Consider the following 72,089-nt stretch of genomic DNA (forward strand, 5'->3'; position numbering starts at 1 on the left):
TGGGGTGGACATGCAGGTGTTGAGTATTTTCTCCATTTTCCCTTCGTCTGTTGCCATGAACAGGAGTTATGTGCATATTAGTTCTTGCATAGTTCACTGTACAAAAGCTTGAAAACATTGTTTATCTGTTTTGTGAACCCTTTCATCATGCCGATGATTGCACGATGGTTTTCTCAGTCCGGAGTGACCTCCCGGTAGGTAGAGGACTGTTAGTGATCCTGGTAAAGCTGGTAATAAATTGCTCTTGTTGTGACCGGCAGCTAAAAGAGCTGTTCTGGTGGTGCAAATTACGTCAAAGGTTGCCAAATCGAGGGTCCAACGAAAACTAGAAAGATCTCATTGTGCAGTATTGACTCCACAATCTCAAGTGAAGTTCAAAACATTCAAAACCCTGTTATGTCAATTTTTCATTCCGGGGAGGAGCCAGTCATAATTTCGAACAAGGAACATACATGATGTATCCACTAAATACTGATCTTCGGTGATTGAGTGAAATGCCCGAAAGGATCACAAATCTGGTTGAAATGTTCGGAAGCATTTGTATGCAGCCAAACCAGGACCAATAATGATGAACACAGTTGGTGTTGCTGTTGAAAGTGGTATGAACGATAGGTTTGGAGGCCACAAATTTCTTGTGAGCAAGGTTCAGTGACTCGTTCACCACATATATATTCGGATCTGTTGTTCCACAGGAGTGAAATGTAGCGTGTTGTCATTGCAGGTGCGTCTCCAGCAATTATCCTGAGGAAAGTGCATCATACTTGAATCCTGTCAAAGAAACTAAAGAACCCTTGAGTACTGCCCTGACAAGCTTTTTTTTAGCATTCAAGTTTTGACACCATATGTAGAATAATTCTGTATCCAGAGAGACACGTTATTTTGCAACACCCACATTGTCAATTATGGCATCGCGGTTTGTCATGGTGTTTGTCGCTATTCATCACAATTCTAAGATAGACAGGTATCCGACGTTGTTCAAATGGGTGGCAAGTGTTCAAACCACAAACTGCACTAATACTCCTGAACACTCTGATTCACTAACATGAACTGAACATGATTTGAAAACATGACACAGTAACTAGATAAAACCAACAAGAGCTCAGTGTTACGGACAGAGAAACAGGTTAGTGTAATAAGAAACTCTTATCTCGCAAAACCCAGTTAACTACCGGGATAAACAATAATAATCTGTACTTACATATTAAAAGTAGGAAAACAACCCAACCCATCTTTGCAGCTCTGTATCACTTCAGTTGAATGAAATTCACTCTTTGGTGAAAGAATATTGATAGTTCTTGCAACAAGTTGTTTGGGAAATTAGTGCTACGTTGCATTTTTGTTGCATTATGAGCAATTGAGGCGGTGATTTTGTATACTAGAAATTATGGATAGGCGTTTCATGTTGTGTCATCATATATCTACACCTTGTTATGCTCAAAACGATGTTTTAGATAAGAGAACCAACAAGATGATTGTGATAATGCTTTAAAAACTGATCTTCTTAAAGACATCAAATTGTCCTCAATAACTATCTACCATTGATTTTCCTGTCTGGGGTATCAATCAATCATGTATTTATTTGGTCTACACGTCTATATTTTAAAGAAACTAATTTAATGTAGTTTAAAGATTCTCCAAGTGTATATATATATATATATATATATATATTTAAATTTAAAATTACAAACCTTTGAAACTATCACATTATTATATTTATCATCTATATTTTATTTCAAACATAGATTTATATATATATATATATATATATATATAAAGAGAATTTAGAGTAATTAGAAATAAGATTCTTTTTTAATACAATACAAATATTTGTCGAGCTTTATTGACTAATAATTGGTTTTTCATTTGCAATATGGAATTGCTTATACATTTTGTTGAATTAACTCACAAGTTTTAAGTTATGTAAATTTTTATAATAATTTTTATTTTTTTGAAATAAAAAATGATGTATTTTACTTATAAAAGCACAACATAACTCTTATAAATTATAAGTTTGTATTTTAAAATAATAAAATATATTTAAATTTAAAAATTTATGTTTATTTCTATTGATTAAATATATTAAATATATTTTTACTTATTTATTTGATATACATATATCTAAATAAAAAAATTAAATATCACTTTTTATTTAGTATCAACAAAGAATGTTGGTGGCATGTGGTAGATGGTGGTGGTAATGGAAAAAATTGTGTTGGCATTATCAATACTCTAAACTTGTTAAAAAGAAAAATGCATAATATTAAAAGTAACCTTTATTTAATCATTTTAAAATTCCTATGACTTTCCAAAGATAAATTTAATTCTAAAGTGACAACTAGAATTTAAAACATTTTAATAGAAATAATTTTTTTATATTATATAAAATGTTTATTTTTTTAAACATCAATTAATACATTATCAGCTTTTAATAATATTAATCTAATTTCACAAGATGTGCATAGTTATATTTAGGCTGTTTTTTATTTTTTTAATTTTCTTTGTTTATACACTTCTAAGCTCAAATCTTTGCTAGATCATATCTATTAATAAATATTCTAACTAAATTTTAGTTGTAATCAAGAAATAATGTATTTTATAAATTTTATAAAATTTTCTCAAATTAAACCAGTCACATAAAACCGTACAAGATAATAATAAAAAATAATAAATAAATCTTATAAATTACATAGTAAAAAAAGTACAAAACTTGACATTGATATCATGCTTATTACTTAGATAATCATTATGCATATTTGTTACAACTTACAAGTTAGTAAATTATAATATTTATTAAATTTAAAAAATATATATTTGAATGAATTCTAATAATAAAAAACTACTAATAATTTATAAATAAAATAATTAAAATAGTAAAAAATAATGAAATTTTAATTTAAAATAATATTACATTATCAAAATAAATATTTGATAATTCTCTTAATTATAAATTATAATAATTTTTATTTTTATAAAATATAAATATTAATACTTTAAATTATTTCAAATTTTAAATTTTCTATGTATATATATATATATATATATATATATAATTACAAAATCTAACCACATCCAAAGATACACAAAAAATGTTTATAACATAAAACTTTGTTAGCAGTTCTAAAATAAAATATTTTTTATTTTTTATTTTTTATTTTTTTTATTTTTTTTTATTAATCATCAAATTTGTAAAAAATCATACTCAAATATGAAAAAATAGAGATAATATGAAATTATGATCTAGATTATAAAATTACCAATCACTTTTGAAATTCTTGCTCATAATCAAACTTTTTTTGAATAAATATAATTACCATCTATTTTGAAAAATTAATAGATTTTATGAAATAATTTTTCTATTATGCATTTTTTTTTAATTTCTTATTCTTCACTTTCTACACTAAAAAAATAACAAGCATATTGCATTGAATCTTGTTATGCTTATGGTAGTAATTGTCTTTAAATAAAAAGTGCTTTACTATGTAATAAGAACAATAACTTCTTTGGTTTTGCATATGCAATTGCTTGCAACCACTTATTATTGTTTGAGACATTTTATAGATTTTAATATAAAAGAAACATATCTAGAAATATTTTTTGATTTGTAAAATTATAATATTTAGGTTCTAAATAAATTCAATAATGAGTACATAATGTGTAAGATACCATAGAGATTCTTCTTGATTTGAGTGTTTTTTACATTCCAGCATCAATAATAACCTTTTTAATGCTTTTACATTATATTTTAACAATCATATAGCCACATTTTGGTTTAATCTCAAGGCTATGTAATGTTTTTTTAGTGATTAGATGAGATAAAACTTAGCTTTAATAGAATTGGTAAATATATAGTAGATCTTTGCAACTAAAAATGTATATAGAATATTTTTCTTAGGATGTATTATAATAAAGACATAAAATGATTTATGAAGACTTGAAAGGATAAAATCATACCTAATATATTGGAAGTAATAAAAAATTAAATACTCTATGATGATCTTTTTATAAAAAAGACTTAAATTTTTTTTTACAGATCCATAAATAAGATAAGATAAAATGGACATAAAACAAATGATATCACATTTGAATTATATTTATTAATAATGTTTTGGAAAAAATCCAAAAAAAAAACTTAGATTTATATCCGAGAAGGACCATTTGTAAGATAGAGTCAAAATTAGACCTTGAGTTACAAAATACAAGTATTTTTAAGAAAAATAAGGTTCTTTTAGAAATTAAAAAGTAACATTTTAAAAAGAGACTTAAAGGGGGTAACAAAGATATTAGAAATTTTTAGATTGGATATGATGTGACTTTGTGAGAGCTAATCAAAGTCAAGGTTTTGGATTTTTATAACACTTTTTTGAAAAAAATAAACTAGAATAAATATTTTTAGCTATTTCTTAAATTTTGTGCTACATCCGCAATGCATCTTATGTAACTAAGAGAATATATAATTATTAAGTATGCGTAAAATTTTAGTTTAAATTTTATTTGGTTAGATTGAAAATTATTAAAATTTTAGTTCAATCAAGTTGGTAGATGATAGATTAAGGATTAATGAAAGAATTAAGCTTTTTTAATTATTTTTTTGCCAATTTTAGCTACAAATTGATGCATTAAAAAATAACATAAAATTTAAGATTGAAATTAAATTTAAAAATAAACTAATGATAAAAATAAGAGATTTTATTACTCTTAATTTCGCATTGAGATTTTTAAAAAAAATATAGTCTAATATTCAAGAAATTTATTAGTTATTTGATTTAGTTTATTACTTTAATTATTTTCAAGTTTTATAATTTTTTTTTAAATTAACATATCTAACAACATAAAGAAACTAAAGTTGATTTAATAAAAAAAACTAATAACTATAGCTTACAGAAGTTGCTACTTGAAATTTATAGTTTGATAGGATTTGATTGAAATTTGATTAGGATTTAATTATGATGTATTTAAGGTCTAGTAATATTTTTTAAGGATATTTTTAGGATTTAATAGGATTAATTTAGGATTTTATTTGGATTCATTGAATTTTTTTCAAGATGTTTATAGTTGTTAAGGATTAAGATTCATGATCTATAGAGTGAAATTTAGAGTTGATAGAATGTAGGATTAATTATGTTAAAGATTTAAAGTTAATTAGGTTTAGAATTATTTGACTTTAGAATTCTAAAAAGAATCAATGTTGTTAAGAAGAGTGTTTGTAAATACCATATTCCTATTTTGGATTATAAAAAGATTTTGAAAAAAAAACTTCTATAATTATACTTAATATGTTTCTAAGGTATAATTCACATTACACAACTATGTGATTGTAATGCAACTTAAGGATTGTTCTAAGGTGTTGCTTGAAGATTGTCTATCAAAAAGTATAAAACAACCTTGTTAATATTTAGATTAATATAAGAAAGCATATTTGTTATATATTATAATAATAAGCTCTCTTATTTTCTTATTTAATTTTATACTAAAAAATGTGTATATTAAATAGAAATTTATATCTATTAACAAATTATAACATAAAATTTATGTGAAATTTGTATGTATAGATACAAAATAAAATTTTGCATACATAGATAATATGCATAAAAATATGAATTTACTAGAATAGGATCTAATTATAAAAGAATATATATGAATAAAATAATTAAAATATATATATATATATATATATATATATATATATATATATAGATGCAAAGATATTTTTTGCAAGAGAATAGAGCTAAAAATTTCTACGCTTGTGTATATTATTTATATTTAAATATCATATTGGCATAGTTTTAATTAAAAAAAAGAGCTTGGTAGGAAAAACTTATATTGCAGTAATGGTTTTTGCCACAAAATAAAAAATTATAATATTTACAAATGAAATTGTGCATAAGGTTTTGAATCTTATTAGATTAATATATATCTATTATCTTGCATGGATTAGAATTAAAATTTAAACAAATTACATGTCTAAAAGCAAGAAATCATACTTTGAATTATATTATATATTTTATTTGCTTCAAAACGTAGTAAGTTATCATAATAAATATATGTATAAAAAACCTTCAATTGAGTTTTTTTGTAAAGTAGAAAATTTCGTAGAAAAACAAAAAGAAGTTTTTAGTAAAAAAAAAAAAAAAAAAAAAAAAAAAAACTTAGACTGCTGATATTTGCCACAAAATCAATAACTATAATATTTAGAAATAAAATTGAATTCATAGCTTTGAGTCTTATTAAAATTATGTATATATATATATATATATATATATATATATATATATTATTCATGTAATAAATTTGATATTAGAACCATTTTTTTTCTAAGATCTTAAGATAATATTTTAAATTATATTTTACAAATTATTTGTTTGAAGATATATTGAGCTGTGATGGTGAAAAATTATTTGAGCAAATTTCACAATGAATTTTTTTGTAGAGTAGATGATTGCATGATTGAAAGGAATTTTAAGAAAATTATATGATCAGTAAATCAATTAGACAATATGTCTACAAATATTCTATTTTTTCAAATTTATCTTATTGTAAAAATATGAACATCTTATTCCATTGATATAAATAATACATTTAGGTTTTTAAAATAGAACTAATTTAAATTATTAAATATACATATTAAGATACTTATTTTAAGATGATTAGAAATTAATTGAAGATAAGCAATGTACAATATCAAGATTACAGTCTTAATGATTGCTTGCTCTATTTTAAGAAGCAGATTTATGTACCTAATAATGTTGTATTCCGGATGTATATACTTCAAGAAGAACATAATATATTAATATCCGGGCATCTAAGGTGTAAAAAGAGTCTAGAACAAATCTTAAGGATATGATTTTGGGTAGATTTGGACTATGAAGTTTGAACTTTTGTGTGCTCTTGCAAGTCGTGTCAATGCAACAAAATATGCAACTATAATTTGCTGGTATTGCATATGCAATTGACTATATCGTCTTCCGGCTACAACATTTGACTTTATCATATCCAATTTTATTAGGATGACCTTGGCTTTATTAGGCAAAGGCCAAAAACTATTAGAGTTGGGGTACTTTGACAATTGGCAAGGGCGGCGACAAAATGGTATTACAAATGTACCCAATATGCTATCACAGGGAGTCTCAATTGCCAGCATCTGAATTAACGTCGAACGGTGAGCTTAGCTCTGATGATGACGTAGTCACATCGATTATGGAGGTGTCTATAGAAGCAGCGCAACATCCTAGAGTGGTATTCCAATGTGGAGGTCTGGGAGAATACTTGATATATCCGATGGATTCAGAAAGCTCTGATTATGTTAGTATTGATTGGATGACCAAGTATAATGTGTACCATGTTAGTGCCCTAGACACAGGATTCAGTACTTCGCACATGTCAAACTTACCGATTGATTTTCAACCAACACAGGGATTGAAACAGAACATCGCCGTTGCACCTTTATGTCAAACTATTAACTTCGCAACCATAGCAGAGCCTCAGACAATTAAGGTCTATGAAGGTATTAAGGACCAGGAATTGATCTGTTGGACAAAAATTTTCTTGCATCATAAGTCTGCTTTTGCTTGGACTTATGCTGATTTAAAGGGTATTTCCGTTGATGTCTGTGAGAATCATATCATTTTAGAGGAGAACGCTAAATCGGTACGGCAAAGGCAACATTGCCTTAATTCTAAATATTCCCTCATAGTAAAGGATGAATTGGACAAGCTTCTTGCTGTTGATTTTATTTATCAGGTATCAAATAGCAAGTGGGTTTTCTCAATCATCATAGTGCCGAAAATGAATGGAAAAATCCACATTTGTAAGGATTTTCGAAAACTTAATGTGGCTACCAAGAAGGATTACTTTCTGTTGCCTTTCACAGATAGTATATTGGACATCATAGCTGGTCATGAATGTTATTCGTTCCTCGATGGATTTTCTGGATATAATCAAGTTCAAATTGCAACGGAAGACCAACTTAAGATGACCTTTACTATGGATTGGAGCACATTTGCTTATCACGTGATGCCTTTTGGATTATACAACGTCCTAATCACGTTTCAGAGAGTGATGACTTAAGCCTTCCAAGACTATCTCTGGCTATTTATGGAGATCTTTTAGATGACTTTTGTGCATTCAATACAAAAAAGGATCATCTTAATTGTCTGGGCAAATGTTTGGCTCGGTGCATTAAGTTTGGAATATCATTGAACTCGGAGAAGTATCAATTTGGTATTTCGTTTGGTAAATTATTGAGACGTATCATCTCCAGTCGTGGTATTACTATGGATCTTGAAAAAGAACAATGAACTTGCCTAGACCAAAGATGGTCTATGGTGTTCGTAGATTTGTAGGCCATGTCAGTTATTATCGAAGATTCATTCATTCGTTCGCAGTTATTTGTTAACCTTTAATGGACTTATTGAAGAAACCTCTGTTAGATGGGACTAGTCCCATCTGGACCATGGAGTGTACCATGGCCTTTCAAGCGTTGAAGTCAAAATTGGTCTCTGCCCCAATATTGGTGGCTCTTCGTTGGACGGAGCCCTTTTATGTGACATTGATGCATCTAATGTGGCTATTCGATTGATCTAAAGTCAGAAGGATGACAAGAGTTTGGATCATTCTATCTATTATGCTAATCGGTAATTGGTGGCTGCCGAACGCAATTATACTACTACTAAATGAGAAGTGTTGGGTATGATATACTCAGTTCATAAATTTTGATACTATTTGCTTGGGTATCCGTTTATTTTTTATGTGGATCATGATGCCCTCAAATACATGATTAATAAGCCTCAATTGAGTGGATGCATTGTCTTATGGATCTTACTCTTACAAGAGTTTAATTTTACGATTGTCGTATAATTTGAGAAGAAACATGCCAATACTGATTATTTATCTCGGTTGTCTAATATTTTTGGCAGCGAGCCTGTCCTGGATGCTCTTCTCGATACTGAATTATTTGCAATAGATGTGATTTTTCCTGAGTATAGTGAAATCATTCAGTTTCTGATCTTCCACACCTTTCCGCCGACTTTCACTGAGAAGCTTAAGAAGCAACTCATTTTAAAGAGTGCCCCGTATACGATGATTTGCGATACTTTGTATAAACAAAGCAAAGATGGTATTTTACGACGCTGTATCTTTCCAAGTGAAGTACAATTGATCCTAGAAGATTATCATTTGGATAGTTGTGGTGGTCATTTCATGGGAGATAATACTACTCGGAAGGCTTTAATGGCTGGATATTAGTGGCCTACAATATTTTCTGATGCACACCAATTTGTTTGTCATTGTGATCCCTATCAATGAATTGGTTGACCCACAGGTACTTCCGCTATGTTGTTAGTTCCAATCTTGGCATAGGCACCGTTCAAAAAATGGTGTATTGATTTTATCAATCTTATCGCACCAACATCCCAACTTGGCCAAAAGTGGTATATTTTAGTCACCACGGACTATATAACCAAATGGGTAGAGGCTATTACTACCCGCCATGATAATGCCAATCTAGTGGCTACTTTTCTATACAAGAATATTATAACTCGATTTGGGTGTCCGAAGGAATTGATTAGCAATTGTGGCACCCATTTCTTCAATGCTACCATAGCAGCCTTGACGAACACATATGAAATTAAGTATCGAAAAACCACTCCATATCATCCCCGTACTAATGGGCAAACGAAAAAGACCAACAAAATTTTGTGTAAGGTCTTGACTAAGACAATTTTGGGCATGGATACCGATTGGGAGACCAAATTCTTTGCGGCTTTGTGGGTGTATTGCACCGTATATAAAGTAACTACCAACTCTACTCCGTTTCAACTAGTTTAGGGTCAAGAGGCAATTTTATCCATTGAGCTAGAGGTTCAAAGTTTACTGATTGCCTTTGATGAACGACTCAGTGACAAAGAGTCATTACATTCTCGGTTGGCAAAATTGGAGGAATTGGATGAAATACAGGCTACAGCTCTTTTCGACATGGAAGCAACTCAAAAACGGAGGAAGAGTTATTATGATAGTAAATTGCGTCCGAAGATTTTTATGCCCAATGATTTGGTATTACTGTATGATAGCCGGTTTAATCATTTTCCAGGAAAATTTTAAGTTTGTTGGTATGGGCCGTATTGGGTGATTAAAGATTTTTTCAATGGATCTGTTCAATTAGAGGATTTTATGGGCCATCGATTCAATATCCGCATTGACGGGAACCGATTACGATTATATAATACATAAAACCTAGGACGAGTTTTTATTTTTTTGGAGGAGTGACTTCGAATGGATACAAGGTAGACCTAAGTATGATATAAGTGCGTTAGGATGTAGAAGCGACTGAAAAGATAGTTAGTAATTATTAATGTGTCAAATGGGACGGAGGTGAGAAACGGACAGTATGGATAAGATATTGTTATTATCACCAGGTAGTAAAAAGAATAGAAGTGGGGCACCTATTAGAGGTCATTCTATGTTGTCGTTCTTGGTTGTTTTTTTTTTGAGATTGCTATTTCTTGTATTCTTTACGTTTTCAAGCGTAGTAGTTCCAATTAAGAGTTTGAGAGAGGGAGCGTTATAGCAATTGAAAGTACAAAGCGAGTTGCAGACAAAGAGGATAGTGGACAAAATGTGAGAGCTAGACATGCATCAAAACCACCTTCTGTGATAATCGTTACCAATATAGAGCCGATGAAGTTAGAGATTTGCTAGACGCCAAAAAAAATAAAAGACTTTCGGAATGCGCAGTTGTTCCAATTTTTGTACCTGTTAGATCACTTATTATCAATTAATGTATCATTAGTACAAGAATATATCGCAAACTATGACCTAGATGATGGATCGAGTGTGGTACAAGGGTAAATTATCGAGATTGATGGAACAATCCTAGAAAATGTATTGTTTCTTTCCATGGGAGAGATAGTAATAGGAGCTGATGACTCAAGCGAATTCAGTCCAAGAAGATATTTCAAGGGAGGTATGTCAACCTTTGGGAAGAGCCAAGGTTAGCAGACTGCTGAGGCAATTTCACCAAAACTCCTAGAATGGTTCCGTTTTGTGGTGAGGCGGTTAGGAGTGTATCGACACCCCACATATATGTCCAAATGATTATTGTATGCAGTGGTAGGGGCGCTTGAAGGTATGGTGTTTAATTGGGCAGCTTATGTAACCACTTGTATTCATGCGGAGATAGGAGCCAAGTGGAAATTGGAGAAATTCACTTATTTACTTTGTTATAATTATGTGTATGTTGTGATTGCGCACACATTGCGTCAAACACCGCTGTTGTCTTGTGACACGACTATATGGTGAAAATATGACAAAAAAATGATATTTTAATTAATATTCTATTATCATGATTCAATAAGCATTCAATATATTTTACAAGGCTTCTATAAAAGCCTCTAATCCTATTTTCTTCACTTAATAGCTAGTAGATAAAAACTAGTTAGTAATTTTACCTTCTAGGCTGTAGTAACTTTTTTATTGCCTTAGAAAGGCCATAAAATAGTAAAGAAAGGATAAAAAAGATAATTTATTAGCATGGTTGATACTAGAGTTAAGTTGAGGGTAGGATCGGGCTATAAAACCACTAGGATAGATTAGATAGATATCCGGGGGTCGGCCGGATATGAGACAGGGTCGAAATCCGACCTCTAGCCACTAAAACGGCCGCCTAGGGCAAAATACGGGGGTTTTTTCAGATCGGGTTTTTGGATCGAAGACCTAGCTTCAAGTTCTTTTCAAGGTCACTAGTTTGGTTTCATTAGGGTTTGTAAGGGGAGAGCAATCGCTGCTCAAAGTCAGTGTTTATTTTGGTGTTTTGGATTTTATATAAAACATTGATGGTTTGCATTCTCAATCGGTTTGTGCAAGTCGTATAGCATCTATGGGTCAAAATTTGGTATTGTCTGGATAGTTGGGTGTGCTAAGTGTATACAAAAATTTGTATTAATCTAACAATGCAATCAAGAGATATCTGGGTTTTAGTACAAAGGATTGTCAGAAGTTGGCACTCTAGGGTTGGATAGGGTTTTTGTGATATCTGAAGATCTACCAGTTGGATCGACGTAATTTTTGGCTTGGTAATATAAGATTTAGAGATCAAGGGGCTACTCAATTTTGAGCTGGAGTTAACGGTTGACAAAGGAGAAATCACTTTTGGAGTTTCTACATCAAATTTCAAGGTTGCGGCCGAGTGTCATCAGGGTGGTTTTTGGGCGTTTTCTTGCAATCTGTAAGTTAGGTTGGGCTGAAATTTTCTAAGCATATAGAAGGCTTATACTGGTATTTGGGTGCAAAATTTCACACTAAGTGGACGGTTGGATCAAAAGTTACAGCTTGTCAAAGCTCACTGGCTAGGGTTAGGGCTTGTTAAGAAAAACAAAAATAACTTAATTATAAAAGAAATAAAGCAATTAGAATATTGTATGGTTAAAATGACTATGAGGAGTGTTTTTAAATACTTGGAAATTGATATTTCAATTATATTCTTCATACATGGATAAAATCTATTAGGGTTTCTTTGTTATTTGCAAAAACAATTATACCTTCCACAGCCAGATACCCAGTGTATTCCCGAACAAGACAACACGTAATACGACACCGCCAGTAGAGAAAAGTCATGTACCAATGCCAGTACCTCCGCAGAGAGAACGAAATATGTTGGCACAGAATGTCAATACAGTGGATGTAGTACACGAAATTGGGAAGTCAAGTCGTCTAGTGGCACAGGGAGTCATTCCAGTTATTGAATTAGAACAGGTTCCAATTTGTTTAGCAGTGGAGGAAGAGAATGAAACTCCAATTTCGATGGATATTAATCAATTAGTGTTTCCACAGGGTCGATTGTCCAAAAGAATACCTCTTAAAAATGCTTTATTGAAGCACATTTCACAAATACATTATATGGTGCGAGCATTGGATGTAGAGGGCAGTAGCAAACGGGATTTAGATGATAGTAAGAAGGTAATATTAGAGCAGAACCAAAGAATTGAAGAGCAAGAATGGACGATAAAAGAAATTGGGAAATCCAAGCTGGTATTGGAGCGAAAATGGGTTCACCAATATGAGTCTCGGAAGAAAGAAAAAGAACACATCTTACGAATTGTAGAAGGACAATAGAACGAACTGATCCAGAAACACAAGACATGGGATTTGGAAGGGGAAAAATTCAAATGTCAGTTGCAGGCGGAGAGAAACAAGGCAGAGTTATTGACGAAAGAAAAAGAGGCATTGAGCGACCAATCCAGATGCAAAACGGAGAAATTGAGGTCTGAAATCAAAGTTTTATAAATTGATGTGGCGAAATTGACGGAAGAGTTAACAGTGAGAAGCTAGTCTCAAGTATCAATTGAAGATGTTCCAGAATGGATGAGTCAGCAGCAGTATTAATTAGAACTTCGGAATGCCCAGATCTTGAAATTGGAGGCTCAAGTCCGTGTATTGGGTGAGTATAATGAAGATCTATCAAACCAGTTGAGGAAGGAGCCGATAGATGGATTGGAGGAGGAAGAAGATTTGAATTTAGAACCAGAATTGATGGAACTTACATTTCATAATGTAGCAAATGATCAATTGGGTGGGCGAGAGGAACTAATAACTTTGTAGAGTTTTGTTAAATAATTTTTAGATAAGAATCAATTGTGTATTTGCGAGGATGTTGCACAAATAGGAGTGGAGCTATGTAGAATAGATATTAGTTCATTTTTGTAAGATATTGATAAAATAGATTAATAGTCCATAGAATAGTCAATGTAGGAGGAAAGATGGTTGATTTAATTATTAAAAGTAGTTATTATAGGATTATGGTTAGGATCTAGAAATCAGTAGCAATTATGTAGGAGTTGTAGAAGTTTGTTGGGGGCCAAACTGTGATAGTCATGAGCCAGGGTTAAGCTTGGTGCTACCTCTTTGTTCTCTTTGTTTTCTTTGTTGTTGAAGAATAATGGATAGTTTTTTAAATACTGAGAAGTGAGTCTGTGGAATAAATGAGAGATTAATTTATGAGTTATTGATTATGTAATTGGAGTATTGAGTGATTGAATGATATGAAAAATTATTGCAAGATTGATTATAGATGGAAGATTATGATTGTTGTTTATTGAGAGTTGTTTGTATTTTGGACAGAAGACGTCAGTGATTACAGAAATTCTGTGAATCCAGATTGGTTGGTGTGAAGTCTGTTATTCCTGGTGTTGGATAGAATTTATGAGTTTTGAGCAGTCTTTTAAGTGTGCAGGGTTGCACACTATTGTTATCAATTGATAAAGGAGTATTGTTATTGGAAGGAAGCATTGTAGTGTTTCTTGGTGTTTTAGTGGTTCGGAATATAATTAATCGTGTGACCCTAACAAGTAAAGCTCATGCGCTTAGTCTTTCCATGTCTTCGAATTCTCCTATACAAGTTTATTCTAAAAGGAATTTGTAAAACGACAATTACACACATCAATATAATCCTAAATTATTTAAAATCTATCTTATATGGCTTATTTTTATATTTTTTATTAATTTATAAATATATATAGTTTATATTGATCAATTTATTTGGCTAAAATTTTAAAATTGAACACATTTTTAAACATAAGGTAGCAAAAAATGTGACGCTGCCTATTTTATTTGGAAATAATTTCAAGCTTGACCACCTTATTATGTTATAAATAATCATTGGTATATAATTGCTTAATTCATTTGACAATGATGTTAAACTTGAATACATCTTTGTATTAAAAGTAGACTTTTTTGTTGAAAAAAAACAAAAAAATAAATAAAAACTATCAATCTCTTCAATTAATCAATTTTTAGGAACAAATATTTAATTCTTACTTTCTAAAATATAAAGTGTTATATAAATATCATATCCATGATATTATCAAACTATTCATATGGAACCTTAAAGAATAATTTTCATATAAATATCTTTTCTAATATGAATATTAATCTTTTAATAGAAATTATTTTTTGTTGAACTCTTCAATTGCTCTTTATATTAGCAAAATTATAAAAATATAAGTCTAATATTTTAGAAGTTGAAGCATGATAATGTGTTCTTCAAGCTTATTATAATTTTTCAATTCTAGAACATCTTAAATATAATAAGATTTTGAAGCAAATATTAAGAGATTTTTAGTGACTTCAAATATAGAAGGTAGTTAAAGACTGTATACAATCATGTGATGCTTGTTTAAGATCATGAATTTCTCATCATTAATTTTATAGACTTCTTTAGCCATTACCTATATCAAAAAAATTATGGTCTTTTGTTTCTATTAATTTTATCATAGATCTTTCAATCTTAAGTTATTATGATTCCATATTTGTGATAATAGATTGTTTTAGCAAGATGGCATATCTTGTACTATATACAAAAACTATCACAATAAAGAAATAACTAATTTTTTTTTTGAAAATATTTATTGTTAGTAATGATTATCAATAGATATTATATCAAAAAGAAGGACTAAATTTGTATCTTGGTTTTAGAGAATCTTTTTTAAAATATTGAAGGTGGATATAAAACTTTCTTTGACTTTTTATCCTAAAAGTGATGCACAAACATAACATGAAAATCAAGTTTTGGAATAATATTTAAAATATATTATTAACTATAATCAAAATAATTGAATAATTCTTTATCATTAGTAAATTTTATTTATAGTAATATAATACATTCTTCTATATATCAAATGCTTTTTTATACTAATTATGATTATCATCCACAACTTAATAATTTTAACTTCTTAAAAGTTGATAATCTTATAGTAAAAGATTTAACAAATCATTTATTAAAGCTACATGCAAAAATAAAGACATAATTAATGAAATTTCAAGAACAATAAAAAAATCAATAAAGATTCCTATTATAAGGAAAAATCTCAATTCTACATTGACAACAAAGTATAATAACTTTGTGGTAATATCAAGACTATTTGCTCTTGTAACAAGTTGGATTATTATAAAATTAAATTATTTCCTATTTGTGAATAGATCAATCTAGTTTCTTATTAATTATACCTACTAAAGTCTATAAAGTTCCATTATATATTCTATTTTTTTCTTTTTAAGCCATATAAGATAATAGATATACCAAAAAAAAGACAAATACTACTTCTCCTTATAAAAGTTGATAATAATCAAGAATTTGCAGTAGAAGAAGTTTTAGTCTCAAGGTGGCTTTGAAATAGGAAAGAATATTTTGTACACTGGTACAAATATAATATTAATAAATACATATGGGAGTTAGCCAAAAATCTTACAAATACAATAAAGAAGATTGATGTTTTTTTTTCAATATCATCCATCAAAACTAAGATAAATAGTCAATTAATTCCTTATTATAAAAAATAAAAAATAAAAAACAAAAAATAGTAAAGATTGAATTCTATCTTTTATTTTATTTTTTTATTTTTAAATATTTATAGTACTAAAGAGATGGAAAATTAATAATCAATAAATCTAATTTAGGAGGTATTATTTAATGAGTTATTGGATGAGTCATTGAGATTATTACAACCTTCAAGGTAATATAATAGAATTGAAGATCCTCAATAACAACATATTCTTTTTTAAATATATGATGAGATGCAATATTATTGTGATATAGGCCATTTAATAATTAAATGGTTAATATTTATATAGATTGTACCTACTTTAAGTATAAAATTAAATTCATATTATTATAGTTTATTTTTAATTCATATATTTATTTATATTATTAGAGGACTAACCATTAGATTGATAACTAAGAAAGTTTGATAGTAAAAATTAGGATAAGGATTGGGTAGACCACATGTCATAGCTTATAATAGGACTCCATGTAACCACTTATCATTATATTGTATGTCGTGGCTTTTCATTGGATTGCAAGTATTGGCTTCTATTAGACCAAATGTATTCTTAAGTAGAGATTTAAGGAGGTGAAAACAAACAAAAAAAAAAAAAAAAAAAAAAAAAAAAAAAAAGACATATTGGAAACATTATTTGGAAGTTTTAAGATGACTTTAAAAAATAAGAAAAAGTACTAAGGGATATAATTATATCTTCTTCTTTGATCTATAAATAAAATAAAATTTTGGATCTTAGATTGGAGCCTATTGAGATTGATTAGAGTCTTTGATTAGAATAAGATTTAAGGATAGTATTTAAGACAAGTGTATCTACTTAAGTGCATAGTTTGAAAGCAAAAATTAATTAGGTCAAGGAAAAATGAAGTTCTAAAGTAAAAAAGATTTAATAAGTTTGCAAGTCAAGGACAAAAAGTTTGAGGGATCAAAACTTAGTGTCTATGAGAATTATGGTTTTGATAAAAGAATAGTTGGATATAGCACTATGAAGAAAGAAAAATGACCAAAAAGTTAACTAAAGATATTTTCTTACTGATTTCAGTCATCAATCATTTTAAAAATTAGAATGCAAAGAGAAGATGAAATATGTGTTTTATTGCAAAAGACTTCAAATCATTCAATTGATTTCACATTGAATTATAGAAGTTCAAAGTGAGAGATTTGGATAATAACTTAGTACAAACAAATGCCAAGAAGATGATGGAAACTATCTAAGACATACATAAGAAATAAAGATCTTCATAGCAAAAAATTTCATATTTTCTTGGACCAACAAATTTCTCAATAATATATTCAGTATCACAATCTTAGAAGAGACTCTCAATATTTGGTTATATTATTAGAAATAGAAACTAACTTTGATGGTATTTCAAATGTTTTGTTTGTAAGAAGTTATGAAGGCCTCAATAATGATCAAATATTAGGATGATATTTTGGCCCTAATATATGACACTATTAATAGCTGAGAAGATCTATCAACTATCTTCAAAAGAAACAAAGATCAGAGTATGTACTAAATATAATTTGTTACATATTTGACTTTTTTAACATGTGAATACTACTCCTTGTAGAACTTGTATCTAAAAATGGAGGTAATATTAAAAACATACATATTTACATAGATTAAAGAAGTTAGATTAAAAATTATTAGAAATAAGTAGATTTAATCATATTTTGTGGAAAAGCTTTATAGATATAGATTTGACTTTACAGATATTTGTAGATGATTGACAAGTTGAAAAATTAGCCAAAAAATTGGTCACATATTGTACATGTTAATAACTTGTGATACAAGTTGGTCACATAAACAACTTATTTTGTAAATTTGACAAAAGTCTTGCAAATTGGACATGTGTGTAAGATCCTACAAAATGTTATCACATAGCTCTTAGTTAGATAATATATATGGAAGCAAGAATGAAGCCTTCTTGATTCTTATGAATGCCTTTTTTTGTTTTTAATTTTGTTTTTAGAATCTCTAATATTCTTGTCTTTGGTAATAGTCATTGTAATTTTAATATAATACTACCTTTGAGTGAATATCTACTCTTTTTGAGTGACACAAGAGTATATTAAGATAGTCCAAAACTAAGATATAGTCCAAAACTAAGACTTGAATATAAAAAAATATTGATAAGATTGAGGATACTCTTAGTCTTATCTTTATATATTTTAGCTATTAAAAAGACCTTTTATAAGCTTTTTAAAGCCTATAAGAATTTTAGGAAAAAAAAAATCATAATAGTTTTTCAAAAGCAAATACTTGTATAATATTAAAGCATATCTATAAGAATCCAAAAATCAAATCTATATTTATGATGATTTTTTAATTTTTTTTGGAGAAGATATTATCTATATAAAATGTTTATAATTTTACTTGCTTCTATCCATTTAAGATAAGCATTTGTATCATTAGATTCTATTTAATAAAAATAATTTTTAAAACTATATTAAAAATATCAATAAAATTTAATTTAAGTAATATAATAATTAAAAATAACATAATTTTTAGAAATTTATAATTTGTAATTATAATTATAATTATATTTAGATATAATAACATTAGATTTATGATATTAAAATATATTAGATTTATGATATTAAAATAACATGATATAATTAGATTTAATAAACTTAATGATATGGATATAATTATAATTAGAAAATATTGTAAAGCTAATAACTAAATATGATATTATAATACATTAAATGATTCAAAATAAAGAATTTAAATTTTTAATTTTATTTTAATTTTTAAATTGATAATAATTTAATATATGCATGCCATAGCTTATTTAAAATTTTAATAGTAAAGAGCTTCGGTTTTTCAATTGAATAATATTAAAATAAATATAAATATTAAAAGATTAGATTATATAAATAAAGATTAGAAATAATGTTTTGTATTTTCAAAAAATATAAATAAGTAAATATGTATTTTTAAAATTTTGATTACTGAAATTGAGTTGTTACTATTATTCTTATAGAAGAATATTGTTAAAAAATCATAATAAAAATCATAGAATTGCTTCTTATATTTTGGTAATTATCAAATTTTAAAATTTTAAACTGCATGTTTAAATTGACATATTATAAAAAAATAAAATAAAAACTTTATAATATGTATGTTTTGAAATTTTCCAAATAACTTCAATATTAATCAATATGGTATTAATCCATAAATCTAACTTATTTTTAGTTAAAAAATTGATGCATGAAATATAATTTTTGTGGATTTATAACCATTTTATGTTTAATAATTATTACATTTAATTATCTTATATAGTGCATTCATAAAAAAGTAAATACATATCATTAACAGATAAGCTCATTTTACCTACAATATTGTGTCATATAGTAAATATTTTATAAAAGATCTTTAAAATACAGGATTTTTTAATGTAAAAAAACGTTCCAGCTGTGGAATCATCCAAAGCATTATTTAAAAAAAAAATAAAAAAATAAAAAAAATTAAATCAAATCAAATCAAATCAAAAAAATCAAATCAAACCAAGATTAAATGGCAATAGAGGCTGGTTTTATACAATCAAAAAAATTGCAAGCTACAAATATATCTGATTAAATTTACAAGTGTTATAAGGGAGAACACATATTTCAAAAGGCAGGTGTCTTTCAATATGGAATAAACATTGTCATTGTTATTTCTTAGTCTCATAAACCTATTCATTACAATAGTATTATTTAATATGTCCAACACATATCACTGTTAAGTTTTTTTTTCTCATGTACACACATGGCCAAAAATTCTACGACTCAAAATCTATTAAATTACCTTACAGGATTCAAAACAGAAGAAACTACCAAGTGTTGCCACTTGGATGTTCGAAACACCAAAGCAAGGAATACTAAACACGTGGGTTTCGATTGCATCCAGCGAATGTGAGATAGCATCCGATCTGATCGGTGAAAGTTAGTCGAATAACCCGGAGTAGCCAGGGTCAAACTAGGAGAGTCAAATTCAGCGGGTATCAATCCGGATACACGGCAGCAGTCGCCTAGGGCACAAATCCTCGTGGTATTTTTCGACGAATCAGAGTTTGCCATGTGTACCTGTGATCTAATCCAGGACGCCCCTTACGAGGCGCTGGTGGCGAGGGATTTTGAACGGGGAGCCTTTCCCGTGTTTTGCCACCGACCCTGGCGTCGTCGTCGTCGTTGTGGTCTCTCCGCGTGCCGCAAGAAAAGCTCTGCCAAGTCCACAGTCGAGACTTGGCAGCACCGTCCTCATGCTTCGCTCAAACTTGACCCTCCCTTGAAGGTGGGGTCCTGCAATCCACTCTTTACGCCCTCCCAGCTCGATGATCCTTTGCACACACTCTCAAGATTCCGATACCCATTTCCTACCTTCACTACGACTGGGTCGCATCCCCCTCCCTCGTAGAACTGTTCCGAGTGCTCCCTGTCCCACCACCTCCCAGTGGGTGCTCTTATTAATGTGGGCTCGCATATCTGCATCGACAACCCTTGCCCATTCCCCCTGCATTCCACAGATCGTCCTGGTACTCATTCCCAGGTGCGTGTTTTTTTCCTCGTTTTACCATCTGCTATGTAACCTCTCGACCTTGCCCTTCTTCACCTTTACTGACCAGTTTCTTGGTTGTCTCTGCGAAGTACTGCTGGATCCCAGTCGTGTTGAGATGTGTTGTGGATGTAGAGTTTTAGTACGACCCTACTTTTGTGACTGGATTTAAATTGTCCTTACTGTATGGGTGTTACGCTTGGATCTGTTATCCCTCTCACCAAGAATTGCGCATTACAGAGTTTGGATTGGATTCCTCTGTATCTTTTTATTTATGTATGTATTTTTCATTTTCTTTAGACTGTGGAGTTGGTCTGGCATCGGGATTGCGCAATGGATCGCAAAGAATTTTGGTCCATCGTGGGTAATCGTTGAGGTCCAGATCCCTGGGCCACAGATGTCTCTGCGTTACTAGAGTGGTCTCGCTCAGGGCTCTTGCTTCACCTGAAAGTCTGGAAAGCGTGCTGAAGCGTTCATTTCATTGTCAAATTCACTGTCAACTTGAAGCTGCTCGGTCGATTTGTTCTGATATAAGCATTGATATTCTGGGTTGGAATCTACAGGTGAGATAGCGTAGGATTGAGCATAATGTCGAAGCGTGCGTTGCTGGTGGGGTGCAATTACCCCGGCACCAAGTGCGAGCTGCACGGATGTGCCAATGACGTCAGGCGGATGAAAGAACTGCTGATGAATCGTTTCGGTTTCGACGAGATCGACATTCTGGTGATGTTGGACACTGATCCATCGTTGCCCCAGCCTACTGGTGCTAACATTCGCAAGAGTTTGGCTCAGCTAATTCAGAGCACCGAGGCCGGGGATTGCCTTGTATTTCATTACAGTGGCCATGGCACTCAGGTATATTGGCATTCAGTCTAGATTTTGAAATTCGAGTTTGTTTCAACTTCAAGAAAGAAACGTGCCCTTCATTATTGTCACACTCGAGGTGAGGTTTACATTTAAGTAATCAGATTTCGGTCCTCGCCTTGGTGTAGAAATGACGTCGTTTCTCTAATGTCGTTTTCTTTTTACAGGTGCCTGCAGAATCCGGTGAGCAAGATGATACTGGAGCCGACGAAGCTATTGTACCCACCGACATGAATCTTCTAACAGGTCTGTCCTCACATCGACGATGTTATGTATTTTTTAGTTTGAAATACTCGCTGTAAAAAAGTGTGTACAACGACATTTGCATGGTATTTTATTGGGTTGCTTACAGGTTGAGAACATCCTCCAATGTCGCTGATGGTACTAATTAAATGTTGAAGTAGCACTAGGCTGAGTCTTCGAGATGGTATCATAATAACATGTCTGGAACCGCTTGTGTGCAGATGACGACTTCAGAGAACTGGTTAACCAAATCCCCGTTGGAGTGACATTTACATTCTTGTCGGACTCATGTCATAGTGGTGGTCTCATTGACTCTGCGAAAGAGCAGATAGGAAACACTGTCGTGAATTACGCTAGTCTTCCATCGGAGGAAGAAAATGAAGGCGGCCTATTTGGATTGATTGGGCAGGGCATTAGCGCATTTTCCGGCAAGAGAGATGTAGAAGAGGGAGAGGAAGAGGAGGGTGGTTTTCGAGGACTTTTGTCCAATATGAGGTCCAGGTTCGGTTCAGGCAATAGGGACAATGACGAGGAGAGGCCTGACCTTCAAAACTTTGACTTCGAGTCGCAGTACTTGGAGGAGACAAGCCAGCAAGTGAAGAACAGAAACCTGGACATTAACACATTATCCGAGATGCTGAGTGAACAGGCTGGGCACCCGGTGGAAGTCGGAAACATTCGGACCACTCTCTTCGACATGTTCGGGGACGATGCCAGCCCTAAAGTGAAAGTTTTTGTGAACATCCTCCTCTCTCGAATTCAGGTGAACTGTACTCCTCTTTTTTTCAATTTCATGTAATTCAGTTGCTCTGAATATCAACATTTGCTGGCAGATAAAACAGGGCACTCTTTTCTTGAGGAGAATTATCGGCTCATAACCCTGAAAGACATGCTCTCTCGTCTTAGTTTAAAACCTACTTGTGTCATGTGCTAAATGCTCGCATCTAAGTCAAACTTGGAGAAGACGCATGTGCGGAAAGATTCCTCTATTGCAATGAAGAAGATGTTGTTCTTTAAACTGGAGTGCAGTAGGCATTGACAGAATTTCTGATTAGTATTATTATTATTATTATTATTATTATTTTAATGAACTCAATTCGCCTGTTACGGTAGTTGGATACCTGCTTGATAAGTGGATATGCGAATGCCGAATTGGGTGGACTTTAGAATACTGGCACATAATTTCCAAGTATCGACAGCACTTGTGCGAGGCTCTCACTCAATGATCCCTCCTATGTTGCTGGTGTGCAGAGCGGAGGTGAAGAAGGGGGATTCATGGGCATGCTATCAAGTGCAGCCGGGCATTACCTGAAATCCAAACTGGATTCCGAATCACCTGATGAAGCTGCCAACTACATGGCCGCGGCTGGTAGCGTACACCCTTCCACTGCCCGAGCCGCTTACGGTGGAGTGCGACCATCTGCAAGTCACCGTGCGCGTGAAGATGCGGGCATTTTGCTTAGTGGGTGTCAGCACAACGAGACGTCCGCCGATGCCACACCTGCTGGAGATCACTCGCAATCCTACGGTGCTTTCAGTAACGCATTGATCGGCGTGTTGGCCGAGACTGAGGGTCCAATCTCCAACCGTGAGCTAGTGCTGAAGATCCGCGAGTCGTTGGCCAGCTCTGGATTCAAGCAGCACCCGTGCTTGTACTGCACCGATGAAAACGCCGATGCCCACTTCATCTGCGTTACTGATTGAGTGCTGTTGTGCATGGACCATGTCACTGGGCTTCTTCAGTCATGAAATCCTTGGCAACGTTGCCCTGTAAATTTGTAATGTCTCAAAGCTTCTTGCGAGACACGGGACTGAGTGGTTGATTTTCATACATCATGAGTTGAATTCGAAGGACTAGCCCCTTATACTTGTGCGAACTGTATCAAGGTAATTAAATGTGAACTGCACCCGGGTTACACACTTCGAATAAACACTGAACCCTATGGTTGCTTCCATGAAATGTTTTGTGTCCACAAAATGTGAAAGACCTTGTCAAAAGCATCATCTCTGCTCAATGATATTTTTGAAACAAATGATATTTTTTAAAAAAAGGACTGCATAAATAAACTTAAAAAGCAAAAATAAACAATCGACCAATCAAATCTAAGTTGACAAGAATAGTGAATATAAAGACAATCTAACATCAACACCTACTACGAAAATTTCTATTATCCGACTGCATAAAGAATTATTCATTATTGCTGTAAACAAAAATATAGTGTTCAAAACTAATCTTTGATCTCTCCACTTGTAAAACCTCTAGTCACTTAGATAATGACATGCTGAAAATCCCCCCCCCCAAAAAATAAAAAATAAAATAAAACAAAACAAAACAAAACCAAAAGGAAAGGGAAAACAAATATTCGTTAATATAAATACATGTCACTGTTCCATGATTTAGAAACTTTTTGAAACAACAATTGTGTGAAGGAATATTGAAAAACAAGCATATGTCCATACATAAGAAAGATTCACATTTGCCAAATATCTAAAAGTCTTTAAAAAGAAAGCGCGCTATGAACGGCGCATTCGTCTCCCCTATAAAACCCTAATTCAGACTAGCACAGTCCTCCGTGTGACCCTTCTTTTGCATTCAATCCTCTCACGCGACCATCGCCACTGCTCTCGTGGCGATTGTTTCGAAGACCTTACGTAAGTAATCGTTTGCTAGTGTTTTTTTATACCTCTTCTTGTTCGGGCGGGTCTCTGTGATTTCGGCTTTGGTGCTCAGTGCGTCTCTCTTGTTTGCTGCTGCTGTCTTCGCCATGGCGCCCCTTGCGTCTCGCTCCTTGCACATTCTGTGGCGTGCCCGAGCGGCCGTTGCCGCTTGTCACTTGCCCTTCTCTTCAGCAGGTGTTGGTTCTGGGGTATCTGCCCTGTCGCGATTGAATTCCACTGCCGCTACCGCTGTCTCTCACGAAGAGGATGTTGCACCCGCCGCTTCGCCTCCCGCTGTTCTGATGAAGGGGGTGAGGATGGCGGGGCGTCCGCTCTACCTCGACATGCAGGCGACTTCCCCTGTGGACCCTCGCGTTCTCGATTCCATGCTTCCTTACTACATCGACCAGTATGGAAATCCTCACTCTCGTACGCACATGTATGGATGGGAAAGCGATGGCGCGGTGGAGAAGGCGCGGGAGCAGATTGCGAAGCTTATAGGCGCTAACCCTAAGGAAATTATTTTTACATCCGGCGCCACGGAAGCCAATAATATTGCACTGAAGGGAGTTATGCATTTTTACAAGGAGAAGAAGAGGCACGTCATCACCACGCAGACAGAGCACAAGTGTGTCCTGGACTCTTGCCGCCACTTGCAACAGGAGGGATTCGAGGTCACGTACTTGCCAGTCAAGAAAGATGGTCTGATTGATTTAGATGAGCTCAAGGCCGCTATTCGTCCAGACACTGGTATCGTATCAATTATGGCTGTTAACAACGAGATTGGTGTCATTCAACCTTTAGCGGAAATTGGAGAATTGTGCAGGAAGAACAAGGTTTTTTTCCATACAGATGCTGCTCAAGCGGTTGGAAAGATTAACATAAACGTCGATGATTTGAAGGTGGATTTAATGTCCTTGAGCGCGCACAAAATATATGGTCCTAAGGGAGTTGGAGCTCTGTACTTGCGGAGGAGACCTCGCGTTCGCGTGGAAGCACAGATGAGCGGAGGTGGGCAAGAGAGAGGCATTCGCAGTGGGACAGTTCCGACCCCTTTAGTTGTTGGCATGGGCGCTGCATGTCAGATTGCTATGGAGGAAATGGAGTGCGATGAGAAACACATCAAAGAACTATCGGATCGTTTGTACAAGGGTATTACATCCAAGTTAGATGGTGTGATCCTCAATGGCAGCGAGGAGCACCGGTATGCTGGAAACTTGAATCTATCTTTCGCGTATGTGGAAGGTGAGAGCTTGCTTATGGGACTGAAAGAAGTAGCTGTCTCTAGCGGAAGTGCTTGCACTAGTGCAAGTCTCGAGCCATCATACGTATTGAGAGCTTTGGGAGTAGAAGAAGATATGGCCCATACCTCTATAAGGTTCGGCATTGGTAGGTTCACGACAAAGGAGGAGGTCGACAGGGCCATCGCTCTTACTGTGGATCAAGTGGCTAAATTGAGGCAAATGAGTCCTTTATGGGAGATGGTACAGGAAGGCATCGATTTGAAGAGCATCCAGTGGGCTCAGCATTGATGAACGACAGTGTTCGATGTAAATTTATGAAGTCTTTATTAGGTCGTTGTTCGTCACTCCTTTAAACACTGGTTTGATTGAGTCAATGGAAGAACCAAACTCGCCATGTGTACATGATTTAGGAACGTGGAAAGAGAGATCATACCATTACAACCTAATTAGTGCTGAGTTTCTGTACTGAGCTTTCGGAATTGAAACGGTTGAGGTACGTAAGTTTGCTTAAGAGATTGACTACCTAGTGCACATCTACAAGATGACCTCATGTGGGTCCTTAATTTATAAATTGACAGTTTACCTGTATACGGTTTTTGCGAGGCGTTTCTTCAATATTTATATATTTGCAAAACCTAGTTTCTTTTTCTCGAAGTGTCTCAAATAGCTTTTTGATGTGATGTGAGGCTCTAACCGGCAGGTATGAATACTGTGTCGCCAGAGAGATGTCCGTAGTTTGAATTCTGGCGTCAGATTTATTGAATTTTGAAGGGTTGAAGCCGAAAAATGACATAGCGTACTATCGCTGGTTAAATCAGTGTCATTCGCAACGAGGAAAACTCTAAATAATTGTTTGGAATTGGATGCAACATTTAGCAGCATTTTCAGTATCCTCTGGCTTGTGTTATATTGCATTGAGAATATTGGAATTGTCCGGATGGTCATTGTAACTTCTGAAAAGGTGTTAGATATGCTTGATTCTTCCCATTAACCTCTGAAGAATCAAGAGTGCAAAAGAATTACTCCCAGATTTCCAATATCTAATATCTAAATATTGAAAGTGGAAACATGAAGCGGAAATCTTTGGACTGAAATATGAAGGTGTGAAAATAAGAATCATCAGGCATTGACGGTTGCAATTGCTCAGAAGCAATTTGCAGTGTCATTTTACACTGTTTCGAAACTATAACCCTATTGTGCTATTGTATACTTTACACTGAAATAGCCAAAATCAATATAACAGTGCGAACATTCAATAATGTAGAAAGAATTTGTAGCCTGTAGCTTGTTGTATATATATATATATATATAAGCATAAACTTTTGTGATGACAAGGTATTTAAAATATGAGACTTTGAATTGCAATTGAATGCACAACATTCAAAGAATTGCATTATATTACTTTTTAACAACAATAAGTTTTATCTTGGATAGTCTATACAAAATTATCCCAAGTATTATGCAATAAAATACCAATTTGTTTTGCACAAACGGTGTAATTTGAAGTGGTGTTACATCAAATAGTAGAGTAGATCACTACTCAAGTTACTAAAATATCTAAAAGTTTATCAATTGTGCATATTGTTTTAGATATTCTTGTAGATATTGAAAGGGGTTTAACTACATTATAAACCAGTAGATGAATAACAGTTTAAAAAAAACCAAAAACAAAGAAAGAAAGAAATAGGTGCTTAAAGTTAAATTCTTTTGCTTTTACAGTATAATTAAGAAATACTGTAAAAAATAATGGTACAATTGTACAATAGAAAGCCACAATAAGATTTATTTGCAAATATTGTTTTACAAATTAATGATGCAGTTAAGAATATACATAAGAGAGTTGGTCATGGACATAATAAAAATATAACATATTCAATATAATGAAACAAAAAAATGTACCTTCAAAAATGCTAAAATTTTGAGCATATTATAGAATTTTCCAAGTTAGAAGAAAAGATATAAACTAATTCAAAAATAATAATATAAAAATAAATCATTATAAAAATGTATGCAAAAAAATATAGATGCAAATTTTATAATAATACAAATCAAGCAAGAATTGTAAAAATTAATCTTATACATTGATATTTTAATTTTTAATTTTATTAATAAATTTTACATAGAAAATATCATATATAAATTTAACATATGAATTTTATAGATTTTTTTCTTTTTAAAAAAATGTTCAAATATATTTCTAAAAAATAATTACAAAATATCATAAATATAACTTATTTTAGATTGGATTATATAAGTAGGATAAATATAGGGGAATGATAAAGCAACCCAAATTTTTACTAAATCAACCCATTCTATCTTAACCATCATTACACCCTTGCAGCCTCCATCCTTATTTCCAATGGTTGCTAAAGATGGGGCAGGGGGTTGGGAGTGTCAAAGATGGAGGTGACAGTTGGGAATAGGGATAGGGTTGAAAAGATACAATGATGGTTTAATCATGTGGGTTGATTTTAGTAAAAATTTGGATTGCTTTATTGTTTTTCTAAATAAATAAATATGTACTAATAATAGAAGTTAATTTAAAATAACATCTTAGATACTTATCAATGATATTTAAAAGAATTTTAGTGATGTAATAAAGATATCATGAGATTAATTAAGTCAAATGCAAATACAATTTTAATGGTATCATGTCTAGTTAGTTACATTTGTGTTATTTTTAGATGCTTTAACTCAACTTTTCTCTATTGGTATTAAAAAATAAAACATATATTTTTAAGCTCCAAACCATAAGAATATTTGAAGCAAACAAGTATATATTTGATAAATTAGTAATATAATAAATCTAAATTTTTTCTTTAAATTTTGAATTAATTTTTCTTTAATATAATTTACAATACTCAAATGTTTTTAGAATAAAAGTAATGTTAATTTTATTTAAAGAATATTTGTTCTTTTTTAAAAGAACTTAAAACTCATATCAAAGGAACTTGGAAAAAACATTTTTTTACACTTTACTATGTTGCTATAGTCTAATTTTTATATAAATGGTTGTAGTGCTTTAAAATTGCTTTTAATTCAAGAAGGAAAAGAAAAAGAAAACACGCAGGAGATGAAAACCACAAACATAAAATATACAAATGTAAAAACTTTGGTGTGATACCTAATATTTATAGCATCTTAATAATGATACACATAGAAGGCATAGCTTGAATTTACACAAGTCCAAAATATTAACACATTTGTTAGTTAAAAATGTGAATTATAAGTTATATATTACTAAAAAAATCAACAACTAAGATAGTGTAATCGACCATAATACTTTACAACAATTCTCTTATAAAAGACTAACACTTAGAAATATGATACAAAATATATAAATAAATTCAAATTCCCTAAAACTGCATATGCACATGCAAAATTGCACCAACAAATGGTAAAATGAATGAGCTTGGATTTAGGTATAGTTTCCATCCCATGCAATTTTTTCCAAACAGAAATACAAGATTGTTCAATCTAGAAATAATAAACTCTACAACCTCATAAAACATCATTCATTTGAAGTTGAGCAGAATGGTACGCCAACTATAAATCAAGTTCAGAAAACCTTTCAGAAAACGTGTATGGAACAGATTTCTCATTCTCGGTGTGGCAGTGTCGGCACATTACCTAACTGGCTGCACTACAGGACTGAGGGAAGCATGGGCATAAGATTCCAAGCTTGGGTCGCCACGGCAATGACGAACATGAAGATGCTGGACCCAAAGACCGAGTTGAAGACGAGGAGGTGAAGGCAACACCGCCGCTCAGTTTTCCATGTGTGTGTGGCATCTCCCACTCAGCTGCAAGGAAAAGGAGGTTACAGTTACAAAAACCCATCACATGGGTCAGATTCTCACCACCTCAAGCTCTCAACTGATCATAATTCATCCCTCACTTCACTCCCACACCTCTAGCCTCTCCATTAAATCAGACACTGCAACTCCCCATTTCGCCGTTCCTTGCACTAGCTAAATGAGGGATTACTGCTCAGCAGCAACACATGCAATCGCGTATAGTGGGCGCTCACCAGACGTTCAGTTGCTGCAACAGATGGTCCCAGTTCGCTTTTAGCCACCCCTGCCACGGCTGCTTTGATCTACTCCATGGAGACTTCCACACCTGCAGCCCAACCAGTTCCATCCAACACTGAAACGACCACAACTGCGTGGTGCGAGATCAGCCACAGAAGATCCAGGTCTGCGTTTCGAGGAATCGGACCAGAAAGATGAGTATATTTCCGAATTCTCAAATATGGTACAAAAGCTTTACACTTGTAGTGGTCAACCCAACCCCACGACGTCTTTGAGAGGGTAGTTGTGAGTATACCATCAGTGAATTTCTTGAAATGAGCAGCATTTGGCCCCACGAGCAAAATATCCGAGTTCCGCCTCCAACTGCGGCAAACACCTCTTTCCAACATAAATGCTATCATCAGCAGGGATAAGATGCAACGTTACAGGCACGTGCGTAGCACAATTGAGAGCTGTCATTCACAAGAATCAGTGCCTTAGACGAAGAGATTAATTAGTGTTAAGCTCCTGCAGTTTGCTCCGGATTCTGAAAACTTATTTTATATCGGTCCGCTCGATGATCATGGAGATGCTTGTTTGCGTCTTGGCAAGATTTTGAGATCTTTTAGTATTTTCCTAAAAAGCCAGCATCAATTGTGATCAAGAGAAATGCTCGTTCAACAAGCACTCAGGGAATTGTGAGACTGGATCTTAACACTGTTGCTTGACGAGTCTTATCGTCGTCAATGAGATCTAAATTACAGTCGCTGACAAACTCGTATTGTCTTTGATGCATCCATCTACATCTCATTCCAGAAAGCGCAGACCGAACCCATTTTCACTCACCTTCCTACTTAAGCTGACCAATTCTATTAGAGATACTACTGTTAACTAACATTGACGAAATTGGATGGATGCTCTCTCACTGCATGAGATAAAATAGATGGTAAATCCCGTTAACAGTCACAGCCTGGTTTATGAATCTTAAGGAAAGACTAAAGTTTGGAACAGACCTCGTAAGCCAACTCCAAATCAGTTAGTGCTCCTGATTGTCGAATCTGGATGTCATGGTCATCAAAGCGTTAATACACAAGTTATGGCCAGTTCTCAGTAAGGATGTAGGCCAGTTTATAGTGGTTATATACAAATTGATTCTGAATTACATTAAGCTGTAAACAGTGAACTCAGAAAATATCTGAGAGGAATGCCTCTAGATTGTGCTGAGAATTTGCCTGACGTATGCGACTCTGGAGGTCAAGCATGCACATCCATGTCACTGAATGTAACGACTCCGAAAATAAATAAGATGTGGACAGCCTGACTATTCTAATAATCAGTTACTTCATCGGCTTAATTTACAGCTCAAAGGCATTATTGCAGTAATTTCACGGATCTCAAAAAGTCGCAAGAAGGCTTAATCTCATTAAACAGAAGGATGACATTAAGATTACTACGCAAGCACACATTACTAAAGCACCGTCGGGGAATTCAACATGACTTAACGCCAACACGGACTTACAAACCTGCACTCAAACTGATTACACGCCGTTCTCCAGACAGTTTGATCAAGACCTACTGCCCCAACTTGGTCAAGTATCCTGCCCAGACAACGAGATGGTGTACAGAAGACATGTACACACAATCAAAAATCTGATGGCCATTTGGATTTGAACCCATGCTAAACTCAAATACAAATTTACAGAAACCAATGAGTTATTTCCCTCTAAAGTACCCGGTCCAAGTACAAATTCTTATAAAAGACTAACCATGGAGTTATTACAGGGTCTTGGCTCTGATACCACTCAACCATTCTGTGTTGATATCCCGGTTGCTGTCTAGACGAATCTTAGCCTAGTATAGAACATATGGAACCTGACAGTCAGACCTATCTGTGAAGTCGAGAATCACTAGTTCCACTTGGTCGTGGTGGGTCTAACAGATGAGAGAGACTCAGCAATTTCTCTCAACAATTGAAATAACTCAAATTCAGGAAGTACCAAAGCAGATGCATATTACAGCTACTTTCTATGAACAGTCCGGCCACTGCGGCTTGTGCTGCTGCCAGTTTCCGTAGTCGGAGAGATCTGATTCTGAAGCGCAGCCAATTCACGAACACGAGCTAGTATCGGAGCAGGGATAGCTGCTGTGAATTGTTTTTTTCTTTCGCCCTGCAATCAACCAGAAAGCAAGAGTATCCAACACCTACATTTTGAGTTCAGAAACGTTCAAAAACTAGGGCATAATTAACCCTTCGCATTAGAGCAACCACAAACCTGGTCAATGAACAGAATCACCTAGATTCTTAGCCGTTAAGGTTGCTTTTCTGATCCAACCAAAGACTTCTTCATACTTGTGCCAGTTAACTAACTTCAATGTGGTGTGAATTTCTAATATTCTTTTTACATATTCTTTGTGAAGTAGCTGATTAAAAGTATGTAGCTCTTATTTCTTGGTTCAAGAATGAGATAGTCTGAGGACGTTACAAATTAATTGCTATTACAATTATGACATTCCACCATGTTAGAAGTTTCACATTTCAAACCTATCCAAGTAAAAATCAAGAGATAATCACTGATATTCAATTTTTAGATTGAAAACTACTTTAAATCTATTTAAAAATATTGATACTATTACTTGGTAAATCCAAACATACAGATATGACATGTGACATGACTGATTATCTAGAACTTTCGTTTGTACATCATGGTCATGTAATGCTTCCAACACGTATTCAGTGAAAAATTCTTCACAAGAAGAGTGACACTTAGACCTCTGGAGGTTAAATGCATTAGCAAGTGTCTATTTCAATAGTAATAACCAGATGGTAACCAGAAAATGGCACACGAAACTACACACCTGCTTGGCTGGATGTAGCTGAGCCCGACTGGCTCGTAAAAGATTTCGCCACTTATCCTGCGCATAACAAATAATGATAAATTAGGTGACCAGTCCTCTCGGAAATTTCTGTGCTATTTCTAGCATGAGAGGGCCATAAGAAATAGCGCTGCTGCTTTTAAGTAAAATCCCTTCCCCTACGTAGGCTTAAGATGGTCAAGCTCAGGCACACGACATCCATACTCTCTCCAATATGAAATACCTAATCTCTTTGGTATTAACTTGCAGATTCAACACCTAAGAAACAAGCATTACCCAACAGAAAGGCAAAACCATGTTGTGAAACCCTTTATTGCCTGGAACACCCAACTAAGAAGACTAACCTTCAAATCAACCGCAGTCCTATACCCAACATTCGAAAAGGCTAGCTTCTTGATGTCTGCCCATTTTCCCCCACCACATCGTGCAACACCCTCAACCAACGTCATAACTTCCCGCAAGGTCCATGGTCTGTGATGCTTGCGCCTTGTTCCACCATTAGCAGTTGGAACAGTTGCAATAGGCAGGTCATTTTCGGGCCTGCTATCTAAAGGCAAGGGTTGCAAGACTGCAGAAGGATCAAATGGCACGACCGGCAATAAAGCCGACGCTTCTTCATTCAACTCAGATAAGCCATCCTGAACAAAAATAAAATAAAACAAAATAAAACAACCTTGATACGTTCAACGTTATAAAGGAAGACACCTTCCATGTTCCGTTCCACTCTCTTCAAATGTATGAGCTATCGTCATGACAAACTCTGGGAAAGATATATGGCTTTGAAACTCATGGCCAATTGAAAAAATTCCTTCAAAATAGGCTCCAAAACAAAACACAACAAAACAAACGGAGAAAAGGGGATGCGAAAGGGGGTAGTTTCGAAAATAAATACTGATGCAGCAAACCATATCTACCGCGCAATTTAAATGCCATGTCTACATCTTTAATGGGTGGCTGAAAGTACACCTTGCGAACTGCTCTTTCTGTATCTTGCCGCGCAGCTCGGGCAGAATGAGCCATTTTGACTAGTTTTGCGGCTCTCCCTTCGACCTTCCGCTTCTGTGCACAATAATCCCCAAAACGTTCGAGCTTTTAATTTGTAACTAACAAAAAGCCCTTGCTATTAGATGCAAACTGACCTCCAATGACTAAATAATATTTTACGTACCATGTCTCTTGACAAAGGACTTATGAATTGACCATCCTGAAACTTAAATTATTATTAAACAGAGTGCGAAAAAAAGAAGCAACAATACTGGTAATCAGTGAAAAAGCTTATACACACTAACTGAAGCACCAAGAAAGTAGAATTTGGCATCATCGCAAAACCTCAAAAGCAGGAAAAAATCGACTTTGACATCAAATTAGAGGTAGCATTCATACCGCAATCCCACCAATTAGTTTTGGCCGCTGAGATGCGGACATACTTTTATTAGAAGTATTTCGCAAAGTGGAACCTCTGAGGGTCCCATGCCGTCCCATCATATCTGCTGGACCATCTGTTTCTACTGTCCTCCAAGAATAATTAGCGAATGAATCCATTCCATTCACTCCAAACTCTCCATACAATGATCTGTTGTCGTTGTTTGGAACATCGCCAGACGCTGCCTCGGCCTCATCTTCAATGTATTTACGATTAGGTTTTCGTAGCCTTTTTCCACCAATTGGCTCTCCTACATATCAGGTTACAACTTGGTCACATATGGCTAATATTCAAATTCACAAGAAAATAATAAAAAAAAAATGAATATTTCTTTCCTTTTCTTTTCTTTTTGAAGTAATAGCACAGCAAACACAGCAATATCAATATAGTTTTATCAAAAGAGGGGGCGGGGGGAGATGTTGGTCTAGAGCAATGCAAGGTGTAGGAGACTCACCGGTGTTTACTACCTCGCCGTAGATGGCTATTCGACCATGACCAGCATCTGAACTACTCAAGCTTCCCGTATTGTAGCCATCAAGTTTACCACCTATAGACACAATGGCTGGAGTGGCCATTCCATGGCGAGAGCGTTGGCTTTCAAGCCCATTCCAAGCTGAATGCTTAACACGTTCAGCCCCGTTCCCCGCCCCCTCTGATAACGCTTCATTTGCAGCATCATTATCGATACCTCTCAGACTAATGAGGCCGAGAGAAGGAAGGGGTTGCTCAGCATGGTTGTCTTGATCCAACCTAGTTTTCAACTTGCCAGGCACTGGCAACTGAGACTTGAAAGCAGCATCGCGCTGTTTCATCCATCCAGCAGAAATTTGACGCTTCAGCCAGTGCTTGTCTTTCACAGAAGTGTCGCGTCCGTAAGTAGCGCGAAATGCCTCGTGAAGCTCACGAATAGAAAGATTATCCAGAGAGACTTCCTCGTGAGCACGACTTATACCTGAGACTGATGACCCTGGCGAAACAACCTTGGTACCAGTTCTCGCGAAGAGCTTCTGCGTGACTGTACTTCTAGCCCTATGTGTGCTAGCCGATTGCATAGAGCTCCGATTAGATCTCCATCCAGAAGTCACTCGTGGTGAAACAGCAGTTTCGTTGGTGGGAGTTAGCGTAGGCTCTCCACTGCTCGAACTCAGCGCTGGTTGCCCCGAAGCACCATCTTCCCCAGCTTCAAAACCAAAGTACTTAGGATTAGGTCGGCGATGCCTCTTGTCTCCACTTCCATCCCCTGCACTTAAGTATGGAGAGATGTTGCCCTCGTGACCAAGATCATTTCCCGCTCCATCAATTTCCGCAGCCAGACGCTGCTGTTCCTCAGCATCCACTTGTAACAACATAGAATCCAGCACCTGCATATACAAATAACTAACTGATTTCAGAGACATGAACTGGACAATTCTAAGTTATTGCCATCCAAGACTCTGGAAACTATAAGGAAGGATTTCAAATTAGAGCCCAATTGGTCTGTATCATTTGGTTTTTACTTGAAGCACAGAACGCTAGAACTACGACTAAATACCTGTAGCCGGGCTCTCAGCTTCTGCCTTTGAGCAGCAAGGTCTTGCAAGGGAACTGCCACACGCATGAACTATGATCACAAAAACAAAATTGAGGATCTCCTCAAAATAGGAAAAGCATCCTGAAGACGGTAACCTAGATATGGGAACATAACAATGGAGGCGATAGACATGATCAGCTAACCTTTCCAAAAATGAAGACAGATTGCCATGCACATGCCAAATTACAACTTTAACTACCTGAATTATGGAAGTCGAAATGAGACCGAAAGTTCAGAATGCGAAAGTATTGAACTGTCTAGGAACTTGAGCTAGTTGATAATATCTTGAGACCCCACTAAAGGTACGAGAAAAGCTCTCGATACACGAAACACCCGATTTGACCATAGTCTCGTTGTGAATGCATGTATGAAGGAAGTCAATTCAGAGCTGTAGCCCTTGAAGGCTCTTCCTGTATCTAGGGCGTAAAGTCTTACTATTTCGAGCCCTCTCATCTGGCTCATCTTCGTCTGTATCGTACTCAGTTTCCTCGTCGTCCTCGTCGTCTTCGCCATCCTCTTCCTCGTCTTCGCCACGATCACGCCCACCGGGATTAAAGGACGAGAGGACATTTCCCGACCCACTGACCAAGGACTGGAAGACCTCGTCTTCAGTAGCTGGAAGCACTGATCCATCGTCGCCAACCTGCAAGAACGTCTTTTTCAATAAGCATTGCAAAGCAGATACCTCCAAATTCCGAGAATGCGCATTAGAACCCACACCTTCCCTGAATAAGCGCAAGAACTAAGAAATGGTAGCCAAACGTTTTAAAATAGAAATTATAAATAAAATATAAAATATAAAATAAAATAAAATAAAATAAAAACTTCAGTGTACATAATTATTCAAGAGAAGAGTAAGCAGCGTAAAGAAATTGATGGCTCTGTACTGGAAATACAACATGGATCAATTTTACCATGAATTTTAATAGGGCCACAGAGTTCAAAAGGTTAAAAAGACGATAGTGTACCTTGACTAGCTTGTAGACCAACCGATCATCAACAATTGGCTTGCTAGCTACAGCAGGAGACCCCTCTCTTCCTGAAGAAACAAGCCTTGCATCGCTCCCATCCTCTACAGCCTCCAACATCGCCACCGAGATAAGTCAACCTTCTAAGTCACGCGAACCGACCCCTGTAGAAGAGAACTTACGTTGTAACCTCAATCGAGAAATAACGAGCATGCTTCCTTCCGAAGATAACTGCAATCGAATATAAAATATAAAAGAACGACAGGGAACATATTGCAAGGAAAGTAATAGCAAGTCATATTTGTTGCCCTCAAGTAAAAAGTTGTCCAGTGTGCTTAAGACATGCAACCCAATTCAGTGATCAAAGAAGTGATCAAGCCCCTAACATGGTAAAACTAATTAAGATGATTCAAGGTCGCCAAAGCGCCGATAACAAGGAACATCTCGAGCACTGCAGTTGCGAAGCCTCGTTTCAATCCCTAAAAAGTAAAAAATAAAAAAATTGGACTAACAGCTACCAGTTTGAGAGGCAATAATAGGATCCTGAAGCCGAAGAACTCGCACTCAACACCCACCACCGGTCCACCACTCAATTAGAGCATCATCAGGGAGCTTTAGGCATACACCTCAAGGAAGACCTAAACAGTCCTTTTACAACACGCTCTTGATATTGTCATGCTCTCTTTGACCACCAAAGACGAAGTTATCTTTGACCAAATGGCTCTACTGCTCTGCCTTAGGCGTACAATCACAGGGTACACTGCGAGAAGGAACCATAGGATGGTACTTCAGCACCACAAATGTTCCTCCGACTCCTTCATCTACTCATCGCTGTCTGGATAATCCATATGCGTTACACATGCCATTGCACTCCAATACGACCTTCGCAATTCTCACTGCACCGAATCGGAATCAAAAACTAATACCAATGCCCTTTCGCAGCCCCCCGTGAGAGATCTTGGAGACATCTACATCTTTCCCAGATCATTCACAACATCCTCTCCTTAAACAATACATACTTCTTTCCAGGAGCTTCTAAGGGGGGAAGAAGCAGCTGGTGTCTTGAAATCCGCCCATCACATGCTCAAAGCTGCAAGTAGATACCAACGATACAGTCCAAACTCTGCGTCTTCTTAGGAAGAAACTTCCCACATCGCTTTCTTTGCAAACTCCGCAATCTTCCTCCCACCCACCCAAAATTTCCAAAGATCCATACTCCTCCTTAAATGGGACAATTTTCCCAAACCCAGCACCCAAACCACCTCCCTCAACACCTCCCGAAAATCCCACCCCCCAAAACCCAAAAAAAGACACCATGTACTCATCAGACCATCACTGGAAGAAGAAGCAAAAAAAAAAAAAAAAAAAAAAAAAAAAAACACGTACTGCAAATCACCGAAAACGCGGCATAATCCACCCAGCCTTACCCCGAAAGAAAGACGACACCCCAATTTCACCTCCACACCACCGAATCTCAAAACCGTAGGCCCGAACCTCACTAAATCCCGGGCACCTCCGACACTGTCCCTCATCCACGAACAAGTCCCCCGACTCCTCCACGAACAAGTCCCCCGACTCCTCCACGAACAAGTCCCCCGACTCCTCCACCAAGCTCCACCTCCATTAATTCCTCTCCAGCGGTAACACAAACACCACTCCCCCGTTCCTCCTCTTTTTCTTTCCTCCTCCTCCCACACACCACCACCCAAATTCCAGATTTGAGACCCCCTGCTCCCTCCCTCCCTCCCCCTCCCCCTCCTCACCCACTCAAAGGGCACGGTGAAGCAGCATCGTGGCATCCGGGAGGCGCGCGAGCATCATCAATCTGTACGCCTCCATGATCTCGGCGAGAGACACGAACAAGAGAGAAAGGCAGTTGCGAGTGCCACCAACTGTTCCTCTCCAGGCGTCGAACCAGCGCCCCCAACCCAACCCAAGCTCAGGCACTCTCTCACTCACTCAGTCCCCCTTAACTCCCCCCCCCCCCCCCCTTCCTTTCCCCCTTCCTTTCCATGCTGCCTTCCTTCCCTTTCTCATCCCTTCCTCTCCCCCCCCCCCCCCCAATGCTCCCAGGTATCTCGCTGTGACCCCCTCCGGGTATCGTGCCCTCCATCGGGTCCCTCCGGTTCTGACCCCAGCCCCTGCCCCCAGGTTCACGACCCACGTCACCATATCCCCCCCCGTTCCTTTTCCTCTCTCACCCGTTCCATTATTTGGCTTGCCCCTTTTTATGCGTATATACCTAACGCTGCCCCCCCCTCATCGATGCCGTCCGTCCTCGTTTGGTCCCCCTCTATTGGCTGTCTCTCACCCTGCCAGCCCCCGAAGCAAGCTTGATCTTCACTTCTTTTCCTTTACCTTTCCTTTTTCTTTTTCCTTTCATTGGCTTTGGTCACAATTGTGGGGGAGGGAGGGCACTTTTTACTTTTTACTCTCTTTTTTTTCCTTGCCTGCCCCTTGAACTGCCCTACCAATGGGTGTAACTGGGGGCGGATTCCATTAACTTGCTGACTAGGCTGGGCTGGCTTGGCCCCATTGTTTTAGTAGACTTAAAAGGGGGCGGGGGGTGTGAAACAGGATTGTTGCTTTCAGGAGGTGAATGATGATGAGCCCTTTGTGTACATCCACTGCATCAAATCATGTGAGTCTCATGAGCTGTAAGGCCCCAGAGAGAGAGAGAGCCTGAGTGAGTAGGTTGGTAATGAAATGAAACAAATAAATAAAAGAGAAAAAAACCAGCAGGCCCCTCATTTCACAGGCATGTTCCAGTGCGGAATTTGTCATGCCCAGCTTTTTTTTTTCTTGTTGGGAATCCTACCCTGAGCTACTTGGAAGTCTACTTTTAGCACTGGGCTAACCCTAAATGTGTGTCTGTGGCAGAATTGGCTGCAAAAGTAGTCATAAACCCCATTTGTGCATGCTGCCCTTAAAACCAGATCCAGCTCAACTACTTCCATTTCACAACATATTCTTGTGTTGTGTGTAATCATGTACAACACTGCTTTCAAGTCCAGAGCTTACTTCTACAGTGCCTACTACTAAATAAATCAATAAAAAATAATAGTCAAAATAGTGATAAAATTACACATGACGTTATTGACTTGGTTACTTACTGGTTGCAAGCTCAGTGACCCACTTCTTCCTGGTATTCAGTGATTAGATTCCACCCACATTTTTATATGTTTACTATGCTCACAGTTATTGGCTCACCAGTTAGAATGACCACCCATGACCATGATATGAGAAGAAGACAGAGAATGGTGAGCCATACAAGAGTAAGTATGTGTGTGAACATGGCAAGGGCATTAGAACTTGCATGGGAACCTTGAAGTGGCAATGGGGAACATGGAGGATATATTGTGCACTTGCCATGGGAACAATGCATGTGACCAATGTGTGCTTCCAACAATGCAAGAATATGATTGATGTACAACTCACCAAATATTTCATTATGAAGGAAAGAGCCATGGCAGCAATAAACCATGAAAAGAATTAATCATAAAATGATGTGGGTACATGTTTTGAAGTTTCATAAATTTCAATAAAACCAATACATGTCTACATGGATTTTATTTTTTATTTTTTTAAAAAAATTTGGGTCACAGTCCCTAAAATAACTCCCTTGACTAAAATAACTCCCTTGAAAGTGTGTTTCATTATTTCGAAAAATAACTAATGAAAAGGCGTTTAAATCTTCAGATATCTTCAGATATCTTGTAGAAAATCTTGCTAGGTATTGCAATTTTTTATTCATTTGTTTATTTACTTGATAAACCAAAAAAGAGTTTTAACCAAGGTAATATTTTAAGGCGTTCAAGTTGAAATTATACTATTGATACGATTCTCATATTTCATATTTTTTGAAAATTAACAGAGTAAATTTAATAATTTAATCGATCATAATTTTATGCATGAAATTAGTTTATATATATATATATATATATATATATATATAAATATAATCTTTCACTTTTAAAATCTTTATAAGACCTTCTCAAATAATTACAAACGTTCCTGTTCAAAAAATTAAACAGCAGGATTTGTTAAGAATTTCATTTAAAACATGTAGATTGATTTTGCAACCATCGTATATTTGAAATAACTACTTGTTTGAAGAGAGCCTTGGACTTGAGGCTTTATGGCATATATTCATGATTTCATTAATTAAATTCTCAATCTATGTACACAAATCCCTCAAATATTTATTGAAGTTTCAATAGAATATAATTAGCTGTTTGTTTGAGCTACTTGACATCTTGATATCTTGTTTGCACATGGACAAACAAATAAAATGACTATGATTTTTCAATGCATAACATAATATAAAATAGTCCTATTTTGTGTGTATATGCTATTTTTTCTTCTTCTTTTAGTGATACGGTATTAGCTGAATATATAGCTATATACATAATTATAGTTATTTTACAATATTCATTTCAGTTACCAGCAACTTGCTGATTCAAGAAACTTTCATGATAGGGTAAAGAATGAAGTACCTGAATGTAAAAATATCAAAAACAAAACAAATAAAAGTATTGGGTGGCATTAGGAAAAGAAAAAAGAAAAACTCATGAGCCATGATTTACTACACATCTGTATTTAATAATTAATCAATTTTCTTCTTCTCAATGTACAGGATTGAAATAAATGTCTTTACTTGCATGAACTCAGCTCTTGCTTGTACTTGTACCTTTCAGAAGAAACAATTATTTTTGTGGATTTTTCTCTTCAATACTGATTCCATTCAATTCTCTTACAAAACTACTCTGAGTATTTTACAGAGCTATCCAGGAGTTCACACAATGACATTTTTTTTCTTGTTATTTATTTATTTATTTTTCTTTTCAAGCACACATTCATAATAATAGAATCAACAAAAAAGAAAAATACCATGTGATTTTTTTTTTGATAATATTTAAATACCATATTTTTTTATCAAATGCACGTTAAAATAATTTAAGAATTAATCAATTCTAAGGTTTTGATTTCCAAGAAAATGTATAATTAATTGTTACACTTAATGCATATGAATTTATATAGATGGTGTTGCTCATGTCACTATTATTTTTCCTAATGCCACCATATCTTGTCACTCACTCGAAAAAATTCTCAATATATTAATTCATATATATATATATTCATTTCAAATATGTTAATGGTTTATTTCATATTAATATTCTCATTATAATTATTATTTTTATCATACTTCCAAAAAATCTTTGAATTTATTCAAATTTTTGTGCTTTAAGCCTCTTTATTAAAATTATAAATATCGTACAATTTTATTTGTACAAATCTAAGAAATCAACCATTTTAAAAAGTCATGCAATTAAAATAAATGAAAATAAAGTTTTAGAAAAGGATATTATATATATATATATATATATATATATACATATACATATATGATATAAATTTAATATGCAAATAGACATGTATAAAATTATAAATAATTTTCAAAAAAAATATTAGCTAATAAAATGCATATTATTCTTCTGTACAAAGTTTGTTTTGCTTCTCTCTTCTGTAAAATATTGTTTTTTTCAGTTGCAATAAAATCACTATTGTAAGTACTTTTAAGTCAATTCAATGGTTTATATGGTTGATTAGATGCATGTAGATTTATAAAAAAAGATTAGTATGTATTTATGAACAAACAGGTCTGTAACTTTTAATTTTTACCTTTCATAAATTTCAGGCAAACAAGTGTCTAATAAATTTTAACAAGTTGTATACAAGTATACATGCATAAAAAAACTATTGCTATAATCATTTTTTTTTTAATTTTTTCTTTTGAACTATGATTTATTTAGTTTATTCAGCTCTGTCTAAATTTATTTTATTTTATTAGAAAAGAACAATATATATATATATATATATATATATATATATATGTTATTGAGTAATTTTATGTGTTTCATAATGATTTTTTTCTTTTTTTCTTTTTTTCTTTGTTTTAATGAATTATTTAATAATTGATACTCATAGAAATATCATAGACAGAATTGACCAATAAATATAAGGAATTTCTAGATAGACACCTTTTTTTCTTTTTTCTTTTTTTTTTTTCTTTTTTTTTTTCGTGTGTGTGTAAGGACACCAGTAAATTACACACAATGATTTAATGAATAAATAAAATGAATGGTTATTATTTGGATTTTTTTCTAAATTTTCTCGTACTATGTTAATTATTTGAATTTCAATATAAATTTTTTAAGCTATGTTGACATCCATAAACAAATAACAAAACACAAGTTCAATGAAAATGCAAAAGAAAAAGAAAAGAAAAAATATTTATTTAAAACATAGTTGAGTTTATTTATTTTAAAATCAAAATAATAAACATACTACAAAAGTCTTTAGTCATAGTTTCAAATAATAAATGTTCGTTTTATCAGTTTATCAAATTTAATATGTGGCATAAGAGGGGAGAGGGTTGTTCACAAAGTAAAAATGAGGTGTCCCCTGAGTGGCTCTCTCTCTCTCTCTCTCTCTCTATATATATATATATATATATATATATGTATATATATATACACATACAAAAGTAAGATTTTAACATTAAAATCAATCTAAACTAAAGACTAATAGTATTTAAAAAAAATTAATGTAGTAAATTTTATAAATATTTCATAAATTTTATATAATTAAAAAATAAGTCTATTAATTTGTTATAACATAATTATCCTGTAATACAATCAAAATACACTCTAAATACATAGATCATTTTGATATTACTTTGACAGTTATATTTGGAATTATTGTTAAAGCAAAAGCACTCAAATTGCTATTTCAAATACTAATAATAATATTTATATTGATTTTTTTCTCTTTTAATTTATCTTATTATAATTTTAAGATTTTTGAAAATGGTTATATATCAAATATTTGTTGGTTCGAATTTTCAAAAAATAAAAATTTAATATTTATTTAAGTTACACAAGTAATATTTTAAAAAATATTATTTTTAGTCTCTTTATATATTATAAAAATAATAAATTTAATTTAAAGTCCAATTTTTTTATTTAATTAATTTCATTAAAAATGGATTTTTATAAATCTATGCTCTATTGCTAAATATATTTTTTTAATATTAAATGCTGTGTAAGAAAGTGATTATATAAAAAAATTAATTTTAATTTTTTAATATGTAATTATATATGTACACACACACATATGTATAATTATATATTAAAAATTATATTGATTATGATAAGTAAAAGGATTTTTTAATGTCATAATTTTATAATACTTTCATAATATCCTTATAAAAGTTTTACTTAAACCTTTATTTATAAAATACTAATTACTTAAATATATGTATTTTTATATATATATATATATATATATATATATATATATATAAATTATTCAATTATACAAAATTTCATTGAATAATTTATGAAAATTAATATATTCTAATATTTTAATCACAAAGATAAAAATCTAAATTAAAAAAAAGATTGGTAAGCAATTATCTTTTTGAAATAAGTCAGAACAAGATAACTATTGTTAAGATACAAGAACATATTTTCACTTAAAAAAAAAAAATAAACATCATTACAATTCAAAATACTATTGATGACCTCTCTTTGTCTTTGCTTCTATCTATCAATCCACATTACTCATAAGTTTTTAAGTACTTTGTGTCTCAAATTATCCAAAAAAACTTTATTAAAAACATCATTAATAAACATTTATAACCAAAAGTACATCAATAAAATATTTAAAGTTATATAGATTTACATATTTTCTAAATTTTATAATAAATTTATTTTAGTTCTATCTTAAAATTTGAAATTATTTGAAATTATTTAATTATTTGAATATATATTTATTTATCATTTTAAATTTATAGATATATGTTTTTATAGGAATTTGATTTATTAAAATAGAAGTAGTAATATATTAAATAAATAGGATTCTAATATTTTATTGAAGAAACATCTTTTAAGAATATAATTTTTCAAAATCATTAAATATTCTATTATTTTTATATGAATATTTTTATATGGTTTTTTAAAATCCACAATGTTATTAGAATATTTTTTTAATTCAAATATTTCTTAAAATTACCTTATAATTCTTAATAAAATTTTATACAATTTTTTTTTATCAAGTATACACAATAGCAAGAATGAGACCAACATTGGTTTTTCAAAGTCTTTGTAAGACATAAAATTATATATTATTCAAAAAATAATTATATTCTAATAACATAAAGAAAGATTTTAAAATTATAAGTAGATCATAATGTCTTGGTTGATTCTAAAAAATAAAAAAATAAAAAATAAAAAATAGAGCCATAGTTTATTTAATGGTTATTAAAAATATAGATTTTAGAAGTTCTATTTTTTTTAATGACATCTTAGTATTGCAAAATAATTAACTATACATTAGGTGTATATTAAGTGATCAAGGTTTTAATTAAATTGTGAAGGACAAGAATTCAAGAAATATAAATAAATAAAATGAATTTTTTTTTAAAGAGAGATAACTAAAAAATATAAATATAAATATAAATATGTTTATTCAAGAAGAAATTGGAATGGCTATTGCTAAAGGTTGGAAAACTAAAGATTTTTGAAACTAAACTAGAATCAAGAAAAAAATTAACAAGAATAAAAAAGGCCTCATTCTTACATCTATATATACTATTTAATTAGGAGCTACATAGCAATGTTCTATAGGACCTTCAACACATGCCAAACTTGTAGGACATATGTCTAATTTGCATGACAAGTTTTCTTCATATATACCACATGTCTATTTTATATCACAAGTAATTAATTTGTGTGACATGTAGCCTATTTATTGGCAAAGTTTTTAATCTATCAATCACCTATAAACAATTCTAAAGGTAAATTGGCATTTATGAAGCTTTTAAGAAGCTATTCCATAAGATATTATCAAATTTATTTATTTTTATTTAATTCTATCTATTCATATTATCAAAATAGTTATTGGAATAAATATGTAAATCTGAGATACTAATAGAGGTTGTGAAGCTATCTAAAGTGAGCTAGTATTAGAGCAAGAGAGTGGCCAATTATTATAACTTAAGAGATATATTATGCCTTTAGAGCTTAATATCTAATTCTTTCTCATTAAAAAAAGAATATGTTGAGACTATTTTTTAAATATTTAAATAAAAAATTTATTTATAAAAGTGGTCTGAGCTTGTCCTATCAAAAAATGATATTAACATATAATATTTTTTTATTTTTAAAAATTACTAAATATATCAAAAAATAACAAAATCATATTTTTTTAGTTCCATAATCATTGAAAAAATTAAGTGTCTAATTGTTTTGTACAATTTTTACTGGTTCCTTAATAAAGTCTGAAGAGAATTGAATGTCTAGCTTTTAGCATTTAAATAATTAATAAACTAGATATCTTTTGGTTTCTTTTTCTTTACAAGTTGTTCCAAATGATTGCTATGTACAAACATAATAAATAACTTATTAGTTTATTTAGTATTAATTTTTAATTTTTAGTATCCTTTATTAGTTATAATTTTTTAAAATTTAATTATATAAATAAAAATATCATAAATAAGCTAAAAATAAAATAGAAGTATATTAGAAGTAACTTTAATTTAATTTAATCTAAATTAAAATACTTTTAATTTTTATAAGTAAGACAAATTTTTATAACTTAAAGTATGTGAGTAGTCAATATCTATTAGAAAGTATACTCTATATACAATTATGAAACTAATTTGGTCAAAAAATCATCACTAGGACCTAATTGTTGGCCATCAATCTTGATTTTAGATTTTGACCTTTGAATCAATAAAGACAATGGATCTTAGTTAAAATCTTTAAGATTTATAGGTAGAGATCTGGCTACCACTCTTAGGTCTTAGGACAAGAGCACAAGAGGTCTAATGACTTCATTTACATTTCAGCTCTAATATAATATATTTTCAATCTTTTTAGAAACTAGATTTGTTTTTTTTTTTTCTAATAAAATAATTATTTTTTCTTATAAGTTTGTAAGCAGTAAAGGAAAGCCTTTCAAAATTGAACTACCAAACTATGAAAGAATAATGGTATTCTTCACAAAAAAAAGAGATTTTTTTCTTATTCAAGCTTTAAATTTTAATATTTTATGCCTAAAAATCCAAAAAAAGAAGTTCTTATTCTTGTGGTGGAGGACTTATTGCCTTTGAATTGTAGCAATTGAAGGAATGTACAACTTTAGAAGACAAGATTAAGAGGATTAAAGCAACACAAGGGCTTAAATTTTGAGAGAAAGTATTATTTAAAGTAAATTATTTAATAAAGTTAGATTTATTAAAAAAATAATTAAGAACTAAAGTACAGTGCTTAATTTTGTAGAAATGAATCAATTACTTTGCCAAATTGAAGCATAAACTTTGAAAGGAAATATTGAAGGTATATAACTAAATTTGAAGACAAAATTTAATAGATAGATGTATCTTTAAGTTTTTTTCTAACAAGACTAATTGGATTGAATTTGAACCTTAGAATCAGCTATGGTACGTCAATTTATAAAAAAAGGTGTAGCAATAAGTGTTTACTAAAATGCATAATAATTAATTTAAGTTCATATTAATTTACATATGCAAGTTTTAAGACATCTAATTGGGTTTACTTAAGTCTTCTCAGAAAATGCTATGGATGAATTCTAGATAAATGGTTAAAAATGATGTTAATGTTTAATTTAGATGAATAATTAAATTAGCATATTTTTTATGATTGTAATAATTAGATAAAGTTATCATATTAAATATGATGTGTTTTATGGATGAAAAATTTAATATGACCTCAATTGTAGGAATTATGATGAATTTTGGTTAAATGGCTATATAAAATTCAAATAATCAATAGAATAATAACTTAGAATAGTTTATAAATACATATTAATTAATTTGATAAAATTAATTATTATTATTATTTATATAGAGTTTTAGATATTTATTTGGAGTTTATTTAATTCCTCTCATAAAAGAAATAAAACTAAATAAGTATTCAAGTAGGTATATTTTAGAACTAAAAAAACCTTATTTAACTAACAAATAAACTTTGTCCAATTTCTGTAACATATTTTCTATTTAAAAAAATAAATATTAGCAAGAATATATTTAGATATTTTTTAATTCTTATCTTGAATAATTAAGTACTAATTGTTAGTTTTTTTAAAATTATATATATTTTTAGATAGTAAAAATAAAAATAAAAAAAATGAAACATGAATTACAAAAAATATACAAACTATTCAATATATAGTACAAAAAATTTAAATATAATTTTTATTATGCTAGTTTTTTTAGATATTTAAAAGAATTAACTTATTTTGGTATTTTATATAAATCTTTAAATAACTTCTTTTAATAGAATTTCTAATATTTTTCTCTATGATTAATAATTGTATTTTAGTCAATACAATAAAAAGAATTAGTTGCTTGCAACATATCTTCTCTATGATTGAGAATTTTTATATTGTAATAAAAAATTTCTTTAAAGATGTTTTATTAATTTTATATTTAAATAATACTCTTATAGGCTTTTTTTATCATATTCTTATAAGTATATATATATATATATATATATATATATATATATAGGTATATATATACCTATTAACCTTTCAAATTACTCTTATTTTTATATGTATGAACTTTAATATTCATAATATTGTTTAAAATCAAATAAGAGAGCATAATTTCTCAATATTTTTATTTAATATCATAATATGTTCTATAATATTCTTATATAATAATTTTGAATAAATTTATAAAAAACTTAATCTTTGATATCATAAATTTATAATATATAATTTTTTTATGATATAAAAAAATATATTTGAATTTAAAAAAATATTTTAATATTTAAATTTTAAAATTTTAAAATTAATCTAATAAAAAACTATTTTAAAAATTAAATATATTTATATTTAATACTTATAATTCATAAAATTCTATTTTTTTAAAAAAATTATAAAATTTTCCATGAATTTAATTTCTATATAACATATATATGTATTCTTTGGATAATGAAGTGCTATTGTAATTTTAATAATATAATTTAAAATACCTATTTCTTATTTAGATTATATATTATGTTTTTTTATCTTTGAATTTTTGATTTTTTAATATAAAAAACTCTAAGCCATTTATTTATTTAATTATTTTTTAGAATATATATATATATATATATATATATTTTTTAAATAATAATTTTAGAATTAATCTTATTTTTTTATCCATTTCTTTAATCATAAATTTTATGTTTTTGAAATACTTGTATAATATCATAATTAATTTATAAAAATTTAATTATTTTATCTTTTAACATGTGAAAAACTCTATAGTCTTTTTTTAAAATTTTCTTCATATATATCAAATATTCATACATCTATGTACAATCTTTTTTTTTTTTTTTTTTTAATAAGATCACTATATAAGTAGATTATTTTAATAACATAAAATAATTTTAACTAAGAAACATGAAAGATAATAAATTATGAATTTATCTTATATATTAGATAATTAAAATATTTTTTTATAATCTTTTGACTAATATACATAATAATTCATATTGAAACATGACCAATCTATTTGAAGAGTCTAAGATCCTTTTAATCCACAACAACATAAAACTTCATCACAAAGTAAGATAAAATGGAGTAGTACAAAATTGAACAAAGCTAAACAAAATAGAATATGAAAGACAAAATTGAGAAAACAAAAATAAAACAAAAAAAACTAAACAAAAAGATGAAAAACCAAATTTTACTAAAAAAGAGGTCCAAAATCATACTTGATCAGCTGCCTAAAAGGCCTTGACTAGTCCTATTTATACTTTGTTCTATCACCCTAGACTTTCTAGAATGTTCTTAGATAATAGATCCTACTTAAATAACCACCCTAAGTTCTTTTTAGAAAGTTTTATAGTATGCCCTATCTAGATAACTGCCCTAGCTCTTTCTAGAATGTTCTACGCTTGATCCTACATAGTCCATTAACTTAGCTCTAATTCTAGAAACTTCCATAACTTCTCAAACATGGTCCCAACTATTTATTTCTATATGTCAATAATAAAAATATCTTATTTATACTATGTTATAGTTAATTTCCTTCTACTAATACTGAATGTCTTTGTTTTGCTCCCAATGGTATCTCCAAATTGTCTCTTAGCAATCGATGAGGTTCTATACAAGTTCTTAAGTTGCATCATAGATGAGATAATCTTTCCAAAGAATTTTGTATTCAAGTTGTGGATGTCCATTACCTCAACAAAAGTAGCAATGCTCCAAAATGTTGTTTTATTCATATTCTTGTTGGTCATCAATTACAACTAGTAGTGGTGGTAGTCAGTGTTGATTTGGAAAGTGCTTTGGCTTAATATGAAATTCTTTTAGTTGCAAAATATGGAAGACTAGATGGAACCAAATATGTGGCGGAAGCTCAAGGTAGTATGTAACATTAGAAATTATTGTAAAAATGTGAAAAGGTCCAAGCCACCAAAGTGTTAGTTTACAAATTTTAGTTGATGTAGCAAGTGGCAAGTTGGCATTAGAAGGTAACACCTAATCACCCTCTCAAAAGATCTTGTATTACTAATGGTCATCCACATACTAATTTTGTTGATTTTATATTGTAAAGAGGTGATATTATACTTCTTATAAGATCATTATAAATTGTTATATAAATCCTTCTATTATTAGGTCATTAGCATCAATGGAATGATAGAGAGTTGTTAGTGTAATCAAATATTGATCAATGTTAAGGAAAAATGGTGAATGATCAATACTTTTTTAAATACTATCATTGTAGGCAAACTTTGAGGATGTCAAATATTCATCTTAATTATTATGATGAATTATTACACATGTTTATAACATATCTTCCAAGGTTTGATTTGCACATTCTATTTGTTCATCTATTTGAGGAAAGCTTGTAGACATGGAAGTTGTGTGCCTAATAGCTTGAATAAGGCTTATCAAAAACTTCCCATGAAGCGTGGATCTAGACTTGCAACAATGACATGAGATAGTCTATGGTGACAAAACATAGTGTCAAAGAAGTTCCATACAAATATCAAGGCATCAATATTTGAGTGCATTGCATCCAAGTGAAGTTGCTTCGAGAATCAATTCACAAAGATAGAAATTGTGGTGTGATTATTAGACATCTGCAACAAACAAGTAATAAGATCGATAGTTACTGCCTCCCAACATACTATAAGTAGTGGAATTGGCTACAATAGTCTAAGAAATACTACATTCCGTACTTTATTATGTTGACATGACTTACAATAGTGCATAAAAGCTTTAACATCATGATCCAAACCTGCCGAAAACTATGTCTTTAAAATTTGTTCTAAAGTCTTCTCTTGCCTTAGATAAAGAGATATTGGAATGTCATGTTTTTCTTGAAGTATGTATGCCTAAAATATAGTATTATCAGGTACATAAATTTGCTTCTTAAAATAGAGCAAACCATCACTAAGATTATAATCTTGATATTGTATGTCGCTCAACTTCAACCAATCGCTAGCCATCTTAAAATAAGCATCTCGATGCGTATCTTCATTCTATTTTGTGTCTTTCATTAGGTTTGAAATGATTCTACTAATAGTAGTAAATTTTTCCTTGTCTTCCAATTTGGCCTTCAAATTTGGTTTCCACGACAAGCTATCTAGTACAATATGTTGTCACCTTTGTTAGTACTTAAGCTGGATATCAAAAAATTACAACTATTCTTTTCAATGATGATGTCGTGGTTTCATATTTTTCAGATTCTATAGTAAGAGTCAATAGTCAATCCAAACAACCACTGACTTTCCTAACATATAATATCGCTATATCTTTGTGGCATGTACAAATGTTAATTGCTTTTGATCAAATATAGAGTAATTGCATTGTGTCCTTTTGAGCTTACATGATTCATACACTATAAGTTGAAGGCCCCTACCAAAGTCTTATTAAAAGACTCTTCTAGCAAAGTAAGAAGCATCAATGTCAAGTATACAAAGAATATTGATATCATATGGTTGTAATATTGGAGCAGTAATGAATAACTCCTTCAATCTATCAAAGGTACTTTGTTGCTTTAGTTTCTATTTAAATGGGACATCTTTTTTCAATAGGTTTATCAATAAGATAGCAATGTGTCTAAATTACCAAATAAAACAACGATAATATCTAGTAAGGCTTAAAAATGAATAGACTTTAGAAGCATCTTTTGGAATTAGTCAATCTTCCACTACTTTTACCTTATCTTGTTCCATACTTATGTCTTTGGAAGACATGACATGCTTCAAAAAAGTTACTTTTGACTTTGAAAGTTCATATTTTAATTGCTAGTAATAAAAATGATTATCTTACAGTCAACGCAATATTTTTCATAGGTGTTGCTTATGCTCCTCAGAGGTTTTACTACATATGAGGATATCATCAATGAAGAGTCACGAACCTACTCATGTAAGCCAGTAATTACATATATAAATAGATAGAAGTAAGTAAAAGTAGATAAAAGTAAGTTAATTCTATAGTATTTGGTATGAAAGCTTTCTAGAAGCTTCATAGACACTGCTTTGACTTTATAGGTGTCTTTAATTGACTTTTTGGAATTAGAAACGTAGTCAATAAGTTGGCCATGTGCCACACATGTTGTTAGCTTAAAAACCAAGCTAACTATGTGGCCTACACATAGAAAAACTTGCCTTATAAGTCAAGGCATGTATCCTACAAAGTCAACATATATTGGAGGTCCTATAGAACGTCGCCACGTAGCCCCTACTTAGATAATATATAGAGAGACAAGAATAAAGCCTTCTTCACTCTTGTCAACTCCTTTCTTACTTCCAGTCTAGTTTCAAAGATCTTTATGTTTTCTAGTCTTTGGCAATAGCCATTCTAATTTCTCTTTCAATATATAAACTTGTTTATTTATATTTTGTTATCTTTCTTTGAATGAAGGCTCAATTGTCTGAATTACTTTTTCATCAAGTTCTTGTCTTTGACATGAAGACAATTATATATTTGTCTAAAAGATCCTGAAACAATCTCTTCATGTGATTCACAAAAGAGACTAGAGTATTGGTGAGGCTTAAAGATAAAACAAGCCATTCAAAATGTCCATAGTGCATACAAAATGCCATCTTTTTTATATCCTTTCTTGCAATAAGTGTCTGCTAATAGACATTCCAAAGATCCAATTTGCTAATGATAGTTGCACCTTAAAGTTGATCAAGAAGATCATCTTTGTATGGAAGTGAATATGCATTCTTAATAGTATGCTTATTGAGGCCTCGATAGTTGATGCAAAGCCAAAGTCCACCATCTATCTTAAGTTCAAAGAGTACAAATACTTTCTATAATAATGTGCTTTCTTAAATGAGGCCTTTTTTCAAGAATTTGTCCAATATCTTCTGCTATTCTTCAAGTTTATTCTTCATCAAGAGACATGCTACTAAGTAGGTGGATTGGGAAGACAACTTGATATTCTTACATGAGTTGCTCTGCCTATTCTACTCCTTCAATTATCTTTTCTACCATTGATGCCAAAATTGAAACGACCATATATATCAATTACTTATGCTATATTTGCTTCTTTATAAAGGTCATCCCTATAAGTAAATCTTTAATTACATTTTTTTTTTTTTTTTTTTTTTTTTTTTTACTTATTGTGAAGGTACAAAAAGTCACCTTACATCTACCATTTTTGAAAGAGATTGTCTTTGCTATCCAATTAAATTGGTTATTTTTCACCTCTAACCATGACATACCAAAGATAATATCATATCCTAGCTTTGTTACCTTGAATTTCTCTCTTGAGACGTAAATATCAGTCTACATGTCTCATTCAATACATTCTCTCAATCAATTGCAAGGTATATACTCCCTCCCTTGATTACATTAGTTTTAATCTCAATTCTATTGGCAATTCCAATCAAGATATAATTTTTTGTACAGCCACAATCCATGAGCACTGAATATGGCTCTCTTCTTACTAGTCTTATTTTATGCACTAGTATCACGGACATATATTTATTGTAATTGTTACCTAGGTGATATGAATAGATAGAAGTAAGTAAAAGTAGATTAATTTCATAATATCTTCTAGAAAAGCTTCCTAGAAGCTTTATAGATGCAGCTTTGACTTTACGTGTGTTTATACTTAATTAGTAGGTTAGAAACGTGGTCAACAAGTTAACCATGTACCATACATGTTAGTAGCTTGTGGAAGAAGCTAACTATGTGGTGCCTACATAGAAAACTTACCTTGCAAGTTAAGATACGTGTTGTGCAAAGTCAATATAATTTTGGAGGTCTTATAGGATGTCGCTACATAACTCCTAGGTTGATAGTATATATAGAGGCAAGAATGAAGCCTTCTTCACTCTTGTCAATTCCTTTCTTGTTTTTAGTCTAGTTTCAAGGGTCTCTAGTTTTCTTGTCTTTTGGTGATAGCCACTTCAGTTTCTTTTTTAATATGTATTTAAAAATTTATATTTTGTCATCTTTCTTTGAAAAATATCTCCCTTATTTATTTATTTTTTATCAATTTCTTGTCTTTGACAGATTGACAAGAAAACTTTTAAAATATCAGAGCTTTGTCTAATCTTGATTAAGAGTAGATTACCTCTTTATCTTGATAAGACATAAACATATTAGAAGTTGTGGATTATCCTATTCTAAATTGATATTGTTCTTTTTATTTTTTTTGTTCTGAAGTCCTCTCTTCTATTTGTCTTAAGCGATACTAGACATCTTCTCTTTTTTAAGTATTATCATGGCAAAACTTACTGAAATGAAGAGTGCAATGATACAAATACAAGAACAATTGAGGGAGTTAATACTTGCAATGCATTAACTCAATTTACCACTACAAGGAGCAACAAGATTGGTAGGAAGTGAATATATAGAAATGATTAGAGTTACTTCAACATCTGCACCAAATCATGTTCTTTCCTATCCTTCCAATATTAAAGAATCAAGAATTATCCTACCCGAGAAGTTTGATGGTACCAAATCAAAGTTTAAAGGATTTATCAATCAAGTACAACTTATGATTGTACTTTAACTCCAAAACTATTCAATTCTAAGATCACAAGTTAGATTCAATGATATGCTTCTTTCATGTTCAGCATTATTATGGTTTTCATTTTTTCTTGAACGACAAGATCTAATATTGAATAATCAGGAGGCTTTTTTGGTGGAGTTTTGATCTATGCATGGAGAACAAGATATAATTCATGTTCCAACCAATAAGATTTATATTTTACAACAAGACAATCGATCAGTAATACTTCACAATTTTGACAACTTGCAACTGATATCAAGTGAAATGATGGTACACTTATCAGCCAATTTCTGTACGGATTATAATATGAGGTAAAAAAATTAATACTCAACTTATCTGATCTTCAAACATTTATTCAAGCAATTGACTTTGTTGTGAAGTGCAACAATTGTCTTTTTGAATTTTGATCTGAGAATTGTACAAGTGGACCTCAATGTTACTATAATTCAATGGCAACACCAACATCTCTTCAACACATATATTCAAAAGTACAGGATATGCAAATTGATGTGATATGTTTCAAACTTCTTACTGACGAAGAAAAGACTCATCGTCGTAAGGAAGGATTGTACTTATATTGTAGAGAACCTAAGCACATTGCTCAACATTACCTAAAGAAGCGACCCAACTATAAAATGAAGAGTACGGCTATCAAAGAAGATAATATGTCAGAAAATAAGTTTGTCTAGTTACAATAGAGACCGTGCAACTAGAATCTTATACAATACCTAGCGAAGGTCCTATTCTTTCCTCAAAAACTTTTCTTTTTTTTTACAATAATTATTATTTTAGGACCTAAACATCTCAAAGCCTCTATCTTGTCAGATTCATGAGCCTCAGCATGTTTCTTAGATGAAGAATTTGCTAAAAGACATAGCATACTTTTAGTTAAGAAAATTAAACATGTTCCTATAGAAGTCATAGATAGTTGTCAATTGTCTTCAAGAGATGTTACTCATGAAACTCTTCCTATAAAAGTAGCAACTAATGAACATAGTAGCTTTGTAATATTTAATATTATTAGATCTCCATCTAATCCAGTCATTTTAGGTTTATCATGGCTAGAAAAATATAAGCCTAAAATAGATTAAACTTCTTGTAGTCTTTGCTTTTCTGAAAGTATAAGTAAGAGTATAATTAATCAAGTAAAAAGTCATAAGTCTAGTATAATTAAACCTGTATTTGTAGGTGTAAGAGCTTTTTTATATGCTGCAAAAGAAGGATCACCTTGTGTCATTTATGCCACATCAATTTCTATTAGTAGAAAGACTTCAAGTAGCATTCCAAGCCAATATCAAGATTTTCAATATGTATTTGAGAAGAAGAATGTGGATACTCTTTTGGAACATCGTTCTTATAACTACTCAATTGACCTTCAAGAAGGAACACAACTACCATTTAGACCAATCTACAGTTTATCACAAAATGAGTTGGTTGAACTCAAGGAGTATAATAAAGAAAATTTGGCCAAGAACTTCATATGCCATTCCAAATCTCCAACAAGAGTTCCAATTTTATTTGTAAAGAAAAAAGATGGATCATTGCAGATGTGAGTCAATTATTGAGCACTCAACAAAATCACCATCAAGAACAGGTACTTACTATCTTTGATATCTAGATTCTTTGATAAGTTGAATCAAGCTAAGATTTATACAAAAATAGATCTACAAAGAGCATACAATCTGGTATGCATCAAATAAGGAGATGAATGGAAGACTATGTTTTGAACAAGGTATCGATATTTTAAATACAACGTCATGCTTTTTGGACTTATAAATGGACCTATAAAATTCCAATATCTAATGAATGATGTCTTTTAGGAGTTTTTAGATGATTTTATTATCTATTACCTAAACGATATCTTAATCTATTCTAAGAATATAGAAGAACATGAACTTCATATTTTTCATGTGTTACAAAAACTAAGAGATGTAGGATTATATGCCAAGATAGAAAAGTGTATATTTTACACTACTCAAGTTGACTTCTTAAGATACATCATTTCAAATGATGGAGTTATGATGGATCCTAAGAAAGTTCAAGCTATTATGGATTGGAAGATCCCCAAAATGGTAAGAGATGTCCAATGCTTTTTAGGATTTGCCAATTACTATCGCATCTTAATCAAAGACTTCTCTCAAGTTGCAGCTCTACTTATACGTTTGACTTGTAAAGACAAACTTCAATGGAATCAAGAAGCAGAAGTAGCATTTGAAGCTTTGAAGACAGCCTTTGTTTTTGCAACAATCTTGTATCGCATTGATTTTTTTAAGCCATTTTTTTTGGAAATAGACATATCAAACTTTGCTTTGGGTGCCGTATTGTTAGAAATGAAAACAGATGATAAACTTCATCCAATAACTTTTTATTCCAAAAAACTTTTCTGTAGCCAAATTCAACTACAAGATCCTTGACAAAGAACTTCTTACAATCATGGATTCATTTAAAAAATAACACCATTATCTAGAAGCTGCTCTTAGTCTAGTCTCTATATATATGGATCACAAGAACCTTGAATATTTTATGTCAACACATGTTTTGAATCATTGCCAAGCCCGTTAGAGTATGTCTTTGTCAAGATTCAAATTCAAGATCACTTATCAACCGGAAAAATAAGAAGGTTTGTGAGATGCACTCTCTAGACAATCTTACCTTGCACCAGAGGAGGGAGATGCTACTTTTGATTAGCAATGAATAATTCTTTTGAAGCTAGAGCATCTTCATCTTTGAGCAATGAAATCAACACTAAGTATTGATTCAACTTTCATTAAGCAAGTTCAATAAAGTATGTCTTCTGATCTTCTTATTTGTGATATTAAGAGAAATCCTTTTAAGTCTCATGATACTTGTAAGTTTGAATTTAAGAACAATATTCTCTATTTTAAGGGACACCTATATGTTTCAGAAGGTGAAGCTCGATTATGTGTTCTTCAAACTCATCATGACTTTCCTATAGTGGAACATTTTGGATACAATAAAAATTTGGAACTAGTATCCAAAGCTTTTTGGTGGCCTCAAATGTAGAAGGGTATAAAAGATTTTGTTCAATCATGCAACGTTTGTTTAAGATCAAAAATTCCTTGTTATCGACCTTACGGACTTCTTCAACCATTACCTATTTCAGAACAACCATGGTCTTCGATTTCTATGGGTTTCATCACAGATCTTCTAATCTCAAGTGTTTATGACTCTATGTTTGTGATAGTAGATCATTTTACCAAGATGGCATATTTTGTACCATGTATAAAATCTATCACAGGTAAAGAAATAGTTAAACTCTTTCTTGACAATATCTATCACTATTATAGATTATCAAAAGATATTATATCAGATAGGAGAACTTAGTTTATATCAAGATTTTGGCGGACTCTTTTCAAGATTTTAAAAATAGATATAAAACTATCTTTGGTATTCTATCCTCAAATTGATGGACAAATAGAGCGTATTAATCAAGTTTTGGAGCAGTATTTAAGATGTACCATCAACTACCAATAAGATCATTGGACAACTCTTTTGCCATTGGTAGAGTTTTCTTATTACAACATAATACATTCTTCTATAAAAAAAATATCTTTCTTTTCCAATTATAGTTATCATCCACGACTTCATACTTTTGACTTTTTAAAAGTTGATAATCATGGGATAGAAGATTTGGCAAATAATTTGTAAAAGCTACATGCAACAATAAAGGAGCAGTTAAAAGAAGTTTAAGAACAACAAAAAATCAATGCAGTTGTCTTTCAAAAGGAATAACCACCATTCCAAGTAGGTAATAAGATATGGTTACTTCATCATAATATCAAGACCACTCATCCGTATGACAAGTTGGACTATTGTAGACTTGGACCATTTCTTATTTCTACACAAATCAATCCAATTGCATATCATTTATACCTACCAGAGTCAATGAAAATCCATCCAATATTCCATATATCTCTTCTTGAACCATACAAGACAGTGGACATATCAAGAAGAAGACAAATACCACCTCCTCCTATAGAAGTAGATAATAATGAAGAGTTCAAAAAGGAAGAAGTTCTAGATTTAAAGCAGCACCCAAATAAATTAGAATATCTTGTCTATTAGCACAGATATGATATTAGTGAACATACATGGGAGCCAGTAAAGAATCTTGTAAATGCAACAAAGGCAATGGAAGCTTTTCATTGATGATATCCATTAAAATTAAGATAAAAACCTTCCGTATAAAATAAACAAGATCTAGGCAAGATAACATTCTACTTTCAATCCTTGTTTGTAACTTCTTTGTAGTTGTGATGCTAAGGAGATAGAAAACCAACAACTAGTGAGTTTGATTGAAGAGCCTTTGTTTGCTAACCTGCCAGACAAGACATTACAATTGTCACAACTTTTAAGATGACGCAATGAAGATGAAGATCCTCGAGAACGACATGTTCTTCCTTAAATACATGGCAAGATACAACGTGTTTGATATCACAACCTTGGAAGGGACTCTCAATGTTTAGTGATTTTACTAGAGGTAGGAACAACTCCTGACGATATTTTAAATGTTTTATTTGAAGGAAGTTATGAAGGCCTCAACAATGAACAAATAACTGTGTGGTCTTTCCACCCTAGTATGGAACACTATCGATGGTTGAGAGGCCCTATCAATCATCTTTGAAGAGAACAAAGATCAGAGTATATGACAAATATACTTTGCTGTATCTTAGACTTCTTTGATATATGATCATTGCTCCTCGTGGAACTCATTTTTAGAAAAGAGGATAATATCATTGATATATATTTATTATAATTGTTATCTAAGTGATATGAATAAGTCATAGGTAAAAGTAGATTAATTTCATAATATCTTTTAGAAAAGCTTCCTAGAAGCTTCATAGACATTGCTTTGACTTTACATATGTTTATACTTGATTGGTAGGTTAGAAACTTTGTCAATGAGTTAACCAAGTACCACATATGTTGGTAGCTTGTGGAACAAGCAAACTATGTGGCGCCTACATAGAAAACTTACTTTGGAAGTTAAGATATGTGTTGTACAAAGTCAACACATTTTTGGAGGTCTTATAGAGCATCGGCATGTAGCTTCTAAATAGATAGTATATATAGAGGCAAGAATGACGCCTTCTTCACTCTTATCAATTCTTTTCTTGCTTCTAGTTTAGTTTCAAGGGTCTCTAGTTTTCTTGTCTTATAGCAATAGCCTCTTCAATTCTTTTTTAATATATATATTTAATTATTTTTATTTTTTCATCTTTCTTTGAAAAAAGTCTCATTTATTTATTTATTTATTATCAAGTTCATGTCCTTAATAACTAGTCAATTCTTTTTATAATTGCCCAAGGTCATGCAATTTATCTTTGAGAGACAATAGCTATTTTGAGTATTAGTTCTCAACGACTTTATTAAAGAGCCTTGTTTCTTTGCTTTGCCTCATTATCGACTTGGTGAGTCTTGAGATTGTGAACTTGTCTTATTTTATTGATGCTTAAATTTTGACATTTTAGACAACCTCTAATTTGATGGTGTAGCTCTCAACAATAAAAATATAATTTCTTTTACACCAATATTTGTTGTCTTTGTGGTGTCAATGATCCTTGTATGACATCAATTTCCATTGGCATTGATTGTTGTATCATAGTATTAGATAGTGACATAGGACTTTATACTATAGGTCGTGCTCCATGATTTTTGAAATCTATAGCATTGATACTCTGTGCAACCCTAATTGCTTCTTCAAATGTTTGTGGATCCATTAGTTCTATCTTTTGCTGGACCTCAAGTTTCAAACCTTGTAGAAATCAATCTATTATCTCTGCCTCTAAAACATTGCCAATTTGGAGACTTAATGACTTAAATTGGAAGACATAATCTTGCATCAATCTAGATTATGTAAGATTTATCAACTAATTGTATAATAACTTTTCTGCATTAATGGGCCAAAATTGATTCCTAAACTTGGTCTCGAACTCCTTCCAATCACAAAATCCACCTTGAGCTCTATAGCTTTAAACTTGATGATACCACCAAATGGATGCGACATCTCTCAAATAGCTTGCTGCATATATAATTCCTTTAGTAATATTTGCTCCAAATAGTTGGAGATATTGTCGCATGTTAAAGAGCCATTGACATACATCTTCTTGCTTTGAAGTCCTAGAGTACGTACTAGACTTATTCAATTTCATCCTAGCAAATGTTGACTTCTTTGTCCTAGAGACTTCTATTTGCCCTTGTAAAGTAGCTATATAGTCCTAAAGGTGTTGTATTTGAGCCTCCATATGGGATTGCTTTGCTATATCTTCCATGCTTTAATTTTTCACTAGATTTTATTATTATAATGCCTTCTCATCTTTCAATTTATTTTTTAAGAATAGCTCATGGTAGCCTCAATACAATATCTAGTAAGACTACAACTAATTTCAAATTAAATAATAACTATCGATATACTACTAAAGAACAGTCTAACACTTACTCTAATACTAATAAAACAAGATTGGACTATATCAAGAATCTAAGATCCTTTTAATTCACAAAAACATAAAACCTCATGTCAAAGTAGAACAAAATGGAGCAGAACAAAACTAAATAGAACTAAATAGAATAGAACACGAAAGACAAAACTAAACAAATGGAAAACAGAACAGAATTGAATTGAATAGGAAGATGCAAAATCAAATTTTACTAAGAGAAGAGGTTCAAAGCCATACCTGACCAGCTACCCAAAAGCCCTTGGTTAGTCTTATTTATACTTTTTTCTACTACCTTGGACTTTCTAGAATATTTTTAGATGATGGTTCTCATTTAGATAAGCACCGTAAGTTCTTTCTAGAATACTCTATGATGGATCCTATATAATCCACTAACCTAACTCCAGTTCTAAAAACTTCTATAACTTCTCAAACATAATTTCAACTATCTGTTTCTATAAATCAACAATACAAATATCTTATCTTTATCTTGTTACATATATATAGTTGAAAAAATAAATTTATGATTTTTTTTATGAAACTATATGTCACGGCCATAATCATGTAAGCTAATAATTACATATAGAAATAGGTAGAAGTAAGTAAAAGTAGATAAAAGTAAGTTAATTGTATAATATTTAATATAGAAGCTTCCTAGAAACTTCCTAGACGCTGCTTTGACTTCATAGGTGTCTTTAATTGACTTTTTGGATTAGAAACGTGGTCAACAAGTTGGCCATGTGCCACACATGTTGTTAGCTTGAAGATCAAGCTAACTATGTGGCCTTCACGTAGAAAAACTTGCCTTGTAAGTCAAGGCATGTGTCCTACAAAGTCAACACATATTGGAGGTCCTATAGAACGTCGCCACGTAGCCCCTAGTTAGATAGTATATATAGAGACAAGAGTGAAGGCTTCTTCACTCTTGTCAACTCCTTTCTTGCTTCTAGTCCAGGTTCAAGAGTCTTTAGTTTCTTGTCTTGTGGCAATAGCCATTCCAGTTTCCTTTTAATATACCTACTTGTTTATATTTTGACTTATTATATCGAGATAGCCTTTTAGTGTATATTTTTCCTCATCGAGTCTTTGTCCTTGACAGATTGACAAGAGTACACTTACAATATCAGAGCTTTATTTTTTCTTGAGTAAGAGTGGATTACCCCTTTCTCTTGACAAGACATAAGCGTATTAGAAGTTTGCGGATTACCCACTTCTAAACTGATATTGTTCTTAGTATCTTCTTTGTTATCAAGTCTTTCTTTTCTTTTGTCTTGAGCAATATCAAACAAATTTTTCTTCTTAGTGTCATTATGGCAGAGCTTGTTGAAATGAAGAGTGCAATGGCACAAATGCAAGAGCAAATGAGGGAGTTAATGCTTGCGATGCATCAACTCAATTCACCAACACAGGAAAGAACAAGAATAGCAGAAAGTGGAGATATAGAGATGATCGGAGCTGCTTCAATATCTACAACAAATCACGTTCCTTCTCCAATTGTACAACACCCTATAAGCACTAAAGAACCAAGAATTGCCTTACCTGAGAAATTTGATGGTACGAGATCAAAGTTTCGAGGGTTCATCAATCAAGTACAATTGGCAATTGAACTTCAACCGTAAAGCTATCCAACTCCAGGATCACAAGTCAGGTTTATTGGCACTCTACTTTCTGGTTCTGCATTATCGTGGTTTTCGTCTTTTCTTGAACAACGAAATCCAATATTGGACAATTTGGAAGCTTTTTTGGCGGAGTTTCGATCTATGTATGGTGAACACAATGCAACTCGTGTTGCAACAAATAAGATCCGAATTCTGCGACAAGGAAATCGCTCAGTAACAGTATATGCTTCACAATTTCGACAACTTGCAATTGACATCAAGTGGGATGATGCTGCACTCATCAGTCAATTTCTTTATGGATTGCAATACGAAGTAAAGAAATTGATGCTCAACTTACCTGATCCTCAAACTTTGAGTCAAGCAATCGATTTTGCGGTAAAATGTGATAATCGACTTTTTGAATTTCGATCTGAGAATCATTCAAGGGAACCTCAACGTTATTACTCAATGGCAACATCAACATCTTTGCCAAACGTACATTCGGAAGTAGAAGACATGCAAATTGACGCGGTACGTTTTAAACTTCTAACTGAGCAAGAAAAGATTTGTCGTCGTCAAGAAGGATTATGTTTATATTGCGGAGAACCTAAGCACACTGCTCAACATTGTCCAAAGAAACGACGCAACTATAAAATGAGGGATACGACGGTCAAAGAAGACAACATGTCAGAAAACGGATTCGTCCAGCTACAATAGGGACCGTGCAGCTGGAACCTTGTACAATTCCTAATGAAGGTCCTATCCTCTCCTCAGAACCCTCTCCTTGTTTTATAATAGACTTATATTTAGGACCTAAGAATTACAAAGCCTCTGCTTTATTAGATTCGGGAGCCTCAGCATGTTTTTTAGATGAACAATTTGTTAAAAGTCGTAAAATACCCTATGTACAGAAACCTAAACCAGTACATGTAGAAGTCATAGATGGTCGTCCCTTGTCTTCTGGAGATGTCACTCATGAAACTCATCCTATAAAAGTAACAATAGACGGTCATGATAGCTACATAGCTTTTAACATAATTAAATCCCCGTCCAATCCAGTTATTTTAGGTTTATCCTGGCTAGAAAAATATAACCCTCGAATAGATTGGAATTCGCGTAAACTTGACTTTTCCAAAAGCGTTATTAATAGTTCTACGAACCAAGTAAAAAATTATAAGTCTAGTACAGTAAAACCCGTACTGATAGGTGCAAAAGCATTTATACACGCAGCAAAAGAAGGATCAACTTTTGTTATTTATGCTGCACCTATTTCTGAAAACGTAAAGACTTCAAGTGGCATTCCAAGTCAATATCAGGAGTATCAAGACGTTTTTGAGAAAAAGAATGCAGATATTCTTCCTGAGCATCGTCCATATGATTGTTCAATCGACCTCAAGGAAGGAACTCAGCCACCATCTGGACCAATTTACAGTTTATCGCAAGATGAGATGGCTGAACTCAAGACATATATTGACGAGAATTTAGCGAAGAATTTCATACGCCATTCAAAATCTCCAGCAGGAGCTCCAATTCTATTCGTAAAGAAAAAAGATGGATCTTTACGAATGTGTGTTGATTATCGAGGACTCAACAAGATCACAATCAAGAACAGGTATCCATTACCTTTGATATCAGGACTCCTTGACCAGTTGAATCAAGCTAAGATCTATACAAAAATAGATCTAAGAGGAGCATATAATCTAGTACGGATCAAAGAAGGAGATGAATGGAAGACTGCGTTTCGAACCAGGTATGGACATTTCGAATATAATGTCATGCCCTTTGGACTCACGAATGCACCAGCTGCTTTTCAACATCTCATGAATGATGTATTTCGTGAATTCTTAGACAATTTTGTCGTCTGCTATCTAGACGATATCCTGATCTATTCCAAGAACGTCGAAGAACATGAAATACATGTTCGTCAAGTATTACAAAAACTTAGAGATGCAGGATTGTACGCCAAGATGGAAAAGTGTGTATTTCACACTACTCAAGTTGACTTTTTAGGATACATCATTTCAAATGATGGTCTCATGATGGATTCTAAGAAAGTCCAAACAATCGTGGATTGGAAGATTCCAAGGACAGTAAGAGATGTTCAATGTTTCTTGGGATTTGCGAATTACTATCGGATCTTCATCAAAGATTTCTCACGAGTTGCAGCTCCACTTACACGCTTGACTAGTAAAGATAAATTTCAATGGAATCAAGAAGCGGAAGCAGCATTTGAAGCCTTGAAGACATCGTTTGTCTCTGCACCAGTCTTATATCGTGTTGACTTTTCCAAGGCATTTTTTATGGAAACAGATGCATCAGATTTTGCCTTGGGTGCAGTTTTATCACAAATGGGAACAGATGACAAACTCCATCCGATAGCTTTTCATTCAAGAAAATTCTCAGCAGCCGAGATCAATTATGAGATCCACGATAAAGAACTTCTTGCGATCGTGGATTCCTTTCAAGAATGGCGTCATTATCTAGAAGGCGCTTCTAGTCCAGTCACTGTGTATACAGATCACAAGAACCTCGAGTATTTCATGTCAGCACGCGTGTTGAATCGTCGTCAAGCTCGTTGGAGTATGTCTTTGTCAAGATTCAAGTTCATTATCACTTATCGGCCAGGAAAACAACAAGGTTTATCCGATGCCCTATCTAGACGTTCTTATTTTGCACCAAAAGAAGGAGATGCAGCTTTTGAGCAACAAAGAACGGTCCTCTTGAAACCGGAGCAATTTCATCTCCGAGCAATGAAATCAACATTGACTGTTGATTCAACTTTTCTCAAGCAAATCCAGTCCAGTATGTCCTCAGACCCTCTTGTTTATGATATCGAGAATAATTCTTCCAAGTCTCATGATCCTTCTAAGTTTGAGTTCAAGAATAATCTATTATATTTTGAACGACGCCTATATGTTCCAGAAGGAGAAGCACGTTTACGTGTTCTTCAAGCACGTCATGACTTTCCAGCAGCAGGGCACTTTGGATATAATAAGACTTTGGAACTCATATCAAGAGATTTTTGGTGGCCACAAATGTGGAAGTCAGTCAAAGACTTTGTACAATCATGTGATATTTGTTCAAGATCAAAAATTCCTCGTCATCGACCTTACGGACTTCTTCAGCCATTACCTATACCAGAACAACCATGGTCTTCTGTTTCTATGGATTTCATCACAGATCTTCCAAGCTCAAGATCTTATGATTCTGTATTTGTGATAGTAGATCGTTTCACCAAGATGGCACATTTTGTGCCATGTACAAAATCTATCACAGGTGAAGAAACAGCTAAGCTTTTCATTGATAATATCTATCGCTATCATGGATTACCTAAAGATATCATATCGGATAGGGGAACTCAATTTGTGTCAAGATTTTGGAGGACCCTTTTCAAGATTTTAAAAGTGGACATAAAACTATCTTCGGCTTTTCATCCTCAAACTGATGGACAAACAGAGCGCGTAAACCAAGTCTTGGAGCAATATTTAAGGTGTACTATCAACTACCAACAAGATGATTGGACAACCCTTCTGCCATTGGCAGAGTTTGCTTATAATAATACGGTACATTCTTCCACGCAACAAACACCTTTCTTTGCCAATTATGGCTATCATCCACGACTTGATACTTTTGATTTTTCAAAAGTTGATAATCCTGCAGCAGAAGATATGGCAAATCGGTTGTCAGAGTTACATGCAATAATGAAGACACAATTGAAGGAAGCTCAAGAACGACAAAAGATAAACGCAGATCTATATCGTAAGGAGCAACCACAGATCAACGTCGGTGATAAGGTATGGCTACTTCGTCGCAATATCAAGACTACTCGACCTTGTGACAAGTTGGACTATCGTAGGCTTGGCCCCTTTTCTGTTTCTGAACAGATCAACCCAGTTGCATATCGGTTACATCTACCAGAGTCAATGAAGATCCATCCTGTATTCCACGTATCTCTTCTTGAACCATATAAGACAGTGGATATACAAGGAAGAAGACAAATGCCACCGCCTCCTATAGAAGTAGATAATAATGAAGAATTTGAGGTGGAAGAGATATTAGACTCAAGGCGGCGCCGAAATAAGCTGGAATATCTTGTTCATTGGCGCGGATATGATATTAGTGAACGCACATGGGAGCCATCCAGGAATCTAGCAAATGCATCAACTAAAGTCAAAGTTTTTCATCAACGACATCCATCAAAACTAAGATGAAAATCTCTCTTATAAAAGAGACAAGATTGAGGCAAGATAACATTCAATTTCCTATCCTTGTTTGTAACTTCTTTGCATTTGTGACGCTAATTAGATGGAGAGCCAACAACCAGCAGATTCAACTCAAGAACCTTCGTTTGCTGACCTGCCGGACGAGACATTACGATTGTCACAACCTTCAAGACGACGCAATCGAGATGAAGATCTTCAAGAACGACATGTTCTTCCTCGAACAGATGGTGAGATACAACGCGTTTGGTATCACGATTTGGGAAGGGACTCCCGATGTTTGGTGATTTTGCTAGAGGTAGGAACAACTCCTGATGGTGTTCCGAATATTCTATTCGAAGGAAGTTATGAAGGCCTCAATAATGATCAAATAACTGGGTGGTCTTCCCGCCCTGGTATGGGACACTACCGATGGTTGAGAGGCCCTATCAATCATCTTCGAAGAGAACAGAGATCAGAGTATGTGGCGAATACAATTCGTCGCATCATAGATTTCCTCAACATATGATGACCGCTCCTCGTGGAACTCGTCTCTAGAAGGGGGGGTAATGTCACGGCCATAATCATGTAAGCTAATAATTACATATAGAAATAGGTAGAAGTAAGTAAAAGTAAGTTAATTCTATAATATTTAATATAGAAGCTTCCTAGAAACTTCCTAGACGCTGCTTTGACTTCATAGGTGTCTTTAATTGACTTTTTGGATTAGAAACGTGGTCAACAAGTTGGCCATGTGCCACACATGTTGTTAGCTTGAAGATCAAGCTAACTATGTGGCCTTCACGTAGAAAAACTTGCCTTGTAAGTCAAGGCATGTGTCCTACAAAGTCAACACATATTGGAGGTCCTATAGAACGTCGCCACGTAGCCCCTAGTTAGATAGTATATATAGAGACAAGAGTGAAGGCTTCTTCACTCTTGTCAACTCCTTTCTTGCTTCTAGTCCAGGTTCAAGAGTCTTTAGTTTCTTGTCTTGTGGCAATAGCCATTCCAGTTTCCTTTTAATATACCTACTTGTTTATATTTTGACTTATTATATCGAGATAGCCTTTTGGTGTATATTTTTCCTCATCGAGTCTTTGTCCTTGACACTATATATATAATAATATGTAATATTATTTTATTAAATAATAATAATAATAATAACAATAACATATCATATTTGTATTGATAGTTATTTTAATTGTGAATAATTTAAAATCAAAATTTTCTTTGTAGAATGAAAAATAAGCTACTACACATGAAATCAATTTTTATTATTTGACATTCTAATAAAACATCAATTTACTTCTATATAAAGAAGCTATTATAACAATTGTAACTATGGATTTATTTTGATCTTGTTTAAAAGTTTTAGTAATTGATAAATTATTATAAAGATTATTGTTAAAAAGAATAATTTACAGAAAAATATTTAATTTGTACATATCCATTATAGTATTAATTATATTACTCGTTTAAATCAACTTATTAGTATTATTGAGAAAAATAAAATAAAATATTCATTAAATTACCTGATTTAAAATTAAAAACATTTATAATATAGACAACTCAATCATAGTAAAAAAATCAAAACTTTTTAAAATAAAAGAATTAAATAAAGTAATAAATATTTGTTACAAAAAATATATAATTTTTAAAAATAATAATAATAAAATATCTAAAAGAATGAATAGTTTTAAATTAATATATTTTTTAAATATATAACGATTTTAAAAAAAATCTCTATAAATCTTAAAACATATTAAGAAATTCTACAAATTATGTGTATTTTTTGGATATAGAAATAAATTTATATATATTAATTAAAATAAAATATAAACTATGTAAAAATAATATATTAAATAATAATAAATGATAAAGTAAACGTAGTATTATAAAAATCGAGGTAAAAAAAAGAAATAATATCAATTTTAGAAATAATTTTTTACTTTAATATAAATAATATCTAATTTTAAATATATATATATATTTATATTTACATAATTTATATATTAATATAATATTAAAATTTTATAATTTTTATATAATTTTTATGCTCAATAAATATTTTTAATAATTTATAAATAATCTTGCATAGACTTTGTTAAATTTTGTAAATAAAAATTCTTATCATAGTATAAATTTAAATTAACTTTTACCAATCTTCAATACCTTATTTGATTTTTTTGAATAAAATTCAAATAAATAATAAATTATAGAAGACAGAGTTTTGGTTATTAGTTTATTCATTATGTCAAAATACAAGTTGACTTCGAAAAGTAATAACACACTAAGTTTGAAATACATACATATTAGAGATAATAAAAAAAATTAGAATTTTGCTTATAAGAGGGAAAAAAAATCAAAAAATCAAAATCAATTACAAGAAATTCTAGCAAGAAAAAAATCATATTAAATACAGAAGATTAATTTGACTCACTTTCAATCTAAGAACTACATCTACTTGCTGCAACAATGCCATGGTTTTTTACTTCACTATTAAAATAGTACATACAAGAAAATAACAATTACATGCCCTATTTACAGTACTCCTTTTTAAATTGTGCTATATATATATATATATATATATACACATTGCTTAAAAGAAAATGTTGTAGAATTTGTTTTGATGGGAACTTCATGCCCTAACTCTCAAGAGAGAGGCTTAATGCATCCCTTCCAATCTCTATGTTGACCCTAGCACAAAGATCAAACCATGTTTTTTTTATTACGTGTCATCTAGCTTGAGCATGCATTAGACACTTGGCCAATGAAGATATACTTATATTTTGCAACAAACAAAGAACCCATCAACTCTAATAAATCCTAAATAAATCTTAAAGAATCCAAATTATTTCATATTCAAATCCTAAAGAATACTTAAAGTGTTTCTAAAATATTTGCAAAGAAATATTTTAAAAATAAAATTCTAAAGAATTCCTAAGTAAATTCTTATACCATAATAAAATTATAAATATTCCTAATTCAAATTCTAAATAAAAATTAAAACCTAAAATTTAAAAAATACTAATTAAATTCTAAATATATTTTAAATATATTCTAATAAAATCCTTCATATATCCTAATAAAACCTAATAATATCCTAAAATTATCCTAAAAAATTCTAATAAAATCTTGACTAACTCTAATCAATTTCTATAGCTATCTTAAAACCTCAATAACCATCAATTAAACAATTTATTTTGCTAAAATATTTGTAAAAATTTTAATCTATAAATTAAAAAAAACATACAAAAATAAGCAGTAGCTCTTTTTACAAATAAGTTGTATTATTATTTGGTTTTAAAAATTTATTGAACTATTAATTGTTTTTGGATAAAATTAAATAGTGAATAAATAGATTTTGTCTTTATACTTACAATTTTTGATAGTTTTGTCATATACAAACTCTTTATTTTTTTTCATAACTTTAATATTAATTTTTTTAATAAATTTATGAAATAATTTATTTATAGAAATTTTAAAAATTACTCTTATTTTTTTGGCAAATTTCTCATCATTATTTGATAATTTTTTTATAAGTTTTTTTAGAGTTTATTATGAAATCTTTGTTGTACAAATAAATCTTTTATCTTTACTTGCTACAATCCAAAGTCATTCTTTTTGTGAAATTTTTACATACTTAAAATTTTGCATTTCTCATCTTTATTGCTATTGCATCATCTTATTTACCCTTCAATATCAATTATTGAAAACAAATGTACTAAACTATACTTTTATAAAGTGATAAAGTATAATAATTTTATCAAGATATAAATCAATGTTCAAAAAATCAAGATTATCTTAAATTGATCAAGAAAGGTGCTAAAAGCATAGAAGATTATCTTTAACATATTCTAAATATCTACCAAATAAGGCACACATTGTGTGACAAGACAATGTTTTTGCCCCGTCTAATAACCTCTACATAAATATTTGGTAATGGATTGCAAATTTTCAATATTCCATAAACATCAAATAGGCAATCAAATAATAAATATACATCAAATTAATTATGATAGTTTTAAGTTATGTTTGATATTATTTTTTCATATCACACTATATTTATTATTTTTCTAATATCATAATTTTTGGAGGTATCTTGGAGCATTTTTATTCCATTTTATCTATTATAAATTTTATCTAATCATAAGCATACTGATATTTTATATTAATTAATTTTAATGTATTTAAAAATAATTTCTTCCACGTTTAGTATTTAAGTACACAAATTAAATATAACTGCTTTGAATATTAGAGATTATGCCCAGATCTTTTAAAACATGTTTATCAGCTGCCATTTATAATATTGATTACATTTCTGTAAGTCCAATTCGTTGTGATCATAAAATAAATTTCAAAGATAAAAACACATGTGGAACCTTTTGTACCTACTTTAATAGTAATTTTATTGTATTCCTCATAGAATCATACAAAGTTATAATGATGCTCATAGATCAATATATATATATATATATATTTATATATTATTTCCAGGATTTTTCTTAAGATAAATAATTCTTTGTCCTATCTTACATTTAAATGTATATGTTTTGTGTTTAGTATATATATATATATATATATATATTTAAATGATAAAATTTTGACTTGATTCTATATAAAGCTAAAATTTTAGGCTTTAACAAATAGAAGCCAATTTCAAATACTATTACTATATCTAATATTTATATTAAAATATATGTTGGTATACTTATTTGTTTGAAAAAATTAAATATGTTTATGAATATATATATACATATATATATATATATATATATATATATCACCATTTTATAAAATTTTCTCTAATTTATTAGATTTTATCATCTTTTAGTAATATTATATTTTATTTTTCTAACAATCAAAATTCTAAAACTAAAATAAGAAAAAATATTTCAAATAAAATTTTAATATTTTATTTTTAATTATTTGAAATACTTTTTAATCTTTTAAAATAAGGATTAATTTATTTTTGATGAGTAATGCTTTTACTTTGGTAATGGTTTTTTGTATGTAAATTATTCTAAAAGTAATTACATATTATATTTTTTAAA

At 31.9% G+C, this 72,089-nt stretch overlaps 3 protein-coding genes and 1 long non-coding RNA gene across 12 annotated transcripts; 2 read left to right on the plus strand and 2 right to left on the minus strand.

Moving 5' to 3' along the window:
• Positions 1 to 20,817: 20,817 nt before the first annotated feature.
• LOC112279165 (metacaspase-4) lies at positions 20,818 to 23,929 on the plus strand. Of its 4 annotated transcripts, none has more exons than XM_090247253.1 (5): positions 20,818 to 21,138; positions 21,426 to 21,717; positions 21,894 to 21,972; positions 22,191 to 22,732; positions 23,221 to 23,929. In XM_090247253.1, exons 2-5 carry the CDS (start codon positions 21,451 to 21,453, stop codon positions 23,671 to 23,673), a joined length of 1,341 nt encoding a protein of 446 aa, XP_090103379.1. In that variant the 5' UTR covers positions 20,818 to 21,138; positions 21,426 to 21,450; the 3' UTR covers positions 23,674 to 23,929. The 4 variants fall into 4 exon arrangements, with proteins under 4 accessions (XP_090103379.1, XP_073396551.1, XP_073396552.1 ...); XM_073540450.2 differs by having other exon boundaries at positions 20,818 to 21,004; XM_073540451.2 differs by having other exon boundaries at positions 20,818 to 20,891.
• A 584-nt stretch (positions 23,930 to 24,513) lies between these two features.
• On the plus strand, positions 24,514 to 26,459 carry LOC112279164 (cysteine desulfurase, mitochondrial). Its single transcript, XM_024513331.3, has one exon. It carries the CDS (start codon positions 24,735 to 24,737, stop codon positions 26,157 to 26,159), a length of 1,425 nt encoding a protein of 474 aa, XP_024369099.1. The 5' UTR covers positions 24,514 to 24,734; the 3' UTR covers positions 26,160 to 26,459.
• A 2,897-nt stretch (positions 26,460 to 29,356) lies between these two features.
• LOC149989751 (uncharacterized) lies at positions 29,357 to 30,456 on the minus strand. The gene is made up of 3 exons (XR_016500794.1): positions 30,201 to 30,456; positions 29,902 to 30,071; positions 29,357 to 29,674 (listed from the first exon to the last, which is right to left on the minus strand). It is a non-coding gene; the product is annotated as an uncharacterized LOC149989751 (long non-coding RNA).
• Positions 30,457 to 31,517: 1,061 nt separating this feature from the next.
• On the minus strand, positions 31,518 to 38,679 carry LOC112275004 (uncharacterized). Of its 6 annotated transcripts, none has more exons than XM_073540455.2 (10): positions 38,147 to 38,679; positions 36,720 to 36,883; positions 36,187 to 36,394; positions 35,713 to 35,765; positions 34,636 to 35,542; positions 34,142 to 34,431; positions 33,725 to 33,817; positions 33,103 to 33,396; positions 32,741 to 32,797; positions 31,518 to 32,052 (listed from the first exon to the last, which is right to left on the minus strand). In XM_073540455.2, the coding sequence occupies exons 2-10, from the start codon at positions 36,837 to 36,839 to the stop codon at positions 31,903 to 31,905; spliced, it is 2,172 nt and encodes a 723-aa protein (XP_073396556.1). In that variant the 5' UTR covers positions 36,840 to 36,883; positions 38,147 to 38,679; the 3' UTR covers positions 31,518 to 31,902. The 6 variants fall into 6 exon arrangements, with proteins under 6 accessions (XP_073396556.1, XP_090103396.1, XP_090103393.1 ...); XM_090247270.1 differs by having other exon boundaries at positions 35,951 to 36,394; positions 38,147 to 38,652; XM_090247267.1 differs by having other exon boundaries at positions 38,106 to 38,325.
• Positions 38,680 to 72,089: the final 33,410 nt, after the last annotated feature.

This window comes from Physcomitrium patens, chromosome 2 (genome assembly GCF_059467195.1).
Source record: "Physcomitrium patens ecotype Gransden chromosome 2, ASM5946719v1, whole genome shotgun sequence".
NCBI classification, from domain to species: Eukaryota; Viridiplantae; Streptophyta; class Bryopsida; order Funariales; family Funariaceae; genus Physcomitrium; species Physcomitrium patens.

Coding starts and splice junctions, on each gene's coding strand:
- LOC112279165 (XM_090247253.1), top strand. CDS start 21,451: ATGTCGAAGCGTGCGTTGCTGGTGGGGTGCAATTACCCCGGCACCAAG. Junction 21,718..21,893: donor ACAGTGGCCATGGCACTCAG/GTATATTGGCAT, acceptor TTCTTTTTACAG/GTGCCTGCAGAATCCGGTGA. Junction 22,733..23,220: donor TCCTCCTCTCTCGAATTCAG/GTGAACTGTACT, acceptor GCTGGTGTGCAG/AGCGGAGGTGAAGAAGGGGG.
- LOC112279164 (XM_024513331.3), top strand. CDS start 24,735: ATGGCGCCCCTTGCGTCTCGCTCCTTGCACATTCTGTGGCGTGCCCGA.
- LOC112275004 (XM_073540455.2), bottom strand. CDS start 36,839: ATGTTGGAGGCTGTAGAGGATGGGAGCGATGCAAGGCTTGTTTCTTCA. Junction 32,798..33,102: donor GGACTGCGGTTGATTTGAAG/GTTAGTCTTCTT, acceptor TGTTATGCGCAG/GATAAGTGGCGAAATCTTTT. Junction 32,053..32,740: donor AGCTACATCCAGCCAAGCAG/GTGTGTAGTTTC, acceptor GGTTGATTGCAG/GGCGAAAGAAAAAAACAATT.